Here is a 72,089-nt window from a genome sequence, read left to right as displayed (position 1 = left end):
ACTATCTCTTAATTAGACACCGCCTGTCCACCGGGCACCCTGCTAGCCAGGCATCACCGGGACTCCCTGCCCTCAGGAACCAGCCGCACCCAGAGCTCGGAGCCCCTCATCTCCTTCTGCGGCCAGGACGGCCACTGCCTCCTGTCGGACACTCAGCTGCATAAGCTTCTGGCACCCAGCAGGGCGGCTGGTCCCTCCCTCCTAGGTCTTCGCTCAAGCCGGGACCCTTGCTTGCAAGGCCCCTCATCTCAGAGAGGTCAGCTCTGTTCCTGACTTCAACACAGCTAACGTTCTCACTCTCTGCTGTGCATCATCGGCCTCACCTGGAGGGGACGAAAAATCCCAGGGCCCGGGTTCCACGCAGGAAGGTTCCAACTCAGTTACTCCAGGATGGGGTCTGGGCAGCAGCTTCTCTCATCCTTCTAAGGTGACTCAGATGGGGACCCTGAGTGAGGGGCCACCCTCTCTCACAGGGTCTGACCGAGTTGCCCTGTGGGTCTCCAGCAGAGCCCTGGCCACACCCAGAAAAAATAGGAGCAATCATTAGAGCCGGTGCCATGGGCTGAGGCCAGAGCTGTCTCAGAGAATTACCTGCATCCTTTTCCATGCCTTTCCACACTGGCTGGTTCCCCTTCGGCCGAGGAGGAAACCCAGGCTCAGAGAGGTGGAGTGAGGCAGAGGCTGTTCACGTGTGTCCCTGTCTCTAGTCCATGGGGCTCCCACAGACATGGCTTGTGCTTTTCCCCCCATGGTGGATTGAACTGTGATCCAAAGGATTTGTTCACACGGACCCACCTGGTGACTTTATTTGGAAGGTCTGGGCATGTGTAATTGAGGTAAAGATCTCCAGAGGCGTTCATCTGGAGTCAGGGTGAGCCCTGACTCAATGACAAGTCCTCATTAGGGAACAGAAGGGACACACACCAGGGAGCACAGAGGCAGGAGGCAGGGCTTAATCCTGAGCTCAGCCCTGAGACCCCAGGTGCAGAGATCCTTCGCCAGCATCCACAGTTTCCCATGACAATGAGAAAGCAAAACCAGGTCTGGGGTCCATCACTTGCCCCAAGGCCACGAACAGTTGTTCTTACCTGGGGCCGTGATGATGAAGGCCAGCCCGTGTTTCATCATCTCCCTGTGACATCGAGGGGTTCAGGCTGCCTCGCTGGCACCTTACAGTTTTGCTGATGTACCTTATCCCACCTACTGGGTAGGGGACAAAGCCAGGACAAGCTAGACCCCCCACTACAGGGGGCGGGGGAGTAGGGATGAGGAAGCGCCCACTGGCACCCTGCTTCTGTGATTCCAGGGGGCCACTGGAGGCAATCACTCACCTTTTCCCGCAAACCCGACTCCAGGGCCGCTGAAGGGTGCAACCAAGCCCACGCTCGCAACTGGGTGAGTCGCTTGCTGGGGGTGGTAGCTACACTCTGAGCTCCCTGAGGGCTCGAGGGGTCCTCAGCCTCTGACCCTCCCAGAGACCACCTGCTGCACAGAATGTAGTATTTACTGAAAATGCCCTAAATCAGATGAGAGACTATAAAAAATAACTAGCAACATTGCACGTGGCTGTGTTAGTTTATAACATCTCTTTATATATGTGATTGCGTTTAAATCTCACATTATCTGAAAGCGAATTTAAGGATTTGAAATCAAATCCTTTGCGATGCTCATTGTCACCATTTCCTACAACATTTTAGTGTTGTCCCATGTGATCTTATCTAGTATCTTGATTAGTGAACTCTACACATTTTTGCTGTGGGCCTACAATGTTCTGGGCACTAATCTAATCTAGATGTGTGCTACTGAGAATACAAGAAGGAGGAAAATTAATGAGGTCATCTCGAGGGTGCGGTTGCCCTTTGTGGGTGGGGCTTTCCCCGGCCAGGACCTGCAGGAAGAATGAGGGGGATCCAGGAAGGACAGGCGGAGGGGCAGCGTACAGGAGGCCTTGCGTGGTGTGGACCACACCAACTGAAGGGCCTAAAGCAGTGATTCTCCCTCCACAGGTGACGTTACAACCCAGGGTCCATTTGGCAACGTCTGTAGACATTTCTAGTTGTTGCCACTTGGGGTGGGGGAGTTGTTACTGCTATCTAGTGGGTAGAGGCCTGGGATGCTGCTAACTCTCTGGTAATGGACAGCTCCCACAAGAAAAGAATTACTGGGCCAAAAGCGTGCCCAGGTTTAGAAAGCCTCGCTAAGGGATGGATGGCGTGGCTAGATGGGGAAAGCAAGGGTGGAGTGACCCGTGGGTCCCAGGTTGTCAGTCAGTGGGGACTGGGAGTCACCACACAGAGCCCACAGGAACAGGGCGAAGCCAGTGCAACTGCAGAGGTGGCGGCTGGGTACCAGGGTGAGATATGGTTTGCAGGCAGAGCCCAGTGATGTGGGCAAAGCAGGAAGGAGGAAGTGGCCACTGGTCCAGATGAGAGTCAAGGCCGGCTCCCTGGGCACGAGGCCTGTCCAGGCCCACAGGGCCTTGCACTTAAAAGTCTCTTGTGTTAGGTTTCATGATCTACTGTCATGAACTTGAAATTCTTAATATTTGAACAAGGGGCCCCATGCCTTCTTTTCACATCAGACCCTGCGAATTATATGGTCTGCCCTGATAAGAAATGATGGCCGCTTTGACCAGGGGTTGAGATGGGAAAAGAATTGTGATGAGAAGCAACAGGACTTGGTGGGAGACGGACTTAGAGGTGAAGGACAAAAAGGTACAGTGTTACCTTATTTTTACTGGCAAGGAAATCCATTCAGAGAGACGAAGTAAATCCCCAAAGCTCTCTCAGGGAGTGTCAGAGATAAGACTCAAATGAAGATTTTTTTTTGGTTAATGTGTCTTAAGATGGGGAATCCAAACCAGGGCACTTTGAGAGTGAAAGGAGGAACAAGGGACAACTGAGACCCAAATTAACTGAGAACAGGGTAAACCGGGCCTGTCCCGGGCACGTCAGGGTGTGTGCTCTCTACTGAACATTGTAAGGGATCATACACATGTGTACAATTGTAACTATTGCAATGAAAATGCAGTTGTGATGATAATCAACATAATAGTTTCATGGCTAATAATTTTCTAACTTTATGTTATTTGCTCATCCTGACTTTACAATTGTATAATATTCATTTTCATCACCGCTGGTCCATCAAAGCAATGGCTTCTGAAAGCAGCCCGCAGGCACAGAAGGCACGGAACACGTCACAGTCATGCTCGTCATTTTCCTGTCCCTCTTCTGTTAAGCTGCTGGCCCAGGATGCCTGCGTGGGGTCCTTTAGAATGACGTGGATAATAGAGGCGCAGTCACCATCTCGTCTTTAGCAACAGTCCGTAGCCACCACGGACAGACAGTCTAGGTATCGAGGAGGCTGTGCCCATCACCCAACAGGTTAAGCTGCCAGTGTATCCCATATTTGTGTATTTGTTTTCAGATCCTCTTAAATTACATATGAATTTATTTTAATTTGTAATTTTTAAAAATATGTTTATTGATTTTAGGAAAGATGAAGGAAGAGAGAGGGGGTGGAGAGAGAGACATCGATCAGTGGCTTCCCATAGGACGGGGGATGAAACCCCCAACTTTTGGTGTGTGGGATGATACTCCAGACAACTGTGTCACACCGTCCAAGGGCTGCATGTGAATTTAGAATGCTCTTCCATTTGACCAGATTTGGTAACAGAAAACTGGTCAAGTTTTATTCCTTGAAAAACCTGCTCTCAAAAGCTGATTCTGCTTCTCTGAGGTGGGGTCACAGAGACAGTCCAAGTTATGGGATGTCCAGTATGGGATCTCGAGAGTCATTGCTTGGGGCAGATGAGACATAAATTCGAGTCAGGTAAAGATTTTTCCACAGACTTTTTATGGGGCAGGTGAGATGCCTGAAGAGAGGTAAGATCAAAGACTATTAGGTCTAATTTTTTTTAAACAATAAAATATACTCAGCACACAGCCAAAGATGGTAGAAAATAAGATGAACAGCATGGCCCCCAACTATCCATTCAATGGAATCATATCTTCTCTCTCTCTTTCTCTCTCTCTCTCCCTCCTTCTCGCTCTCTCCCTTTAGATAAGACTTCTTGTTCACCCTTTTCCCAAACACATCTTTCCCTTCTCTCCTTAAAGTCAAACAATTACCATATCACGTTTATGACTCACCTTTCCCATGTGAATTGTACACTTTCTTTTATCCATAGTCATCATAGATACTATTTTGCTTAATATTGAACTTTGTGTTGTTTGTATCATATGATGTAAATCATGCAGAACACCTTCCTTTCCCCTCCCACTTTTCTCAAACACAGCAATTTTGAGATTTTTAGCATGTTGGTACAGGTACCCTTACTTCATTCATTGTAACTGCTGTATGCACTATTTTAATACGTTCTCCTGTTGATAGACATTTAAGCGGTTGCATTTTCTGCTGTTACGAACAATGCCACCACGAAAATCACTGTGCATGGCTGCCCCGTGTGCAGAGAGGTTTTCTAGGGCACGTAGCTGGCACTGGAATTGCTGGGCCACAGAACTCGAATATCTTCCATCTAACCAGATACGGTCATTTATTTTTCAAAATGTTTTTACCAATTCATACTCCCCAAGCTACAACTGAGAGGTCCCACTCAGACACACCCTTGCCGAGTCTTAGTATTATCAGTTTATTTTAATTGTCAAACATAGGCATTTTCCTCCTTGGTTTAGGTGATGTCTCGACCCCTCTGATGTTTTTGGCATTTCGGATTTCTTCTTTGCCGAGTCGCTCATCGATATCATTTCCCAAGGTTTTCTCTATGGCTATTTATATTTTTAATGATTTTGTAGGTTTTTGTTATATATTTTGAACACTGAGGTCTTCTTGGTTATATTCACTGCTTTACATTTTCTAATTTTATGGTGTCATTAGTAAATTTTGGTAAAATTTATTTGTCTCTCCATTTTCATTCAAGATTTATGTATTAGAAAAAGAACTCTCGCCTAACCGAAGACCAGAGGATGTTGTCTTTTATTTCTTCCTGAGATTTTGCATTTAAACCTAAGTCTTTCACCCACTCCAACTACGCTTTTGTGAATGGTGTGACGCAGACCTCTAGTCCTCTACTCTCAAAGCCAAACGGCTTATCTCCCGTCATTCATCAGGTAAGTACATCATTTGCAAATTGTGTCAGGGACTGAAACACTAGTCATCGAGCTTGGTTTCTTTTCCTCCTTTTAGCAAGCTGGAGCTCTTACTCCCAAACCCCCTTGGAGTTCGATGGCACCGTCTGACTGAGTTCCAGCCAAAGGAATATGAGTGGCCAAGATGTGCACACTTCCAAGTTCGGCCCCTGAGAACACTCGTGCAAGTGGTACTTCATGCTTCTCCCTCCACTGGCTAGAGTTGGTTGATTGAGGTGGACAAAGGCCACACGTAGAAGATGCTGTCTTTGAATTACACATTTGAGGAAAGTCACCTGCCCACCAGAGCTTCTCATGAAGTAGAACTAAATTTCCACTGTGTTAAAATAGGATGGTCTTTATCTTTGGTACAGCAGCCGGCACTTTCCGAAATGACAGCCTTGGTAAAGTGCATTGCCACCTACGCCATAAACCAAGTTGCCCGGAATGCACGGGTCAGATTCTGGATTTCAGGGGTTTACATCAAACTTTATTTGCTTCCTGTACCAATGACACTCTCTCATTGTTAGTAAAACCTTATGATAAACATCACACCTGAGAGGTTAAGTTCCACCACATTGATCTTTAAAATTGTCTTGGTTTTTCTTGGCCCTTTTTTCTAGCATAACATTTTAGAATGAGTTGTCAAGCTCCATAAAATCACCATTGAGATTATTATTGGAATAGCATTAAAAGTACATATTGATTTGGGTGCATATATTGTATAGCCTTAAATGTATACATTGATTTGGACAGACATCTCAATAGCATTTCACTGCTCCAACCTGGACATTGCACGTATGGATAGATAAATCTATCTGTGTGTGCCCTTATGTTGGCATATATAAAATTGCACACACATACATAGCCATAGTTACGGTTAATAAACAGAACAGTTTCTATAGTATTGCAAAATTTCAGTTAAATTTATTACATAAGACTTTGTATTTTTATCGTTATTGTACATTTTTTAGAAAAATTTTCTAAGCATGCCTCTTTACAGAAATATGGTTAATTGAATGAATTGGAAATGTATACAGTCAATTTGTTGAAGTCTCTTATTAATTTTGATGATAAAAACAGTTTGGTTTCTTCCCTTATAATCTTTATGATTTAATTGACTGGTCTTGCTTCCTGTTCTAGCTAGTTCAACAGTGTTTTGGACTAAGTATTTCCATGGTAGTCACTTTTTTATTTCATTATTAATGGAATACACAGGTTTCACTGGTGTATTTGCTATTTCCGTTTTTTGAAAGTGAAGAGTTAATTTTCACTTTTACTTTGCTAAGTGATTTTTTTAAGTTAGAAATGTGTTTTAAAAATTTATCAAAGGTCTGTATCTATTGTTTATATAGTTGTACTCCTTTATTCTGTGAATATAATAAAATATATTAATTTGTCTTAATTTAAAATTGCCTTTGTGTTTCTAGGTAAAACTCAAATTGTTTTTTTACAGATTGCTTAATTCATTTTGTAGTATTTTATTTCAGACTATTTCACTTATCCTCATAAAATAAATGTATTCATAAATGAAATTGCCTATAATTTGTTCCTATAATTTCTTTCTCTAGTTTTGAGGTCAAGGTTATTCCAGACTCATAAAATAAAGTGTGAAATATTCTCTTACTTCTTCTATTGTGTTGATCATGTATGAGAAAGCAAATATTGAATCTTCCCTAGAATGGTAAAAAGCTCAGAAATATCCTGAGAAAAAGAAGACTTCTGAGATAATAAAAAGAATTATTCTCTATAGGAGTCCTTTTTGGATGATTGGTGTGTGGTGACCTTGGAAAGCACTTTCTTTGTCGAACTTTCATGTAAAACACATTAGTTTTGTTTGTTTGTTTAGCAATAATGACTAAGTAGTGATTAAATGCCTTTAATTCTATTCAGGTTTTCTAGTTGTTCATGAAGGATGTTTTATAAATTTGGTATTTCTAGAAATTTTCCCATTTTATGCTTTTAAAATTTATTGCGTCTTATTCATAGTTTTCTCTCTATATTGATCTATGTCACCAGATACAACTGTACTGTTTGCAACAAGATAGGTTATGACTCTATTCATGTTTTGCTTATTTTAAATGTATTACTGTATTTCTGCCCCTATTTTTTGTTTATCCCTTTCTGTCTATTTTTTAAGGTTGGCTTTTGTGTTTTTTTAAAAACTTCTATATTTGTATATTTACATCACTGATTATGTCTTTTTCTTCTAGTGAAGGCAATTAAGGCTATTCATTTCCCTTTAAAGCTTGCTTTAGCTGCATCACACAATATTTCTATCATAGTATATTCATTATAAATTTATCCTAATTACTTTCAGGTTTTTACTATGATTTATCTTTTGATGTTTAAGTTAGTTTTAAGTGTGCTTTACATTTACAAATGCATGTGTACCATTCAGGTCCTCATCAGGGAAAGCAGAACCACATTATGAATTTCAAAACAGGATTTAAGTAGTTGCAGATGTACTAAAAAATGAAAGAGCAAAAATCAAACAGTGAGATAACTCTGAAATAATAACTGTAGACGTAGCTGCCACTCCCAGGACTGGAAAAAAGCAAAGAAGGAGCTCGTGCTCAGGTCTCAGTGGAGTGGCTGGGGCCCTGGAGCAGCGCTGGGATGGGCTCTGGGAGGGCTGAGAGTGCCGTGAGTCTTGAAAACTGCTACGGTCTGAGTGAAGTGAACAGGAATGGGAAGACTGAAAGGGAGTTCCATTTCCCCGCTCCCAGCTCTCAAGCTCCTTCTAGTGCCTCCCATTGGCCAAAGCTTTCCTACAGGAAGTCAAAGGACTGGAGAATTTGGTGAATGGGGTTTGTAAAGTCTCAGCTCCAGCGTTACACAGGAAAGCACCATCAATGTTTTTTGAGCTAAAAGTCAGTAACTAATTAACCAAACAACTACACTTTTAAATTATTTTAAGTATTGATATCTAACTCTGGTGCTCTTCTCTGTCTACCTTGGTACACTCAAAAGGCAGAATTTCTATGGGGAGAGTTGCAACTGAAGCTGATTATTACTGTCCTGCTGGGACTAGATAAGATTGAGCCCCTTCCCTGTCCTGATCTGGAGCAGCCCTGTGCAGTAGAAATAGAATGTGAACCACAGAAGCAATGCAGAATCTCCTAGTAGCCACCTTGAAATTAATAAAATGAAACCTGTGAAGTTAATTTTAGTGCCATATTTTACTCAACTCAATACACCCAGGATATGAGCCTTTTAACATGTAAAGAACTTGAAAAGTGTTGATTATGTGTATGCTGTAAGTCTTTGAAACCTAGTGTGTATTCTATACTTTCAGCATGTTGCAATTCAGGTGCTAAATTTTCAGCAGAAATAATTTGTATTTAGGTTTCATAAAATGTACGGTTGAAAAATTTGATTCACATATCCAATTTGTTTCAAACATACTTAAAGTTTTTCATTAACTAAATCAGGTATAGGTTTTTAAAATTAAAATTAGTTACAATTAAATAAAATTAAAAGTTTGTGTCCTTAATCCAGTAGCTACATTTTAATCCTCAATGACCACATGTGGATAGAGGCTGCCCTATTGGTAAGCACAGGTGTAGAAGATATTAGTAAAGACAGGTTGAGACACACATATTTCAAAGACTCTTAATTTGGGGCAACTAGAATAGTAAAATGTCTTCCTTTTGGGCTTGAAGGATTAAAAGCAAACACAATTCCCTGAATGAAAAACTACAAAAACCTTCTTTAAGTTTGTTTATTCCTTCTTGCACTTTTAATTTTCTTTGCATTTTTTTGAGGGATGATATTATCAACTCATCTATTCTTCCATCCATCCATCCACTCGTTTATCCCTCCACGTATCCACTCATCCATCCATCCATCCTTCCATCCATCTTTTTTCTTCCTTAGATGCTTCTTGAGCACATACCTACCATGTACTAGCCATGGTGATAGGCTCCAGGCACAAAGATAAATAAGATACAGTCTCTACAATCAAGTAGGTGCAGCTATCTACATAAACAAGTTTTTGCAACTTGAGGTAATAATATAACAAAAGTGTACACAAAGCATATAGTGAGATTAAGCATGAGGGAGTGACAAATCTGGTGGTAAGGGGAGAGACGTCCCTAGGACAGGAAACAGCAAGAGCAAAGCTAGGCGAAACCCCTAGGTTGGGTGAGTGGAGCTGTGGTTGCGTGGAGGAGAGTAGAGGTAAGACTAGAAAGAGGAGCTGGTTTCGTGCCCTGATAGCCTGGCTGAGGTGTTTGAGTTCCTTCTCATGGGGGATGTGCAGCGACCGGAAAGTGCTAAGTAAGAAGTGGCAAGTTAAGACACGTGTTTGGAAAGATCATTCTCCAGGTTAGTGACAGAAAGCAGAAACACCAAACAGTTGAACACTCACACTAGCTGCTCCATTCTCTTGGCATGAAATGTACTCTGTTGCATGCTTTTCTCTGATCTTTGAGTGGTTTAATTAACATTTCATGCCCCAAATCTTGGCTACAGTTACCTGGACATAAGTTGTCCCATGGCATAATCTTAGAAAAACTAGTTTACTTAAATTTACTACTGAGAACCATAGTGTTCTGTGATAAATGAATGGGTAGTGAATTACTCAAGTGGTAGAAGCTATTGGCTGAATCTAGAACTCACATGGTATTTTTTCTGTTTATACTACAGAGATATTTGACTTTCTACTTGTTCTATCACTTTTCCATAATCATCAGATCTGCTAATAAAATTCCACATAACATCCAGAAAACATTTTGAGCACCTGTAATGAGCCTCTCAGAGGCTCCTCAGAGGTGTGAGTTCCAGTTGCCCACAGTGATAATCTTTTCATTAACACACTATTTGTGGAATTTTTCCCTTTCTTGCCTCATGTCCCCACACCCACACAGAGCTTCCTGGGTCACTTCCCAACTGATACTTGTACTCAGTCCAAAGGCTGCTTTGATAGGAACCAGATTTTGAGGGCTAACCCCCCAATCTCAGTGCACTTACCTAGCATAGACTCCAGCCGAGGAAGGGTCCATGGTGGTTGTCATAGAAACACACCACTGCTCCTCCCCCTGGGCTGTCTTTGCTTTGTGCAGACTCTGAGCCACTACACATGAGAACATTTTCAGAGTTTACCTGGACATCTTCTCAGGAGTAAATGTGGAGATATTTTGGGTGGAGTTTTGCATACTATTTAGCTGTGCCACACGGCATTACTCAAAGCCCACAGAAAGAATTCATGGTATTAGTACATCATTTTATTTCAAATTTTATCCATACCAAGTGAAGACACACAGATATATCTTCTGGAAAGGGTCTGTGATGACTTAAAGGCCGAGAGTGTCTCAACTCTACTCACATTCTTAAAAGCAAAAGTAATGCATCTTAACTATATTTAGAAGAAGAAAAGTAAAAAAAAAAAAAAGAAGGAAGAGAATTTTTAAAAGCTTGAATTTAAATCATGGAGGCTACATATATTTACTTAAAATGAATAATTAGACTAAAAGTTAAGTTCTCCTTTTATAACTAAGCTGTTAACAAATTTATTTCCTGTCTTAAGTTCCACAAGAATATCAAGCGTTTGGATGCCAGGATCTTTATGTCTTCCACAAAAATTGTGGGTGCTCCAGAAGGCTGTGGCTGCAAGGATGAGACCCCCATTCCTTTCCCTAGGCCAACTATCCTGTTTAGGGGTAAGAATGCAGTGAATTAGGATCACAAGCATGCTTACTGGATACTGTCCAATCCTGTGTTCTCTACCACGGGGATGTTCCTATAACCCACATTCCAGAATATTAGTGACCATCTAGGATGTTTGCAGACTTGCATCTGAAAACTCCCTAGAGTCGTAGACCCAGTCACAGTCATGGCTGTGTTTCAGCACTGTGCTTCCCACCCAAGAAAAAAGGTCTATACTGATGAGGCTGGACCTTTAATTTCATCATGAATTAAATCAGAAGTGTTGTAATGCAAAAATCAATAGCTGTTCTCTGATTTGTAGTTCAGCAAGTATAACTGCCCTGCCTCAGTCTGGCCATTGCCCTTGAAGAGGAAACCAATGCTGACAAGAACCCAGGTAGTCAAAGGCATTGCTGCCAGAACGGTCTCGTACATGGTGGCTTTAGACATCGTACTGTGATGAAGTCTTCAGTGGCTCCCTGGTTCCACGTACCCTCTTCAGCTTGGTATCCAAACGCCTTCAGAAGAAGACCCCAGGATACTTTTCCACACTCTTTTCCCCGCTATGCTGCAGTCAGACTGGTTTCTCGCCATTTGCTGAACACACGGTTCGAGTTCTTCTGATCCCAAGTAACAGAATCAAGCTTAGACCTGACCAACCACAGCAAGAGAATTTATTGGAGAGAGCACCATTCGGAGATGTATGATTGTTCACCAGTTCTTAAAATCTACCAGAAAGGTTAAATCCTCCAATTAATTAGGGCAAGATTACAAGTTTAGCGGGGTGTGAAGGGCATGAGTCTATACCAGATCACAGGTCCACTCCATTCTGAACGTCTATAGGGAAAATGGCTACGAGACTGTATTGCCAATTGTGCCACAGTTAGGTAACACTTGCCCTTTTCAGAGTGAAATTAGAGAGGACTTTGGAGACAGTCAACCTGGGTTCTTCCACATCCTTATTGGGTGGCTTTAGGAGAACCAGCTAATGTCTATGTATTAAGCTAGGTTATGCTTCTGTGACGACTAAGCCCAAAATACCAGTGTCTTAATACAAAATAGACTTGTTTCCTGTTACACAACGTGTCTATTGGGGACGTGTATTACACTTTCAGTCAGGAAGCAGGCTCAAAGGGGGGCTCCCCATCTTGGAGCAGCACCATTCAGAAGGCACAACGTCCCTGGCTACTGCCACAAAAGAGGAGATATCTGAAGAACTGTGTGCCCTTTCCTCACTGCTTGAGGCTGGATGTGACACATGTCATATTGCCCACAGTCCACGGGCCCCAGCCACAAAGAGGCTGAGAGATACAGCAAAACTGATGAAATAATTGGTGCAGCCATTGTCTCCGTGCCTCAGTTTCTCAGTTCTGTGAAGTGGGGATAACAATATCTATTACACAAGCTTGCTCTGAAGACTAGTGGGAAATATTTTAAGGTATTTACTAGTTTCTGAGCAACATTCTAGTATTACTATGGCACCAATAAGCTCATTTCCAGGGCAGTTCCACTTGTAGAAATGTATCCATAAGTCAGGGGTCTTATAGAAACATTAGATGATAAAGATCATTCTTTTCATCAGATTTATTAAAAGTTATCTTGAGCCTGCCTGGGGCCAGGCACTGTTCTCAGGGCTGCAAATGGTCCAGCAGGAATTAAGATTCAGCTGCAAGAAACAGGAGCTAGGGTTAGTCCAAGAAGTGGAGAAATAAGGCAAGTGCCCATGTAACTATATTATGAAAGCAACTTAAGCATATGGAAAGATGCTCAATGCCGTGAACATTAGGAAGTAGGAATCAACACTACAAGATACAGCTTCTCATCCACTCCGATGGCTCTTACACACTGAAACAAAATAACAAGTGTTGGCAACAATGTGGCAAAACTGAATCCTGTACACATCACTGGTGAGAATATAAATTGGTACTGCCACTTTGCAAAAAAGTTTTGAAAAAAGTATGAAAATTCCTCAGAAAGTTTTGAATAGAATTATATGAGCCAACACTTCCAACTCAGAAGGTTAAATTAATTCTACTGAGGTCTCATTCAGGAGTCAAAGGGTCAAGGCAAAATTCTACCTTTCTCCCTCCCCATAATCCGAGTCTCTGCCTTGGAAAGCGAGGGTTTTGCTCTCATCAGAACACCGACGCTGTGTCTTTAAGGTTCTCTATGTTACACTGGAAAACCGAGCCATATCTTTCCACTGTCTCAGACCAACACAGCAACTTACAATTATTTTCATATCCAAAAGAGTGAAATATCTAGGACAGTGAAGCGCTCCAGAAAGAAGCTGTGTCATGCACATGTTTCATATATAGACAAAAATAAAATGAGATGGAGGCACAGAAAACCATGGGAATGTTCGAAGAGACTCCACCTTTTATTTTTGTCGACTTCATTGTGTTTCAGATCCTGACCCTGGCCTGGCCCAGGCCTTGGTGTTTTCCTGCATATATTTTCTTGGAATTTTTTTTTTGTTTCAAAGGTACAAATCTTTAAGTATATTTTTAAGTAAATTATTTAGTTTGAAACAGTTTTGTTGCTGTATTATACTCTACCAGGGGTGGCCAATCCACAGCCTAAGGGCCCCATGTCGCCCAGGATGGCTATAAATGTGGCCCGACACAAAACTGGAACCTTACTTAAAACCTTTCTTTTTTGCTCATCAGTTTTCATTAGTGTTTGTGTATTTAATGTTTTGCCCAAGACAACTCTTCTTCCAGTGTGGCCCAGAGACGCCAAAAGGTTGGACACTCCTGTTATGATTCCCAGACTTGCACAAAATCAACTGTTCAGAATGGTATACGCAAGTGAAATAGAATGGCTGGTCTGAAATTAAATTAAGTCAAAACTGTGCAAAGCCAGGGTTCTAGAAGCAATGTGAACCATCAAGCCTCCCCGTTTTGAACTCAACTTGCCAAATTCATACTTTGGTTTCAAGGCAAACCTAGACAGATGCTTGACAATACCTGACACTTACAGATGGGTACTCGGTTCTACAATTCTTTGATTTGCATATCAAGATTCCAGGAAAATGACAATCTGGATGAGGACCCACTTTGTGGGCTACACATTTAAAAGAAAAATATTTCATCAGTTGTCCTCTGAGCTTCGACAGGATGAATCCATCTTCAAATTTATCTCCATTGCTTTAAATGTCTAATTTGAGTGTTCAGCCTCTGAAATCAATTTCAGATGTCTCTGGGGAGCTGGAACAAATAGCTCGCCTGCACTGTATTAAGTCTGAGCTGGGGAGGGGAATGACTTTGCCTTTCACACACTATCAGTAAGATGAAATGACAGCAAAAAGAGAAAGAGAAAGAGACCCGACATGTTTTAGGGGACATTAGCATCTTTTAACTATTAACAGTATTTAGCATTTATTATTCACAGAACAGGACAGTCTGACTTTGACTTCACTTTTGAAAAAAATATATTGATTGTCACAAGGATCACCTTGAATTAGCCTGAGGAAGGTTGGAATCACCCTTGGAAATGAGAGATAGGGTCCCCAGAACCCCTTCAGCCAAGTCTTGTGTTAATTGAGTGAGGACTAGGTGCACACAGGTCCCCTGAACCAAGTCCTTCCAGGTGATTAGATCTGAGGAAGATCCCTTCTTTGCCAGCACATAATGGGGCTGAGAAAAAAAAAAGCCCTGTTGCTCCTGGGGAAAGTGGCAGAGATGGCTTTCCTGGAGCTGGGATCTATTAACTCTCTTGGAATAAGAGCATTTGCCCATCACTGTCAGCAAGGATAATTGGCACAAACAGAATACAGAACTTGCTATTAAAGAACCCAAACTTGGGCAAAATGGAAAACACAGCTTTCCATCCCAGGAACATATAGCCAGAGGGAAAGTTTCTAGTTTGCAAACTGGGCTGCTTCACGCATGAGAGACTTTGGTCCAAGAAAAAAATTTCCTGTTGTAATAATGGAAAGTGGTAGAACAAGTCTGGGACCAGAGCTTAAGAAGGCTAGATTGGAAACCTCTCTCCTCCGTCTCAACACCTGTAGCTTTCTGTACGTGGTGTCTCACAGGTGCTGTGGGCACCTGATAAAACATGGGGCAATACCCCTGGCATCTACCAGGTCTTAGTACAGTACAAGCAGGAGTTAGCTGTTGAGGTGGACAGAAACATGGACTCCCGGAAATGCCCACATCCTAGTTCCTGGAACCAGTGAATGTTACCTCACATGGCAAAAAAGAGAGGGGTTCGTGGTAGGTGTGACTCAGTTGAGGATCTTGAAATGGGGAAATGATCCTGGAATATGTGAAAGGGACCTAAATGTGATTAAAAGTGTCCCTGTAAGGACACAGGAGGAGATCTGACTACACACAGGGGATGTGGCCACAAGCCAAGCAATGTTGGATGCTCTTACTGGGAGACGCTGTTTGCAGAGGGAAAATAGACATGCTGACACCTTGATTCAGCTCAGGGACACAGATGACACGGATTTCAAACCTCTGTCTTCCAAAGCTGTGGGAGGACACCTTTCTGTTGCTTAAAGCCAGAAAGTCTGTGGTCATTTGTTAAAGCAGCCACAGAAAACTAATAAGTATACATATATTAGTATATTTTGGCATTATAAATGTCATTTTTACAAGACATTATTAATTTATTTATTGTAGAGAGAGGGTAAGGGAGGGAGAAAGAGAGGGAAAGAAACATCAATGTGTGGTTGCCTCTCACATGCCCCCAACTGGGGACCTGGCCCACAACCCAGGCATGTTCCCTGACTGGGAATCCAATTGGTGACCCTTTGGTTCACAGACCCATGCTCAATCCACTGAGCTACACCAGCCATGGCTAAATGTCATTTTTAAAACAGGATTTTTGAGTAACCCTGTTCAGCTAGAGTCTGTTCTCATTAATCAGAGCCCCAAGAGGTATCTTGTCTGCAGATCTGTGTGGACATCCAGGTTCCATTTGGACATCCACATTCCACCCAGGTGCCCCACAAGAAGTATCTCTCTATTGTTCTCATTGTCTGCCTTCAAAACTGCCAACTGGTGCCTCAAAGTGTTCTTTCAAAGAGAGGGCTGAGGTGGACTGGGAAGTTTTCCTTGAGACCATGGCCCAACCTCACCAAAAAATGCAGGCTAATGGAGCGGAGCATGCCCTCATCATCGAAAATGCACTTTCCCAATTATTCCATTCCTATAGGGTGCTCAGCCCCACCTTCATACAGCACATCAGTTTCATGGTTGATATTTGGTGATTTATGGATTGTCTGTCTCCTTGTAGGAGACAGGGGCCTGGAGAACAACTAGCCTCTGCTCTATTCACAATGCAGTTCCAGCCCTTAGAACGTAAGAGGAGCTCAGTAAGCATTTGTTGAATAATTGAGTGAAGGAACAAAGGAATGATCCATCTTCAATTCTCATCAGAACCATGAATATTCATACTTCCTCCTTTCCTCTGGTTTCCCTTCTTTTCTTAAAAATTGTCGAGTCCTATTTAGTGATGAGCTTGGTGCTGGACCCTGGGATTACAGCAATGAGTGTCTGCCCTTGAGCCCTCACTGTGGAGTGGAGAGAAAGATAAAGAGAAAGGAACACAACATCTCGAGAAAGGGTCATCAATATTACAGAAGGCTTCCCGGAGGACATGGGGGCAGATAGAGTTTTGGTACAGTTTGGCAAAGAGGAAGAAGGTATACCAGGAAAAGGAATGTACAAAGAAGTGGAATCTCATGATCAATTCAAGTCAGGGGACATTCACCAGCTCCCATCAAACATGGCATCGTGGAGAAAGATGAAGGAGCTGGTGAGGGCTGCCAAGCCTAGATCACAGGCTGGAAAGAAAATATTGGCAGGGCTGGGAGGGTGGAGGTTAGGAGCAGGAACTCCGGAATGAGAAAGCACTTGCATGCCAGGATTTTCACTTCCAGGTAACAATGACGATACCTCCAGCAGATGTGCAAAAGGCCCAGGTATGCCTGCTGTCCCAACAAAGTTATCAAAACTTTTCCCATTCATTATCAAAACTCCCCCAGTTCTGATTGTCAATTATGTGGTCACCCTTTTCCCAGGTATATTCCCAAATTGGTTAGCTTCTGTGACCTTTAGTTTCTTTACTGGGTTAATTAGCAAAATAATAATAATACTCTGCAGTGTAGCTGTGAGGATTAAATGAGATAATTTATGCAGAACATACTTCTTTGTAGCATATAATACATGCACAATGAATCATAGTGTTATTATTACATACCAGTTGCAGGACTCCTCTCCCCCGAGACCCAGACACTGTGGAATTATTAAAGACTTCTTGGAAGAGGCATATGGCCAGGTCAGTCCTCAATGGTTGTTGGCCACCATGGTGGCTGATGGTGTGCCTGTCGAAGCCTCACCAGAGACTTTTGATTAGTTTTCTCATTCTTTCATCCACCCATCCGTTCACTCACTCATACGATTGAAAAGCAATATTTCTTCCTAACTTTTCACTAACCTGCTGACCTTCAAAAAGCCACTGATCTACTCTGAGCATCCTTCCCTCTCCTGTAAAATCACTAACCTTCCCACCTCACAGTGCTGTTAAAAAGACCCAATACATGGATAACAATGCTAATAATAAACATTTATGTAAGTGGTTGGTACATGTTTTCTATGGCTCTTAGCTTTTTAGAATAAGGAGCCACGTTTGCTACTTGTTAGCCGCATACACGTGGATAAGTTGCAAACTCTGAGCCCCAAATATCTCAGCTACAAAAATGAAGGTCACAGCTGAAATTGTGGGTGCTTTTGAGAGTTCTGTGCAAATGCACATGGCAGAGAGCCTGGCATGTCATAGGCATAGAATCAGTGCCCATTCCTTTTCATTGATAAGCCTTTAATCATTAGCAGATTTGCAAATTGTCTTTATGTCATCCCTCCCCAAGTAATTCAGATTTGGCTTTAGAGATAATTGTATGACTTTTTTTTTTTTTGCTATCAAACATTTATTAAATGTCTGTGTTATTTGATGGGGAAATCAAAGACAGTTAAGTTCATAATACCATAGGCACTCAGCCACCTGTTGTTTTTAATTTAAGTAGAGTTGGTATATGATATTAGATTAGTTATATCAGTTTAAGGTATATGATATAGTGATTCAACATTTTATTTTATTTTATTTTATTTTTAAAATATATTTATTGATTATGCTATTACAGTTGTCCCATTTATTATCGTTGTCAATGTAGAAAGGGTCCTAGAAGCCACCCGGCCCACTTCCTAATTTTAAACACGGTGATACAGGTAAATGGTGGGGAGGCATCACTGGCCTCAAGTAGCGCTGAAAGTGGGCTGCCTGGCCAGGACTGGAACCCAAGTCTCCTGGTCCACAGCCTGTGGTGTTTCCTTTTTCTCCACGCGATTCTACCTAACTTGGGTCAGGCAGGACCCCTCTATAAACCGCACATTCTTATGATAATCTGCACCAGGGGAGGTGTTTAACATATAACCATTTGTGCACTTCTGTTTCTCAGAGTACGTGGTGGCTAAACGCACCATGCAGCTTGCAGAGAGCCCTAAGATCCCGTGACAAGGCAGGGCTGAGAAAGGTACACAGCGACCCTTCCATCACTCAGAAATATTCAACTCCACGTGAAACACTGTGTGTGTGTGTGTGTGTGTGTGTGTGTGTGTGTGTGTGTGTGGCAGGGATGGGGGGTCCAGGAGCCTCACTGGCTTCTAACACTGTGAGTCACCTCCTTCCTGGATTTCTGGCTTACTTAGTCAATACAGACAGAACAATCACCTAAGCAACAAGGACGTTTGATGTCCTCGGTCATTGTTGGTGCACAAAAGCCCTGGGATTGACCTCCTTGCATGTGCCTTTCCTCTCTGCTCCCCGTAGGACGCTGGCAGTATTTACAGAATCTGCAGAAAACGTGGATTTAGATAGCGTTTCCCTGGGGAGAAATTATTAGCGCTAATCCTTGCCTTGGAACAAAGCAACCGGTCCATGGGATAATGGAGCTCAGATAGCTCCCTGTGCTCGATCTGCTTTCCAGCCATGGGTCCCGCAGCACCTTCCCCGCATCTGATCCCTGCCACTCACCTGGCAAGGGTCACCCTATTAAGATGCTAACTGTAGAACAGTTTGCCAATTATGCTATTTTTAAGATCATTTTGATCATGTCACTTGCCCAACTCAGAGCCCACAATGACTCAGGGCTGGACATCCTTAGCATTTCTGAATGCCTGAAAACCTCAACATCAATTAGGCCTGACTTAGTTTAATTGTCTTTTTTCCCCCCCTGTTCTTTAGCTGAGCCCTCAGTGGTCGTGATACAGGGAGAGATTCATCCCAAAAGTCAGGCTTAGGCCAGCAAGAAGTGAGACCCAGGACCTGCCCAATGAACCTTCATTATAGTTGTCCCTGTCCCCACACCTGGCAAGCACATGTTCAACCCAGCAAATCACATGGCCAGGTACGGATGGATTGACCAAAATGGGTAAGCTGGGGAGAAGAAGGGTCCACCACCTAAAAACCTAGAGAGCCTTGGTCTGAAGACTTCCGACGTAGATCGAAGCAGAGAAAACTGTTAGGGAAGTGAACAGAGGTATGTGCCTAGGCTGTTCATATAGCATTATTGATAAAATGTAGGTCTGCAAACCACCTACAGCCGTTGCTGGATAAATGGCTCAATGTATTTCTACATGGAATATCACCTGCCATGTAATATTGTGTAGTGTACTGCTGTTTTCTGACGTAGAAAAACACTCATAATCAACTTGAAAATTGGGTATTAACAGATTATTATATAAGTTGAGTCTACTATTATAAAAATATAGAGAATATATCTTTTATTTAATATGTTTTAATTTAGGGTATTATTACAAATAATCCTGTAGTTTAGGTAATAGGGTAAAAGTGCTTTTGACTCTTTTTTCTAAGTAGAAACTACTTTTTTCATAATTTTTGTATCATTTATTTAATACAAGCTTTATTGACATATAATTCACATGCCGTACAACCCACCCAATTAAAGTGTATCACTTGTTGATTTTTAGTGCGCTCGCAGGATGGTGCGGCCAACAGCGATATCTAATTCTAGGTCTCCACATCACTCCAGAGAGAAGCCCGGCACACGCGAGCCATCACTCCTCTGGCAGCCAGGAATCTACTTTTTGGCTCTATGGATTTGTCAACTCTGAAAATTTTATATACGTGGAAACTTACAATGCATGGCCTTTTGTGACTGGTTTCTGTCGCTCAGCATAATATTTTCAAGGGTCAGCGGACTTCTAACATATTTCAGTATTTCCATGTTATGGTTGAATAATATTTCATGGTTTGGACAGACCACCTTTTATTTGCCCATTCGCCTGTTGATGGACATCTGGTCAGTTGTTTTTACTTTTTGGCTATTGCAAATCATTCTACTATGAATATTCATGCCAGTTTTTTATGTGGGTATGTTTTTCTTTTCTCCTTGAGTATGTAACTCAGAGTAAAATTCCTGGGTCTCACGGTAACTGTGCTTCTGCGTTTGAGGAAAGTAGCTACCCCATTTTGCACTCCCACCAGCAATGCTCAAGGATTCCAGTTGTTCTACATCATCTCCAACACTGGCTGTGGTCCATCTGCTTTTATTATAGCCATCCTTATGGGCATGAAGTGACTTCTCATCGTGGTTTTGATTTGTATTTCCATGATGACTGATAATGTTAAGTACATTTACACACACTGTTGGCTCCATCCACTGGCCTTTAATCCCCTCATCAGAGCTGTGCTGGGCCAGTTGAACTTCATTGTCCAGTCGCAGCCCTTCCAGTGTCTGGGGACAGTAACCTGGGTGTCTGAGCTATTTTCTCCAGGCTCCACCTGCCCTAGGCTGTCTCTCACTCACTTATCTCAGGGTATCAGTCTCTCATCTTATTACCCTTGTTCCTTTTCCCTAAAAAGGCTACATAGTCGACACTCACCCACCTTTTGAATCCTAAGAATACACATTTCATTCTGTTTGACTCCAGGGAGAACAAAAGATTGATCCTGGATGCAGTCCTGCAAACCTAGTCAGAGGGTTGCCTATTTCTTTGCCCTACAAAGGAAATATTATTCAGCTTCTCTGCCACACACTTATCTGAACAGAAATATTGAGTACATGTGTGCAGAGGGACAAAGATTCTTTAGCCAGTCTCCTGAACCTTCTCCTAGGTCCATCTGCACCCTTCCTTGTAAAATCCAGTCTTAGCAAGAATCCTGCTAAGTCAGTTTAGCAAAAACCACCTCCCTCAATATCTGATCACCCTCAGCATGTGACAGGGTTCCTCCTGCCCCATCATCCCCAGGGTGATGTCAGATCACCCTGGCCTGTCTCCAGCACAATTCCTGCTTGGTCAGTTTAGCCAGAGCCCTCTCTTACTCTGATGTTTCTTCCAGGTGACTTTCTATCCATGGACCCCCACGGTTCTCCTTGGTGAGAAATCCCTACCTGCCCCTGCTTTAGTCAAAGTCGAGTCTGAGCTCTCTACCCATTGCAAAATTCCATCACGGGGCCCCGTGCTGACCAGGAGGGCCCCGGTCAAGTCTGCCTCACCATCTCAGACAAGGGCCATAAATCACTTCTTTCTGAAGTGCTCCTGCAGAAGGGCATTAATGTGGACTAAACCCAGTTGCTGGCCACTCACCGTACGTTATTCACCGGCCCCCAGGTGTGTCTACTGGCCTCTTTTTTTCTCATTTTCCCAAGCATCAACTCTGACTCCGTACCACCTCCTTATCACCTGGGGGCCTGCTCAACCATTCCCACCACCTCGCCCATGAGGCCCTCCTTCCCACTGAGCAGCCAGAGAGCCTAAATGGTAAGATATGGTCCCACCACTACTGAAATCCTCCAGGGCCTCCCAACACTCCTCAACCACATGGGAAGAGCCTGAGAGGCCCTGCAGGAGCTAACCAGCTGACTCTACCCCTGAGTGATGACCCTCTCCCCTCTGCCCTCACACCCCAGTTCCCTGGCCATTGGTTTCTGGAGCACACTAGGCTCTTCGCCAGCCTGGATGCCCCGGCCACTTCTTCCTCTTCCTTAAAGTCTCAGGAGCCATTCCCCAGAAAGGTCATCCCTGAGCCCTTCCCATGCACAGCTTGACAACAATAGTAATGACCAGCACTTGCTTGTACATGCACACTTTCAACATTTTCACAAAAATAAACTTGCCTGGTTAGGCTTACAAGAAGCACAGTGAGAAGAAAAGCTTACCTGTATCCAATGAAGCTTGTAAGAAGTAGAGCTGAGAGCCATACCCTCTGGGTCCAGAATCCTTGCTCCTGACTGCTACACTATTCTCATGCTCACTGTTTCTCCTCTTATACCCCCTCTTCTTACTCTTCATAATGTGTATCATAATGTAAAATACCGGGTACCTGCAATTTATTCATTTATTTATTTATTTACCGCCTAGTTATTCCGTGTACATATCCATCATCCATCCATCTATTCATCTATCCATCCATCCAATCCATCCACCTATTCATTTATTCACCCATCTATTTATCCACCCACTCATCCATCCAATCCTTCCATTTCCCACCCCCCCCTCTTTCTCTCTCTCTCTCTCTCTCATGTGTTTATATCCTGATTTCACCCACAGACCAGGGGCTCCTCCCAGGGAAGGCTCCTATCATTTTGTTCACAGATATACGTTAGCGCTACCATAGTGCCTGGCTCAGTATAGGCACTCAATAAACATGTGATGTGTGAACGTCCGTGCCTGTGTTAAGTACTGGGTAGGCAGATAAGAGTTGGAAAAGACCCCCTTGAGTTGAGGAGGTCCCAAAGTGTGAGGAAAGGGACCCCACCTTCATAGCATGCTGAGGGACAGATTGCTGGGGGATTCAGGTGGGAGCCCTGTGTCTGCTGAAGGTGTTGAGAGGACTTCCCGAGCAGGAAACCCCATCACAGTCGAGTTGTCCCAGAGGCCCTTGCTGCTGACCGATCTTGACAAAAAACCCAGTCTTTCGTACACATCTGTCTGGGAAAGGAATGGCTCAGGAGACGCATGACCCACCTTCCCACAGTGGGAAGCCTGTCATTTATACAAGGAGCTGACTAATGCTGTGTGGCCCCAGGAGGCAGAGCCCACAGATGCTGGCTCAGCAGAAGCTCCAGTCAGCATGGGCAGTGTAGCAGGGAGAGACCCTGCTCCCTAGTGGGTCTCCCTGGCCCTGCGGCTGCTCAGGAGAGGACAGGTGGCCTCTTGTCAGGGTTGCAGACTGGGAGATGCTCGCCCTGGAGACCAGCAAGCTCCCTCCCCACCACCACCTTGAGCTTCTGTTCTGCTGGGCTACTGAGGGCCACGGAGCCCTGAGGCTCTGCCCAACACTGCCTGCACACACAGTCCACAGGGGAGAGGTCAAGAATGCAAGGGGCCCACTGTGTCTGGGGAAACCAAGTCACTATTTGAGTAGGTATGACAGAGAAACCAGAATATATGTGTGTGTGTATGTGTGTGTATACATACATATATATTTCTTTTAGAAAAACTAGGAAAACAAGCCAGAAATAAAATCATCCATAATCTTTTTACCTTGATAGATCTATAAGCTTTCTCATGTATTTTATTCCCATCTTAGTCACTTTTCTATAGCCACATATGTATAATTTTATTATAATTCTGCCTTTTCAAAAACACTATGGAAATGTTAAGTGTTGTTAACTACTTCTAAAACATGATTTTTAATTGCTACTTAGTATTCCATTTAATGGCTTCTCCATAAATTGGTTAAATACTTCATTCCTGGTAGTTGTTTCCAGAATTTTAGCAGCATAGACCATGCAGTGAAGTTGCTTGTCTACAGATCCTTGCCTATATGTAATTATGGTTTCAGAAAAACTACTTCCTAAAATTTCTAAATCAAAGAGAAAGTCTATTTATAAGACTTTTGACATATATCACCAAGTTGTCATTGGGAAAAATCTGCTTAGTTCACAGTCCTGCCAGAAGTGTTTGAGAGATTATTAGGGTCTCACGTAGAAACCTTTGCCTGGGGGCTCATTTCTAGCTGCAGGGGCAGGACAAGGAGGCAGGACTTATCCAGACACTGATGCTGAGAGAGAAAGTCCAAGGTCAGGGACAGAAGGTCTGGGGTGAAGTTGTAGCTGCCTCCATGAACCATGCAGCGTCTCTGAGAGCCAGCCCTGTCATCTGGAGCTATTACAGAGTTCCAGAAAAGGACTTCATTGGAAAAACAATAAAGTCTTGCTTCCCCTGGTAGAACTTTTCACACGTGCGACTGTACAGGAAGGATTTCCTGTTTCGAGGGGGCTAATTGCAAATGGCGATTAAATCAAAGAGGCAGCACTGACTACCGATGAGAGTATACCCAGCCTGGCGCCGCATGCGCAATGAGCACGGCGTGAATAGAGCAGTGTGCATAAAGAAATACAATAAAACTTTGTATTCAACACACCCATTGTACAATTGGACTGTCACGAGTTCCCACCCAGCAAAATCACCATTCTAGTTCCATTTTCTGAATGAGGAACTTCACAAAATTTCAGCAAATTGTCCAACTTTTCAAAGCTAATAAATGGAAGATACTAGGTTTGAACCTGGATCTTTGCACTTCAGAGAAAATTCTCTTTTCTTTGCTTTAGACAGATGAAAAAAAACTCTTATGGGGCACCCACTGGGCACAGGGCATCCCAACAGGGTCCTTCACAGACATTATCTCATTTGGTCCCCAGGGCCTTTTCTGTTCATTTGTTTATGTATTATGGTATTTATTAAGGCACTCAGTCAAATTCGCCCTTTTAAAATCCACTGTTCTAAGAATTTGGCGAAAACACCCAGCTATCTGCCAGCACCACCATTAGGGTGGAGAAGGTTTCCATTGGCAGGCATCTCCTCATCCCCCTCCCCAGCTCCTGGTGTTTGTTGATCTGATTTCACTCCCTAAACTTTTGCTTCTTCCAGAATATCATGTAAATGGGACCGTACAGTATGAAGTCTTCTGGGTCCAGCTGCTTTCTCTTACCATAATCTGCATGGGATTCCCCATGCTGTGGCAGCTTCGGTAGTTTGTTCCTATTTCTGGAACAATAACCTAAGATAGACCTGCTCTCCCCTTCACAGCTGAAGAAACTGAGGCTCAAGGGCATGGAGCCCCTTTCCTCAAGGTCATGCAGCCACAGTTCAGCCTAGGTCTTCTCTTTACAAGTCCTGCAGTTTAACACACCACGTACAGCAACCGAAAGAAAGGTGTTGTACCTCATCCTGTCCTGCAGTGCAGAGGTCACACTGGTGCCATGTGCCCCTGTTAGAGGGTGAGCTCCTGGAGGCCGGGGACTCGGCCCAGGCCATCACCTTGCTTGGCGTCGTGAGTACAGCACCCTGCCCGGAGCACACACGCTCAGGAAGTGTTTGTTCAATTCGAAGGCACGGAAGGACAAGGAGACATCTCAGACAGTAAAAACAGGAGAATAACACAGTCTCATAGTTCACGTGCCAAAGTGCTTTCAGTTTCCATTTTGAAGCACAGAAAGCAACAGCGAATGTGGAGCCAAAGAAAGCAATCCGTAACTCACATGCCTCCCGGAGCTCACTGTCCAAGTGTCTGCAGACCTCAGCGGCGACGGGGAACAGAGATGGCTGCTTCCGAAGGGTCCAGACGTCCAGTGAGGGAGATTCCCAGAAAGGGAAGCACTTAGCTCCTGGCTCTGCCACAGCCACCGTAGAAGAACAGCAGGCAGCCCTCCCCCAGCCCGCGGCGGCCCGCAGCTGAGCGCCCCTTGTGCCCTCGGTCTCTGGCTCTCTCGTGGTCAGGTGGGCATTGTTATCCCCGAGCAGAAGTGAAGAGACTAAGGGTCAGGGTGGTTAGACTTGAGGACCCAAAGGCAGCCACAGTTCTTATAAAAACCTGAGCTGAAATATGGACCAAGGTCCATCTAGTTGCTTCCTTAATGAAAAGGCATAGAGAGGATTTCTGAAAACGATTTCTATGAATCTGTCTGAAGCAAAAAATAGCCATTTCCCTGAAAGCAAACCAAGTGTTTACGGACAGATGAATGGATAAACATGATGTAGCATATACATACAGTGCAATACTATTTCTCCTTAAAAACAAATGAAATTCTGACAAAGGCTACATACAACATGGGTGAACCTTGAGGACATTATGCTGAATGAAATAAGCCCGTCACAAAAGGACAAATATTGTCGGATTCCGTTTATAGAAGGTACGCAGAACAGATGGATTATAGAGACAGAAAGGAGAGTGTTGGTTGCCAGGAGAAAACGGGGAGTTATTGTTTAACGAAGTTACTGTTGGAGGGTGAGCGAGATGAAAGGAGGCCTGGAGATGGGGCTGGAGACAGCCGCAGGACAGTGGGAATGTGCTCTTTCATGCCACTTAAAACGGTTAGGATGGTAAATTTTATGTTATGTGTATTTTACTAGTTAAAAACAATTTTAAAACAGCACGTCTGACCATTGACTATTTTTTTTTCTCCTAATACATTTTCCTAGAGAAAACGTTCAAGTCTTTAGGTAGATAGCATAGAACAGGAAAGAAAAATACAAACAGAGGCCCCAAGAATGTGTTTCCCAAAAGCTGCAGTGATTACACAATGGCTTCTAAGGGAGTCCAGAGGAGCCCCAGGGACAGCGTCCTTAGGGTCGGCGTGACCCTGAGCAGGGGGCCACTCCCTGAAAGCTGACACTGCGCTGGACACTGCCTCATAGGCGTGATATTTGTAATATATCATTGCATTTTCCACACAAGAATCCACGAGAATTTGTATTATTAGCCTGATTCACAGATCAGGAGATCAACTTCAAGCTCTCGAGTAAACTTAAAATTTGCCAAGGTCACATGCACCCCAGTGGTGACACCCTGAGGGCCAGCAGATGGTGAATTTCTGGACATGGGGTGGCCCTGGAAAGGAATGTCATCTCCGTCCCTTCCAGTCATGTTCCCTGAGTCCCACAGGTAATGGCATCAGGCGGGGTGTAAAGTGAAGGGGCTGGGGGTACACGTCACCATGGGAAGTGGCCCCTGGGCTGGGGAGTTCATATTCCGTGGGGAGACAGGCTTTCACACACAGAAGGGCGAGATGTGGTCAGAAGGACGTGGCTTGCGGGACCAGGGCCCAAAGGCCATGTTCATGTGGAAGAGAAAACATTCCTTCTCTCTCAGGAGCCCTAGAGGTTCTCAAGGAAGAACCAGTTTGGGGGTCTTGTAAGCTTTGGGGGGGCAAGATTTAACAAGTGGACAGACTAGGGGAAAGGGATCCCAGGCGGGGTAGAAGCCTAGGCACCGGTTGGGAAGCAGGGCAGGGCATGGGGTCTGTTCCCGGAACAGCGTGGGTTTTCTTTGCAAGATATGAGTGGATGAGGGCTTGCAGGGCTGGTCTCACAGGGCCCTCTTGGGTCCCCAAAGAAAATGCTGCCCACAGGCAGGTCCCCCACAAGCTGGGGGGACGGGGGTCCTGAATGGAAGATGCCCGACTAGAGACCCGAGGAGACAGAACTGAGGAGCTAAACAAAGATAACACAGCTGGTAGGAGACACAGCCCTGAAACACTGTGGGCTCTTCCTCACTGTGCAGGGGGACAGGCTGGTGGCATTCAGGGGCCAGAGAGGAGGAGCAGCTCAGGTGCTCACAGCCCCGGGGGTTGGGGTGCGGAGCTCTGTTTAGTGGGCCTGAGCAGTCAGTCTGTTGTTCACAGGGAAAACACACCATGCTAAGCAGAAGGCCTCCTATATTTAGACTCTTCTTTTGTTCTGGAGAGACGAGAAAACCCTAGCAAAGGACCTCCTCCTCCAGTCCTAATTCAAGCTGAACTTCTAAAGACTTCTCACAGCCCAGCTCTCAGCATTGCTAAAGGTCCTCTGCAGCTCTGGGGAGGAGGGAGAAAGCCCGCCAGTCCCACCCTGCCAGTGGTCTGGCTCCCGAAAGGTGGGAAAACGAACTCACCTGTGGGAAGTCATCCATCAATCAGGGAACTTGTGCACACGGAACTACCTGCGCGCCTGTCTCACTTCTCAGAAAAGATGGGCTGCCTGTCCCTCCCATGTGGGGCATTTAAAGCCTCCTAATGCCCGTTTTCCCTCCCTGCCTGGTGTTCTCACCCAGACACCAACCCGAGGGGGGACTCTCTTCACTGGGACTGTATGTCAGCTCTCGTGGAGACAGCCATTTTCAGTCCTGGGACACGTGGTCATCCTCATACTCTTGCTGTGACACTGCTTAGCAGATGGATCTGCCTTCACTGGTCCCGGCATTGGTTTTGGCTGGAGAAGATGCCTGGGAACTTGTGGACCTGACGCCTCCTCACTACATGACCTCTGAGCCCAGTGAAGACTAAACCCCTGGCCCATCTGTTCTTTCTCAGCCTGGAGTCTCCCTACGGGTGGCATCTCCTCCTGACACCCCTTTCTCTCCAGTACTGAGACAACCCTCTCTCTCTTCCTTACCCTCCTGAGAGAATCTCAGCCAGTGTGGTTCACCCCATGATGCCTACCACAGCGAGCACGGACGGCTTCTTTTCCTGGGGGGCCACGGTACCCCCACCCTGCACTCTCCAAAGGCAGGTCTCCGAATTTGTGGAAGGGCTCTCTCCCCTCCAGCCAGTCTTAGCTTCCATCACGCTTGTTTAGGAAAAGCCAGGCCTGTATCCAGAGCCAATAAACTGGCAGACGGTCTTTGCCCTCCCTGAGGTCTTTGTCTCCGGCATATGTGTGTCTCAAGGTCAAGATGCACCCTAAGGCTGCAGGTGGCTGCCCAGTGCCCATGCCTCTGCTACAGCCAGTACAACTGCATGTGCTTGCAGGCCTCATGGGGAGAACATCTGCTGAGGTCACCTGCCAAGGTCAGGTGCCCTTCCAGAGGTGCTCACCTGCCTAACTGCTTTGTGCTGAAAGCCATTCCCATGGCGCCTGGGCCTTTGTACAGCTGAAGAGATGCAGTTTGCTGCCCAAGAGAGTTGTTCCACTGGTCACGGTCTCCCACCAAGCTTCAATCACCACCAAGGTCAAATCACCACACGTCCCATGACTGACAGCTACTTGCCTGGGCCCAGGCAGTTAGAAGCCACCTGCACAGTCATTAAGGTCCACCTGGGCCATCTGAGCGTCCTCAGACTGCCAAGGTCAAACTGCACCACCCACATGGCACAAGACCGCCTGGCCCCACCAAAGCTGCAACCCCTTCGAGCCTGGTTTGCATCCTCAAACATCTCAGCAGACCAGTCTGTACTATCGACCTTCTTCGCCGCCTGAGATCTAAACAAATGGAAAGACAAGAAAGAAGAGAAAAGGATAGAGGCCAGTTTGCCTTCATGACTGATAACAACCAAATTGGAGGAAGGTGGGGTTCACAGGAGAGACAGTGGGGGTGCTGAGCATGCCCAGGGTCAGGCAGACCCATCACACAGCCAGTAAGAAGGCTGGACGGTGAGGGGGGCAAAGGAGGGAGGAGGAAAACAGAAAGATGTCCATGGAAGGCTTGCTCCCAAGGCAAAGAAGCCATGGCTGAGCCTCCTCTCAGCTGTGCAGTCTGTGAACGTAGCCTCCCAAAGCGGGTGCTCGGGGAGAAAGGACAGCAGACGGCCCTGTAATGCCCATCCCGGGGCAGCGGTGTATACCCTAATCGGAAATAGCAATAATGCAATGTTTCCAGTGCACTTGCAAGCCCGCAGGCAGATACTCAGTTCCAGCCTAAACATCCTTTGCTTTCCAGGAGGCTGGCTTTTGAGTAAATACCACTACGTAAAGGCCAAACACAGTTTGAAAATATTTCACTTAATAATCTCTGATCCATTATTTTATGCTAGACACCGTGCTAGGTATTGGGGACTGGGAGATAATTAACACACGGTCTTGCCCAGGGAAGTCCCCACGGTGTACGGGTCACTGACGGCGTCTCCCGGTATCTAATCATTACAATGAGGACATGAGTTAGCATTCATGAGCACCGAGAATGTCACCTGGAACTGCAGTAGGTGAGACTGGATCTCAGCGTAGAGGGAAGAGATGGGCTGGCGTACTCCAGGCCCTAACTTTGGAAGACCCCATGGGTGGAGCTAAGGAACTGGACCCTTGTCTCTAAGGCCACAAGGACCTACTGGAAACCGTCTGTGGGAAAGTGTCCTGCTTATGCTTTTGATTTAGAAAGCCGCCTGTTATATGCTGAAATGCATCCCCCTAAAATTCCCATGTTGAAGTTCTAGCCCCAAATGTGGCTGTATTGGCAGTTCGGGCCTTTGCAAAGGTAAGTAGGTAAAATGAGGCCCCATGGGTGGCCCTTACTTCGGTCTGACTGGTGTCTTTAAAAGAAGAGGAAATGGAACACAGAACCACACAGGCGGAAGTATGACCATGTGAGGACACAGCAAGAAGGTGGCCACCTGCAAGCCCAGGAGAGAGACCTCAGAAGAAACCAAACCTGTCAACACCTCGATCTTGAACTTCCAGCCTCCAGAACTATAAAAAAATAATAATTCCTGCTGTTTCAGCCACCATGTCTGCGGTGTTCATTATGGCCGCCCCAGGAAAGAATGCCTCCCGGTTTCAAGGGAGACTAAGGTAGAAAGGCCAACCGAGGACGTGAATGCATGGCCTGAACAAGGAGCCACAATGAGGTCCTTCCCTAAGGACTTAAAGGTGGGAGGAAGAGGCCGATGGAGACAAATGCAGGATAGAGAACTCCCGGAGTTAGGGGACCCATTCGACATGCGGGGTGGGAGCGAGGAGACGCCACGGAAAACTCCCAGGTTTCTCATCTGAGTGACGGACAGGGCTGTGGTTCCTTTCACCAAGACACGCTGCGTAGTAGATGGAACACCACGCTACAAAGGCCTGTGACGTCCCAGCTCTGGAATCTGGTTTTGGAAACACCGTCCAGCCCAGGGCTGCCCAGACCGTGGGCAGGCTGTCAGACTCTGCGAGAGAAAATCCTACGTGTCCCTCCCTCCCCCGGCCCCTTGTTCAAGGCTGTGGGTTGAGGTAGGTTTCCATGTCGGGCCTTTGCTGTCCTGTAAGACCCCCTTCCCCGCAAACAGCTGGGAACCCCCCAGAAACCTCTGTGGCCAGGTGGCGCTGCCACGCCTTACTGTTGGGGGGGGGGGGCTGGGGCATTAGTGCTGAATGGCAGCAGCATGTCTTAGCTAGTAGCCAAGTGTTTCTAATTCAAACCAACTGAACTAATCGAACAGAAAAGAATGTTAACGGTCCGGCTACTAGACTGTATTGAAAAGCCATTGGTCTCCATCAATAAATCCTGCTGGACTGTTTGATTTCGCTAGAGATGTATTTGTTACCAAGCAGCTGGTGGCCAGACAGCTGCCTTCGATGGGGATTCCCACCACTCCACTGGCTCACACACGGGACTGTGTTTGTACATTTCCAGCCGCAAGTGACTGGGTGACAAATCCCTGCGGAACGGGGATGGGACCGCTGGCCTGCCACTGGTCGCCGTCCCTGAGGCTGAGAGAGAGCAGGGAGGCTTGGGGACCTGCTCTCCTTGCTCTCCAGAAAACATTTCACCTTCTGGGGGCTTCACAAGGGCAGGAATATTAAAACCCATTCTTAAAGAGGCTATGCCAAGGTCACTTGGGATGAATGCTCTGTATTCTTCCAGCTCCTGATCCATCCAGGCTTTTATTCTGCAAACATTTCCTACGGGCCCGCTCTGAGAGGGCAGGAGAGCGGAAGTATAAGAGCATCGCTGATACGTAGGGATGGAGGGCTCGCTAGTCACAGGCCCTGTTCCAGGTACATTACCTAGATTATCTATCCATACCCCAGACTACGGAGCACAAACCCTTCATGCTCCCCTTTTCCGGGTGAGAAAAGGGAGACACACAGAGAGTTTTATTTCCGGACCTTCCGCCACAAAATCCACAGTGACACGTTCATTTTGTGTATGTGATTTGCCTGTGTCTCTCCCACTGGGCTGACGCTCTCTGTGGCTTTGGCTGTGTCACCTGTGTGCAGTGGAGCCCTGCCTGGTACAGGACAAGCCACCAAGGTAGTGCCACTGAGAGCCCATCCCGCACCTCGACCACTTGGGTTCAAACCCCAGTCTCACCCCCCACCACACAGCCAGAGCGGCGTGACCTTGGACGAGCCGCTTAACCTCTCAGTGCCCTCATCTCTGCAGGCAGAAAACGGAGATAACAGAGATACACTGCAGAGGGTCACTGAACTGATTAAATGAGTCGATGCAGGCGGGGCTTGGGACAAAGTAAATGCTCAATGAGCGCTGGCTTTTACCACGACTGTATCAAGGGCTCCCTAAATATCTGTTCAATGAATAACACACTGAACGCTAGGGCAGGGGACCCCCAGAGCATTACAAGGACACACCAGCGGGCATGAGGGGTGGGGGTACAGAAGCGCTCTGTAGTATCTTTGCAAAAAGTCTTTGCAAATCTGCAAGCACTCCGAAATGAAAAACGGTATGTTTTTAAAACTTAAAAAGTGCTTCCATTCCTTTCTTGTTCCTTTTTTCTTTTTTACTATTATTTCCTTCTTTCTGACCTGGGTTCATTTTTGAGGGGGAAAAATAAAACACTACCTTCCTTGGACTTTAACTTCATAATAACCTTTGTGGCAACTGGCGTGGGGACTGGTGACCCTGAAATCGCTGGCTCTGTCCAGCCCTGGTCTCTCGGCCATGTGCTCTGGTGCGCCAATGCCTACCTAACCCTCCATGTTTTAGTCTGCCTCTTGTGGCCCCTTGGAATGTCTAGGTGTGGGAGAGTCCGTGAGTGTGAGTGTCAGCACACACCAGCGTAGGGACACTTGGGCAAAGGTGAGTGAGGGAGTGGTCAGTATGCAGTGTGGCCCGCCCTTGTCTCTGTAACACGGCCGTGGTCCCTCTGCAGCCCTTCCTAGCTTCTGGAGGAAGTCAGAGTCCCCTGAAGCCACCCAGTGTACATTCTTAAAGGACGGCCTTTCTGGGCTCATGAATATGTACGTCCCTCCCCTCCTTGTCAACTGGAATTTGGTGCTCTTGGTAAATGAAGGGGGCGGGGGGGGGGGGGGGGGGGAACAGCACAAGCCCCAGCTCCACAGTCAAGTCCACCCAAGCCCCAGAGAGTGCTGAAATCTTTCACTTCAAAGGATGAGTTTTGTTTGCAGGGGTCTCAGGTTTCCGGCTTTGAGCAGGACAAAGAGGAGAGAAGTGAGCATCCTCTCCTCATGAGGTGTCAACTACTCTCACATTTGCAGTTGGGGAAGAGTTTGGGTCTTCAAACACCCTCGCAGCCAGTGGGGGTGGGGAAAGGCAGAGGTAGAATCAGGTGCTCTCTCTTTGCCCTCTCTCCCCCCTTTTTTGGTTACCCTACAAATGCGCGATGATATATTTGCAATACTCTCTTGTTATGCTGCAAAGCGACTCTCTTCCCTCCTTGAATCCTGACCCCATTGACTGTCTGGGGGCCCCGGTGAAGTTACATGTGCTCTCCATACCTCACTTACCTGTTTCAAGAGGGGTGATGATGCAGCAGGTCCTCAAATGGTGCTGTTTTATAACAATTTCTGTAGAACATTGATGGGATGCTGTAGGGACTAAACTCTTATTTGTATCAATTAGCCTGTGGTAACATTGGTGTTATTATATACACCTTACTGCAGATTCCAGAACCCACGGACAGCCTTAATTAAGTGAGGACTCACTGGACTTCCCCGCCGCCCATGTCGCCACGCAGAATCCACACAGCCTCGTGTCCACCAGGCTGTGCTGACTCAGCTGACACTGCTGCCGCCTCTCCGCCCTGGGCACGTGGGGTTCTGAAGTCTGGCCATTGTCCATTCTGCATGGACAGTCGTCCCTCCAGGAAGGACCCTAACTTCACTCACGCTCCTCCTTTCGTTCTGATAAAATAGATATCTTTCCAAATTGTGACAGTAATGTTTTTTTAAAAAAGCTAAAATGATTGATGTCTTCTGCCCCATTTGATTCTGAACTTACAGAGCAAAGAAACTCGATTTGTTTTGCTTTCTTAGCTAAGCTTGAAGATGACCCTGCAGGCGAGTGTTTCCCTACCATGTTTCCTGCAAGGGATTCGAGAGGTGGTGTGACTAGCCCAAGGCCACACCGAGAGAGTCAAGGTCAGAGTCAGGACTCCAACCCTGGTTTTAGACTTAACGATTGCACTCCGAGGACTCCATCCAAAGGAGATAATTAGATGGGGTCTGTATGTGGAAGGGTGTTCACCAATATGTTTTCTGGATAACAGTTGGAAGTATTTAGAATTCCCAACAACTGGTAACTGTTTAAAATTATATATTTCATCCCCATAATGGAAGAGTTTATAGCTACTAAGTATCATGCCATGTAGGACTATTGACCAAACAAAGAAAATGCACACCAAAGCAGATTACAATTTGACATACACTATTTAATTCCAATTTTCAAGTAAAATGTTTTACAAATGGCTGTACCCTATCAGTAGCTGGAGCTGCACCTAAACACAATGGTGATTATTTCTGGTGGAACTCATACCATGTTTGGTTTTATAGATTACATTTCAACCTTTGTTTTTATAAATTTTCTTCATGAGCATATTTTCCTCCTAAATGTCAGAGAGAAAAGAAATAATAAACATTGTCTAAAGCACAGAAAAATTCAAAAGATATAAACACAAACTAGGAAATCGTGTTTGTAACATAAAGATAAGTTATTAATATCTGTAATCTAGACAGAGGTGTTATGAATTAAAGAAAAACCATTCCCATAGATAGCCAGGCACAAAAAGCAACCACACTCACACACAAATCCACAACCTAAAGATGTCCAAGTAACTAATAAACACAAGAAAATATTTATCTCCCCTAATCCAACAGAGGCAATTTGAGCAAAAATGAGGTACTATTTTTAGTGATTAAATTGTCAAGTTTTGAGTGACATTAACCAGGGAGACAAAGATGGGTGACTCAGTTCCTCACACCGAGGGGGGAGATCTAAATGTGTCCGTCCTTTTCACAGAAAGCAGTCCGCAGTCACCATGACGTGGGACGTCGCCAGTGCCTCTTTTTGTCCCAATAATATCACCTCCTGAACTGTTTCCCAAGTAAACAGGACTACTTAGAGATGCTCCAAGGATGCTTCCTTCAGCTTCATTTACACTAATTTCTTTCTTAATATGAGAACAACACAGACACCCCCAAAAGGGAAATGAGGAGATGTATTGTGACCAAGGGAGGTAGACCCGGGAGAGACGATGGCACAGAGAGTGAGGCCGCATTTTCAAGAATTGGTGAGAGCTCTGGGAATGTGCTGGAACTGTCTGTCACGTGGGAGGAGCATGGTCCTGAAATGCCTCTCGAATGTGCTCTCACTTAGTGAACGAATGCCTAGGCATGGAAGTGCAACGGGCAGGGCTGGTTTCTCATATTAATAGCAGCTTATTCTTGTATTTTTAAATGGATAATAACCCAAAAGAAGCAAATAGGTGTTATAAAGACAATCAAAAAAAGGAGGAGGAAGAAGAGAAGGGGAAAGAGAAAGGGGAAGAGAGGGAGGGGAGGAGGAGAAAGAAGAGGCGCAGAAGAAGGAGAAGGAGAGGGAGGAGGGGAGCAAAGGAAGAGGAAGTGGAGGGTGGGAGAACCGGGGAGGAGGAGAAGAAGAAGAAAAGAGAAAAGGAAGGTCACCTTTTCTGTCTAGCCCTCATTTAAAAAAATTCTTCATGCCTTTATTTTAATAACATATAAAGCATTTAATTACATACAGTACCTGGCCTGAGGCTCATATTTTGTCTCTTTTCATTAACCTCTAAGTAGCAGTCAACTCAGGTACGTACCACCTGGCAAATATTTTGGGTTAATACTTGAAGATTCTGCAGAAAGCCGTAGAAAGATCTTGGCCCGTCAGCTGCTCTGTGGCATCGTCTCTGTCAGGCATTCCCATCAAAGGGGAGGCTGGTGATCGAAATTCCCTCACTTCCTGCCTAGAATGGAAAACAGGCAGACCTGAGATGGGAGCCACTGCAGTACATAGAAGGGACCCTGAGCAAGCCTCCCTGAGCAAGCATCCACCCTGGCTGAGCATAGGGTTCGTTGGGACTGCTGATGCCAGGTCCCACCCAGACCCATTGGATCAGACCCTCATGCCCTGGGGCCCAGGGGCCACAGTCATCAGAGGCCCAGGGGATTCTAATGTGCAGCCAGTCAAGATTAAGCACACAGTATCCCCACGGACACTTGTTTGCCTTCAAATGAATAGTGCTATTGCAGGGGAAAGAACCCAACCCCAAAGCCAACCTTAGTGCCTCCACTTACTCCCTGAGGACCACGGTCCTATGCGATCTCTGTGATCACTCTTGAGGCAGATAATGGTGAAGTCAGTCACAGTCAAGGACATAAACTCGGAGGACTAGGGTTTCCTGAACTCACATAGCAGGTGAGATGAAAGGCAAAGACGGAAATAACAAAACATCTCGGCTTTGACTCCTGTTTTCAACAGTGTTTCCCGCATCGTGCTCAGTAACCTCTGATGTCCCCTATGTATATGTCATATGTCAGTGGTTCTCCACAGGGACATTAGCTGTGTCTGGAGAACAGGTTTGCCTGTCGCAGCTGGGGGTGGGGGTGCTGCTGGCAGTGCTCCAGGCAGCCCCACCACAAGGAACAGCCCGGCCCCCAGTGGCAACAGAGCTGAGGGGCCGAACCTCAGTTTTAGCTGCGAGTTGTGAAGAGTAATTGAGACATTGTCCCAATGTCTTCAGACCAGAATCCAGAATAGGCAAAGACATGAGAAAGGCAGTGGCCTCTGGGCCCTTTCTGTCCCTGCTGAGAGCACTGGACCCTATATCTGGAAGGACAGTCCCCTTGGATGAGGCTGGTGCCAGCCAATTTCTGCTCCCTCGCTGCCCAGAGGCCCTCTCAGAACCTGGGCGGGGCAGACCAGTCTTCAGCTGCCCTTCCGCTTTATCTGCTGCAGTCATCTCCAGCTCTGCCGTAGCGAGGGAAGCCGCCCTGAGCTGGTGACTAACTGTAAAGGGCAGAGCTCCAGCCCCGCTGCCAGGGCTCGCAGGTACCGTGAGAACCAGGGTTTCTGCACAGGAGGAAGGCATGGGCTGAGGACGCAGCTGCACTTATCACTTCCTCCCATCGCAGGTCTGTTGGGTTGTTCACCTCCAAAGTAGGCCAGACTGCTCTGGTCTTATGAGGGGAGAGACCCAGAAACCAGTGAGGCAGGAAAAGGCAGCTGTGCTGAGACAGACAGCCCCAGGCTCCGAGGAAAGAAGCCCCTGTGGCTGGTGACATAAGCAAAGTGTCCACGGGTCTGGACACAGAGGCATGGCAAAGAGAAGGGGCTGCAGGCTCCAGGACCACACTGGGCGTGATTCTGTGGTCCTTCTGGAACCTGTTGAGCCCTTTAGTGGGCCTTTTGAGGGGGAAGAGAGATGAAGAGAGGTTCTGAAACCACCGAGGCCCCTGCTACATCCTGCTTCTACATGGAGGCCTCTCATGAAACGGGGACTATGGCAATGGGACTGATCGGACTCCTCTCCTTGGGTTTCCAGGAGGATTCCAAAGGACAAAACTGAGGCATCAGTCCTCCCTTCCTCTGCTGCTTCCACTAGGAGGCCCTGTCTGCAGAGCGATGTCCATCCCAGAGCCAGGAGACCCTGCAGATCGAGGAGCCCGGTCCCAATGATGCGCTGCAGTCTCTTTCCCCCCAAAATAAGCCTGCATGTTGCAACATCTCTCAAACCCGAAGCCAGGCATCTCTGCCCTCCTGCAGGGTTGGAAAATTGCACATCCTTCCCAAGACCCTCTGGGATGTTTCATGGCTCCGCACACATGATCCCTGAGAGCTGACCCCTGGCTTCCGGCTGCTCCCAAGTTGCTGGGGGCAAATGTGGGTGCAGCCCTCCCCTTCCCTCCATGTCCATCTTCCCAGATCTGCCTAACTCTCTAGAGATGGGAGGTATGCATGATTTCACTCTGCACCTCTATCCCTGGGGTCATGCCTGGTTTAGAGTTCAATCAATATCCATTCAGCAACTAAAATTAACCTCCGAAATCCTACAGAAACACTCCCTGCCAAGGTCAGCTGTCTGCCGTCCCGAGACAGCCTGAGCCGTGAAACCTCCTTCTGTGAATTTGGGGAAGGGGGGCACTTTACTGAGGCTCAGCAGGCATTCTTGTGATTGGGACTGGGCACGTGAATATGATGAGAGGAGGGGGCTTTCGATGCACCACCAATGGGCTATCGCGCACCACCAGGCAGTAGATCGGTGACTCGTGGGAGGTCCTGCTTCCCTGAACCGGGAGGAGCCCCCCAGCTGCATGCAGCTCCACCTCCAACCTAAACACACCATGGATTAACCACCCTGCTTCGTCTTCTTGCTGCCCTAATCTGTGGCTGTAGATCAGTAGACGACATTTACTACAACCAATAAAAACCTGATTTGCAAAGCAACTGAGCTGCCCGGGTATGTAGCTGTGCATATGTTGTCTCCTCCTTCCCCTTCACGGGGAACCCGAGAGGTAGTGCTCTTAGAATTGAGTTTTGTGCCTGCTCTGTAATTATGAGGCCAGTGATTTGGAGGAAGCACCAAAAAGTGGCACCTTCTGCTCAGGTCCCAGCATCAGTGACAGCTCACAACAGCCAACTAGTGGCGAGAGTTCCCACTACCGAGTTCTCCTATGGGTCCCACGTAAAGCCCACGGAGACATACAGAACTAACACGTGCCACTTACACATACACGTCTGTGACAGCTTCATCTCTGCACGGGTCCACAAAAGTGGAACACATAGTGGTGACTGAGAGCCTGGGTGGCTTCAGCCTCCCTGCATTCCAATCTCAGCTCCACCAGGCACCAGCTCTACAGCCTGTGTGTGCATCCATCACGTACCCTTCTATGCGGAATGGGGGACAAAGTGTGGTCTCCTGCTCAGCGATGCTCCTGGGGATGGAGGGCACAGCCTGCTGCATCAGAGGGCTCAGGATGAGATATCAGCGTGTGACTCTCTCTAAGTCTGTGGAACAGGGGTGACAATCGGGAGTAACTCCTAGAGCTGTTTGGAGAATGAAATGACTTCTTAGGTCTGCCTCTGCGGGAACAGTGCTCAGTCTGTACACAGGCACCCTGATGGCCAGCCAGCTGGGTTCCACAGATGACACGTCTAAAGCCCTGAGAAGAGGGATCTCACAGGGTGGGTCCTTGCTGTAGTGCCGACTTTGATTTTATCACGGTAATTCCTGTACCACAGACACTTTTGGAGACTCTGATGAATCATTCACAAACATTCAGTTTGCAAACAACACAGGATGGCTCAAGTGACTAACTGTCTACAGCGAATCAGGAACACCTACATCACTGGATACTTAGTGGCAGTTTTTCCTAGAAGTCCTGGCAACCAACAGTGTGACGATCCATATTTAAACTTGGACTTTACAGATCTTTTTACAACCCTTTATTTTTTATTTTTCCTTAACTCTAAAGAGAAAGTACAGTCATGTAACAGGACCCATGGGGTTTGTGTGGTCTGTCCCCTGCCCAGTTCTCTGGCTTCAGCTCCCAGAAGGCAGCTGAGCATCCATTCATATGTCATCTCAGCTTCTTTAATAAGAGAGGATTCCTTTTGCTCCAGGGTCTTTGTGCACCCAGTCTCTCTTTCTGAACAAATGAATGAAATATGCTCTTGACACTTCTTTCCTTCTCCATTATTCTCTCATTAACTCGCTGCTTTTCTCTATAAAAGAAACATCTAATGGTGTGGAGCAAAGTGGTCGCTGTGTTTGCATGTGGGCTTCTGAGGTCTAAGTGAACCCGAAGTCCAAAGGGGAGAAAAAGGGACCCAGATGCCAATGATGCAGGACCCACCTCCAGGCCAGCCTCTCCACCTGGAACACACGGGTGCTGCGACAAAGCGTGGCTGAAGGTTCCTGCTGTGAGAATGGTGTTCTGACCACAAGCCTGCTGACAATGCTCACGCTGTCATTGTGGGGCCAAGTTCACTGCCACTGTTGAGTCTCGGCCTGGCCCAGGCTCAGAGCAGCCGCACACACATCACCTCGTGCAGTCCTTCCTCCCAATAACAATAGGGCCATTTTTAGCCACGTGTCATAGAGGGGTACACTGAGGCCCAGAGCAGTGACGTGCCATGAACCAAAGCTAGAAAGCAACACTGGAAGAGCCGGGGCGCAAAACCAGATCTGTCTGATTTCCGCATTCATTCAGGGACGATTTGACTAGGATTTACCGAACCCGTAAGTGCGCGTCTGCTGGAGACGGTGCAGTTTCTGCTGGGATCAGAAGACACGTGGCACCTGCTTTGCTGGGTCTTGCCATTTAATTGGAGAGTCTAAGAAGTGTGTAAGTAAGTGCACATGTGGTACACGACCTAAAGGAAAAAAGTGAACATCCTGCCGGGTCACTGTAAGCTCCCTAGACTGAGAGTGTCAGTTAGAGTTGCTGAGTAGTAATCCAACCCAGAACTTCGGCCTGAAGCAACAGCCTCGTAGCCCACAAGTCTTCAGGTTGGCAGCTGGGGCTGACATAGCTGGCCACTCTTGCTGGTCTGGTGAGGGTTAGGGTTAGGGTTCACGGCTGGTTCATAAAGGCCATGTTTGGGGTGACTGGGCCTCTCTCATTGTTTCATCCCTCCCCCTCCAGCAGGTTAGTTAGTCCAAGCCTGTTTGCATGCCAGTCAGTTTTCAAGGGGGGGCAAGCCTGAACACCAAGCAGTTTTTGGGTCTTATAGTTAGGGTTTTGTTTGCATCGGACAAGGGGTCATTTCATTCACTGAAGCAAGACACACGGCCCATCCACATGTCACAGTAGAAGGATTCCACAGAGACTGGACCATAGCAATGGGGACCTTAACCCCCAAAATCAACACTGATAACTATACTGAGACAGAAGGGTTCAAAAGAACATCCAGGCAGAGAGGAGAAAAAGCATAGAACAGCATGAAAGCTTGCAAGGCGGAATAAATAACAACACATACTTTAGCTTTGCATTATTCCTGCTTTCTCCCAAATTCCCTCCTGACCTGAGGTAAGCCACTGGGCTCCCCACGGGAAGGAGGTGGTTTAGCCAGGTCCAAACCAAGAATGGGCTGAGCTGTCTTCTAACAAACTCCACGGTTGCCAGTCAAGGGCGATGCAGAGAGTGTCAGACTCACCTTCCAAAGCCACCATCTCTCTGGTGTGGCCAGTGTGCTCAGTGGTTTGAGCCTGGAGCCAATGACACTCAGCATGGCAGTCTTGGGTTGGGTTTCCTCGATATTACAAACAAAACCAGAATTAAAGACAGTGACGGGTGAAACGGCGCTGGGGGGAGGGGTGCTGAGGGAACAGGGATAGGAGCTTTTCTCTTTCACTTGGCAAATGTGCCGCTAAAATGTTTCTCTTAAGTCAAACTGGCCATGTCCTGCCCCGTGCTGCCCAGCGAGGCTGGTTCTGATTCCCGGCTGAAGTTCAGCACACGGCAACAGCGTTGCTGCTTGGGCAGCCCAGGGAACAATGGCTTCTTTATTCAGGGAGGAAAAGTCAGGTCTGATAGCTGGACTGGCCACCCGGCTCCTGGGCATGGGGTCAAGGCTACATCAAAAAGCATTCTTTCTGCAAGGCCAAGGCCCAGAGGCTCTATTCTGTGTGAGGTTCCTAAGTCATTGAAAACCACAGGGGCACTGTTCCCAGGAGCCCGGAGCCACCCCTGGGGTCTTGGGCTGCAGCCACAGTTTGAGGTGGCAGCCATCCTCAGACCAGAGCTAGGAGAGCTGCAGGCCTGAGAACCTGGCTGAGAACATCTAGCAGATGACAAAAGAACAAGCCATAAGCCTCTGTTGATATTGTGTGAGGCCCCGTGGATAGTTGGGGGACAGAAACCTCAAAGTAGAACACAAGTCTGTCCACTCAGCGTGAGGAGACTAAACAGGAAAACGTAAAAGCGTGTCTTCCAAGTTGGCTGAGTTCCGCCTGCCTTCCGGACCACCCAGGACCAGGGATGCTGAGGCAGAGACATTCGCTCTTGCATTCCAGAAGTCACAGGACTGCAACTGGACCAGTGCCTTCTGAGGGGACCCCCGACCCCGACTACGGCTTTGACATGTTCCACCCTGATAGGGGACGAGGCAGGTGCTGCCTGCGGTTCCTAAGATTGCCGAACATAAAACGTCATTCAGTGGCAATATGGAATTCTTGTTGAAAAGAACAGAACAGAAAAGTCATCCCGGATATCTTTATGGTGTATTCAGTAACCTGAAATCTACCGCAAATGTCTGACTTTACACGACGATTTCTGCCACAGAGGAAGCAGGAAGCAAAGGCATTGAAATGAAGCAAACAGGTGGACGGCACTGTGCGTTAGCACCCTGGCACCCTGAAGGTCGGTTATTTTAGGTGGTCCTCGCAATAACTTTGTGAGGTCAGCACTACTACCCCCATACTCCAGAAGAGAAAACGGAAATCTAAAGAGATGAAGATTCTTCTCCAATCTCTCCCCTTTCAGAACCCGGATTTAAGCTGACAATGGCAAGGCGGATACATGCTGCTCTAGTCTCGTCTTGCACAGAATGCAACCTGTAACTCACAAATGTCCCTAAACTTCCCAACCTTTGGTTTTCTCCCTGGGGAGGTGATGACCTCCACGGGCCTGGCCAGCTCACCGTGCCTGTGAATGTGTGCTGATCCCTGAAATTACATGGAGCCCAGAGCAACGCAGAGAAGCTCACGGCAAGGCCGCTGCCTGCGGAGGCAACATGCGGGGCTTTGCAGGCAGAGGCAAGTTTCATCTATTTCCTTTCCTGAGCTGTAGAAACCCTTGCATATGGTTGTCTTTATTTTAATGTGCATGAATAAAAGATAGTTTTGTGAACCGATGTCGTCCGCAGCCTTTTGAGATCAAACAGTTTCCTGCTCCAGGTGAAATGTGGGAACGGCAGATAATGTTGTCAATATGCTAGATTTTTGCTCGGTTGAACAAACATGGCCATAGCCATCATTTTTATCATATATATGGGTGTGCATTTGTGTGTGTATAGGGGCAGGGAGACGGATTTAAAGAATACGATTTAAGGGAGAAAATCAATAAATGGAGGATGTTTCCATAAAACCTTCAGTGAGAAATATCCCTCCCTCGTCCTCATGTATATTAAAGTGAGCAGAATTTGCTGACTCGCACAATGCGGTCCAGAGTGATTACGGGAGGGATCGGAGTGATTAAATAACCGCAGCATTCGGAGGAACCTGGAAATAGATACCCTCATTTGAGAATCGGCGCGCAGTCAGTAGGACATCATGGAGGCCTTCTTTGGGTATGGGAGGCGACACCTCCTTCCTTTCCCGCCAGGAAGCAACACAGATCTGTGGCTTGTAAACAATGGGCTACAGTGTGAGCGTGGACAGCACATGAAATGCGAAGTGTGCTTGTGTCTGAGGAGGTGGCCTGAGTGGGGTGAGTGCCCACTCTGGAGTCAGACAGACGCTGGGCTTGCACGGAGTTTCGGCCTCGGGCCACGAACCCAGCTCTTCTGAGCTCAAATATTCCCCCCTGTGCAAGGGGAGTACGCATGGCAGCAGAAGGCCTGTTGTTTAAATTACCTCTGTTTTTAACAAGTTATTGTGGCAATAAGAACTATGTGTTTTTTTCTTGAGTGCCCATACTAGGAAGTCTACTGAGTTCATTGGGGATGTAAGGTAACTCCATGCTAGCAACGTTGCTGAGATTGAAATAAAAATTCAGAAAGGGAACTACTGGATTTCACTGAACGTCGGGCCTACTTCCCTGGAAGATATGTCATTACTTCATGTACTAGATGAGAGAAAACCGTGCTGACGATTTTAATTGTAAGATGCCATCCATTGTAAGATATATGCCATGTCCCATGTTAAATTATTTCTTAAAACACTGCCTTAGAATTAAAAAGCTAAGGTAAATTATCTAAAATGGTGCATCCAGGAACCTGTAGGACCAGTGTACACGCACAGGGTGATAAAAACCAAACGCTGGGAGCTTGTTCCCACAGCTTGGATGTTGCTGGTAAAATGATGTAACACATAACATCTCAAATGATGCATTTCACTTACAGGTATATGTGGACATGTACACCTGGTTTATGTCAATTTCCATTTGAGGATTTTTCTAAAACGATCATAAAACAGGGGATAACGTATTTATGATATACATGCTTTTGACCAAAACAAATTCTGGGAACTATTTTAGGAATACAAGATAGAGATAAAAGCCAGAGAAGTCCTTGTGGGGCAGTTCCTGTAAAGAAAACTCTTCGTTCTCTGGGTGGTAAACACACACCCCTCCGCACCCGGACCTGAGAGAGCCAGGCCGGTGTTGTCCATTGCCCAGCTGGTCAGGTGTTAGTGTCTCTATCTGTAAAACATATACAGGAAGAGCTTCAGGCAAAATAAAAATATCACCTTGTAATGGCCAAGGTCCCCTGAGGTACATAAAATATTGGGACTGGTTTGTCGCGTTCAAATGAGATTAAGGCAGACTTTGCCAAGGGTTAAAGTTGACATGAAACATGCCCAGTTTGGCTAACACATCAGACTGACCAGGCAATCCGGGTTCCAAATGTACAGCATTTTGAAAACGCTGATTGCTTGAGACCCTGCAGTGTGCAGGCACCGAGGAACACTCGCCCCGCCCTCAACTGCCCACAGAGCCCCCGAGTGACAGGCAGAAACCCCGTAGATGCCCCTGTGACTTCCCTGAGCACTCAACGTGTCCATTCTCACAGCGCGTTTCACACTCATCACCCTACACATTGCTGCAAGCTTCAAGGTTCACCAAACTCCCCACGTGACTCATCCCAGGGCATCCGAGAGACTTCCATGAAGTGGGCAGTGTTCGGCCTGGTTTCATGGGTGGAGAAAGGGGGCCTTAGAGAGAGGTTGGTGGTTCATCCCAAGGCCACAAGGAGGGAAGTGGCCCAGAAACATTGGAGGAGCACTTAAATTATTTGAGTCAACTTGCAGAAAATCAAGATGAGGACTAGGGTCATTTCTTTTTCCCTTCAAAATTGCTAAAACATACCAATAATCACACTCAAGGACTTCCCAAACATACCAGAGATTACAGTGAACACTCTACAGTTTGCAAAATGCATTCACAGGCACAGCTTCATTTTACCGCCCGTGACCCCCTTCCTTTTACAGACGTGGAGACTGAGACCCAGTGGGGGCAATGGACTGATCAGGAGGCATCAAGTCCAGGAAGCTGCCTGCCTCCCTCCCGGTCCCAGTGTCTTCTCTCCCCGAGCACACTCTCTCTCTCCGATGTAAAAGCACTTCTCAGTAGCCTAGGTAATCCCCAAACCCAGCTTTGTTTGATAGAGATGAGAATAAGGATTCGGGAGATTTGACCAGCTAGATTTACTTGAGCACCACTTGAGCTAAGAGGGAGACTTTGGGGGATGACAGAGAAAATACTCCTTCGAGTGGAATTTCACCAGAGCTCAGGAACTGAGAACTCTAAGCCAGAGGAAGGGAAGAAGGGACACTAACATTTTGGGGGAAGTTGCTCTGTGTTAGGATCCCTCAAAAATGTCCTATTGCTCAGTCTCCATTTAATCAGTGAGTCGGCCATGGCTCAGGAGGTTAAGTGACTGGCCCAAAGTCATCAGCCAAGAAGGGCTGAGCCACTCTTTTGAGATGAAGCAACTTGCCTCTGACAAATCCTGATTCTACTTCAAGCTGTCTGAAAGAAGCCACCTCCTGCCACACTGTTGGCATCTGGACACAAGAGATGAGCTGAGTGTCAGGGGGCAGGACATTGAAGGTTCTGAGCCATGCGGTCCTGTTGTCCAGAGGACCCCTAGCAAGGAAGAATTTGATACCATTTGTGCTCCTTGAGATTCTCAGCTGGACCGAGGCCCCAGCTTCCCCAAGGACGGACACCCCTTGCAATGCCCCAGCTTCCTCAGACTCTTGGTTAAGTTTGAAACAGGGAGGGGTTTAGTGAGGGGGAACATCCAGACGTGATAACAGAGATGTTTGGCAGAACCAGCCTCACAGGAGAGGTGCTTGGTTTCTAAAGTAAAATAGTGAGGTCGGTGAGAACAGTTATTTATCCTTTTCTACCTACTCTCAAAGTTGTGTTCAAAAAATAAAACATAAGTAACAAGTAGAGAAAGACGAATCAGGACCCACTACTCAGTCATATTTAGGACACAACAGGAACAGGAACAGCAACAGAGACCGATGTCCCCAAGGCTCCCCTCCAGGAGACCATGAGTCCCAGCGCAGACAACGTTGGCTTCTCAGCTCATGATGCCCTGAAATTTCATTCCAATGAGCCCATAGACATTTTCCAGAAAGATGAGGCAGCAGACCCAATCATCAAGTTAATTCTAATCTTGTCACATTCCTCAGTCTCTTTGCCTTCTCTCTCCCTATTTCTTAAAACTCCCTAATAGTGGGGGCCTGATTTCAGGGGTACAAGACACTACAGGACACGGTTTCCAGAAGTTCCACTCACTGAGACGGTCAGTCCTGCCCTTCCTCCTCCATGACCCAGCGCTGGCTCTGACATTGCCACACAGCAGCAGGACACGCCTGGGCTCCCAGCCACCAGCCCAAAACATAAGCGCCCAGTTTAAATCATCATAGCCTCATGACAAAAGTGCTCAATGTCCTGACGTGGCCCTCCGGAGAGTCAGCAACTTCTTCTATTCTGCAACATGGCCCCATGTGGCACCTGCCTGTCCAATGTAGAGAAGCACGTTGGCCATGCTGTCCGGAAGAAATAAAAATAAAATAGGTTGGTAAACATGCTTCCTCAGTCTTTATTTTTCCATTTTATAAGTCATATGCAAGAAAATATGGAAATAAGTAAGCAGAGCGAATATAAACAGACGTCACCACCAAGGATGTCTTTACTCGGTGGGGGCACCGCCCCAGCCTTCCCCTCTTGCATGGAGTCATTTAGGTACTATTCGTGGATGAGCTCATTTGTTTAACTGGAAAAACCAATACATATATAGATTGATGAGGAAATTGGTAAAAATAAAGTATACCAAAAAAACCCTCCTAAACTATTGCTATTTCTACCACATAGTTAACCACTGCACGTTAGAGTTCTGGTCCTCACCCCTCCCCTTTGTATTTTTGAATATGAGCACAGTTGCATAGATGAACCATCTCCCTGAGAGCGTGGGTTTGGGAGGCAGACCTAAGCGTGGATCTCAGTTTAGCACCTGGGTGACCAGTAATGACCTTCCCTCTCTGACCCTCTATTTCTTCACCCATCGAATGGGGATATTACCACCTACTTCTTAGATGTGGGTGAAATGAAGTCATGGAAGACCATGTCCCATGAGTGCTCTCGTTACTGTGGTTATTCTAATTGCTACAATGTTGCATATGGTGCCGTGGCCATCATACTCTATAAATATATTGTCAGCACAGTTGTCCATTCATTATTATATCAAGAGCACTTCCCAAGATTACTGACAAATCTTTGTAATACAAAGATCTCATAACTTTAAGTTCTGCGTAGTCTTCTGTGAATTGTTTAGCCTACAATATATTCCGCTGCTCCTGTGTGTAGACGCCTGGCTCCTAACACTTCCTACCTTCAGCAAAGGTGTGAGAGATCTATTCATGGCCCCTCCTCTCCTCTGACATGTATGGGATCTCTAGAGATGGGCTCACGGAGTAGAGGTGAGGTCTTTATGGCAGAGAGTACGGGGAAGTGATTAAAATTTGTGATAAATATTGCTGGTTCGCTTTCCCAAAATGTAATACATATTTTCACTCCCACGGTGAGGGCCTTGTTTCTCCGTCGACCCCCTCCCACCACAGGGATTAATTTGGATTTAATTTGCTTTGATTCCAGGAACTGGTCTCTCTGGGGCTTCTGGAGTGACTGATTTTACCCAGTAATGGCCAATCTCTTTGTTTTGCTTAACTGGCCACATTAATCAAAAGAGCTGCTCTGGTTTCATAGGCGGCCGCTGTCTGAAATGAGTGCTCTTTCATCCATAACAATCAATGGGTTCAGAAGGTAAGCTCGTGCAAAAGTTGACCTTGCCTAAGAGCACCATCCGCCAAGGAGGCTCCTTTGAAGGGCTCGCTGTGAGCCTGGGAAGGCACAAGATACAATTGTTCTTCCTTTAAAATTCTCATACAGCCCCTCAACAGTGGCAAAATGTGGCAGAGCTGATGCTATGTGTTCGCTGCATCATCTCCCTGGGCGTGCAGGGAGAGCACGTTTCCCAGCTGCCCTGCAAGTGGACCAGGACCACACTACCGTGTTCTTGCGGAGAGATGGGGAGCAGATGCAATGTCCCTCCCACAGCCTGAGGGAGTTAAGAGCATGTATCCATTCCTCACCTCTCTGTCTCTCTGTCTGTCTTTAGGCCTCTCTCTCTCCTTCTCCCTCTTTCTCTTCTTCTCTCTCTCCATCTCAATCTCTCTCCCTGCCCCCCTTTGCTCCCTCTGTCATCCACGGGAACTAAAGAACTGAAACTGAACTTTGCACTCTGTCTGTCTCAGCAGCTAGAGCTCCCTATTCCATTCCAGCAAAGTGAGGGATTGATGGAGACCCAATCCCGTTAGCAAGGAAGGCAGCCCACCCGGAGAGAGAGATTCGGTCAGCACGTCTTGGGGGAATCCCATCCTTGGAGAAATGGAGCAAAGGGGACGGAGTGAGGAGACACAGATTCTGTGAGTGATACGTGTTTAAAAGAGGGTCTCTGGTTGACCCTGAAACAGCCAAAAAGGCTGACTCCAAATGTAAATACTTAAAAACTGATGTAAGAAAAATGCCAGGACATCACCCATTTCCTAAGAGTTTGTTGACCGAGACTTTGCTAGAAGGTTGGGAAATGATTGATTTGAATTTGATGGGTGCATCAAGCCCCTGCCTGCCACCCACCCCTTCACAGAAGCAGGACCTATGCCATGTCCTTCTAGAGCTTCAGGCCAGGACCTGGCTGGGACTGGCCGCCCTCCGGCCACACACGTGTGAGAGGGGGTCAGCGGTTGGCCCAGCTGTTCTTCACGCCTGTCCGGACCGTGTTCCTTGCGGCTCACTCAAACAATGGCTGCATTCACTGCGCACAGTCTCAGCAGCTGTGCTTGGCCTGGGAGCCCCTCTCGGACAACAGCGGTGTGATCCCCTCCTCCCAATAAGAACAGCTGCGGCCGCCATGGCAAGCCCACAGACCCCTGGTGCTGCAGCTGAGCTGCAGAGGCTCTTGCTCTGACCTTTGCCCCCACGGGGTGTTGGACCCAACCAGAGACAGGCAAAAAACAAAAAGGCACCCGTAGTAGGGGAAAGTAACACCCTTGTCCTCCAGGGATTGAAAGTTTTAGTTGAAGAGTCGACATTGGAACATGAGGGAAAGATAATGCCCACGGAATGCTAGAAGGAATGTGGGAGAAATCGAGTGGATGGGACTCGATCCCTTAGGGACAGAGGCCAGGGAATGTCCAGCAGACACACTTAGATGAGCTCAGACGTATGTGCAGAATCAGCTGTCACAACACCGTCTGCAGTTGCAAAGGACTGGAAACAACCACAACGCCCAACACTGGGGGGCTGGTTAAGTGAAGCTGGCTGGTGCACAGAAACGCTGCTGTTGTTACAGAGGAAGGGGAGCCCCACCCACACTGTGAGACGCCCCCAAGCTATGGTGCCACATGTGCAAAGCAAAGGACAGATCTGTGCTACAGACCACTGACCTTTGTGGAACACTAAGGCTTAGCAGTGCTCACACTTGACTGTGGTCCCGTAGGCTGGCTCCTGAAGGTTACATGAGAAACCGGTACTGGTGACATCCCGTGGGGGGAGTTCTGAGGAGCTGGGTCAGTGTTAGGAGAAACATGTCATTTTCACTGTGCACATTTTTAGTCGTGATTTTACAGTGTGATGCATTACTACCTTCAAACAACATGACCCAAAACATCAGAAGAAAGGCCGGCGTGGTGCGAACTCACACTGAAACCGGCCACGGGGTTAGACCACCAAGCTTTGCCTGGCTGCTCTGTGTTGGGCCTGTCCCATCCCCACACCTCACCTCAGTTTACTTCTCTGTAAAACAGGCCTGCGAGGGAGTAAAGGGTGAGAAGCAACGAGATCTGCATGTAGAATGCTGGCCGAGCGCCCTGCACATGTTGGTGCTGGAGAAGGTGAAGGTGGTGATCGATGGTGGCCGCTCTGCGGGGGGTGAAGAAAGGCCACTTGGAGACACACCAAGGAGGGCACACGTATGAGTCTAACAACGAGAGTCCGGGAAGATGGAACACCACCACCACCAGCCCGTTGAAGCTAGACCCACTGCTTGTATTTGTTTTCTGTTTCCTCTCCTGGAAAAATGTGCCAACGATACCTGGTTAGAGATGACTCCGGGGGTTGCCAAATTGAGGTGTCCCTGGGAGTCTGTCACCCAGTGGATGCTTGGTCACAGCCCTCTGTGACTCTAAGCTCCTCCCCTTACACCCTGACAGGAAATAGGGCTTGGTTCTCAGGATAAGAAAGAAAACACTGTTAGAACCAACCTTCGGTGGACCAGATCGGCACTAGTAGGTTTTCCACCCCCTGAGCTAAATCGGTCTAAGGGAAGAGGGATGTGGAAGCCAGCTGTCATCAGACTTGAGGGTCCAGCCCCACGCGAACACCCAGAGTGCTTTTGGCCTCTCTGTCCACATGACCAGGAGTTCCTTGGTGATGTGGACAGCATCACCTTGCTCGTGATTCCTAATCCAGCTGAAATGCCTGGTCTTTCTTAAGTCCTTCTCAAAGGCCTCTGTAGTTACGTGCTCTAGAGTCCTGGATTCAGCACGTTTTGTCCTAACTGAGGGTTGCTCGTCTGCCTTTTGCTCAGACCCAGAACCTGAAATTTAAGTTTCCTCTAACTTGAGGCCCTAATACGGTCCATACAGTAGACGCTCAATTAATGATATTTCTGCCAATAAATATCTACATTGTACCTTAGAGTCTGATTTCAAAATTGTAAAGAAAACTCTGATTTGGCTTCTTTTATTGGGTCATGATTCTGACCCTGCCCCCACCTTTTCTTTTTTTTTTTTTTTTTAACCACAGTTCCCATTTCTTTTCCTGCCCCTGGTTTTCATGTGAAATGAAAAGTGAGTGTAAAACGTGGCACGGAATGAGAGCCAAGCCAAAACTCAAGCCCCACGGATGGATGAACTTCAAACAGGGACTTAAAACATGCAAAATAGGAACCAGCTTGGCCAGGACAGGGGAGAAGAAGCTAGGCCCTCAGTGACTCTGTCAGATGTTCTGGAAATACACTTTGATTTCATATATTTTGAATTATATTGATTGAAATTCAAAGCTAAAGCCAACATACCACATTTCCTCTGGTCAGAAGTGAAGTGTGAAAACAGTGTTTTGAATTCCTGGTTGGATGCACAGCCCCGGGTTTGAAGTATGACAGCCTGGAGGTTTTGGGTTACTGGAAATTTCAGCATTCTACTAGCCCAGCCTTCCAAGAAAATGAGAGCAACTGAGAACACGGAATTGTCGAGTTCTGAAACAGCAGAAGAGCGTCAGGCAGGGTCCCCCTCAGCTCTGTGACTTGCCTTGGACTCACAGTCACTCCCAGGGTGGCCACCAGGGAACAGTGGTAATGTGGCTTATGGAACGGACTCTTTGTAACCTTGTGCCATAGGAGTTCCAGTTGGTGGGGGCAGGGAAACGCACTCGGTATCCCCAGCAGGCTGGTCTGCAGCTGGGAAAACCCATGCCTGAGCGTGATATGGCAGACTGAGTTTGATGTGACAGACAAAGTGACCACTCCCCAGGGTGACAAATGTGTTTGCTTTCCAAGAGTCAGAGTTACTAATGTATGATGTTACAACTTCTCCAAGGTTTGCTAACGTAAGTACATGGCGGTTGGTTGCTATATTTAGTTTCTGCTTCGTGCTCTGCCGTGCACTTGGGACCTTATGCCTCAGTGGGCTGAGGAGCCATCTCCTTCCTCTTAAGAAAACAAAGCACAGAGTCAAATAGAACCAAAAAAAAAGGTAAACACACAGAGATCAGTTCAAGAGGAGAGAACTTCCCAGGATTTAGAAATAAAGAGAGAACTTGAAGTCAGACATAAGCTAGAGCTGAAGCTTTGAGGGGCCTCAAGAGTGGCGTGAGCACAGAAGTTTTAATGACTAGAAACTTAATGCCCATGTTGGGGCAAGAGATTGGACCGTAAGCCTTGTAGGAGACTCCAGAAAACCCTTTAAAATAAGTTTATTTAAAATAAGTAAAGAGACAATAGAAAGAATAAAGCCATAAAAGGAAAGGAGATTGTGATAAATGAATGAGGGGATTACAAAAGTAACAACCATAGAACTTCTATGAATAAAAGTGACAGTTGTCAAAAGTAAAAACTGAATGGTTACATTTTGGCTTTTGTTAATGGTAGAATAGTTTGGTTGAACTAACTGTGTCACAATAACAACTATAAGACCTGAAAGAGAAAAGAAAGTCAACTGTTTGTAGCTACTAGAGAGTCAATAAATGCAGGCAAAAACTGGAGGGAAGTCTGTTGCTGAAAGGCACGAAATGGCCTAGGTGACGTGTGTGTACTTGCGACTTTTTGCCTGCAGGACTCTCCGGCCTGTGCAGCCTGGCCAGGAAAAGCCCTTGTCTGCCTGGCTTCACGCTTAAGACAGGACCCTTTGGGACTGCCAGCATGGCTGATAATAAGGGGGAAGATACTAGAAAGCAAAAAATAGAGGCTACAAATCCTCAGTGAACTTGCCTAAATCCTTCTCTAACTGCTCATCTGTGCACAGTTGGGAGATTCCATAAGGTCTGGCTAAAATGCAAGAGAATTGAACGGACAGCTGAGATGGTCCTCACCACAGGAGAAACAGAATTGGGACTTCATTCCAGCCAAGTTAACAACCTGCTAGAAAAGAAAGAACAGTCCTCAGCGGAACATAACTGAATCCAGTGTCTCCACAATGCAGCACTTATACTACCTGGGATATGATGATGGATTACTAGGTATGCAACAGGAAAATGCGGCCACAGTCAAGAGAAAGCAGTTGGTATGAACCGTCTCTGAGATGAGCCAGACTGTTGAATCAGCTGACAGACAAGCACTTTAAACACTGGTGTATTATCAGGGTCTTGCCACATTTTAGTTTTGAGTTTGTATTCTGAATAGTCATACCTATTGCAGTGGGAAGAACAGATATTTTGTGGCTTTGTTTTTTGTTAGCAATCTTCCAAAGACAAAGCATTTTAAAGAATATTTTAACAGAATAAAACTTATTCTATCTTACAGTAGTAACTGTAAACATTAAACTCATTAATAAATTTAAGATACACGAAAGGTTCTTAGTGATGTTAGTTTAGTTTTATCTGAAATATTTTGCTCTCTCATCATCCCGAGGGTTATTTCATCATTACTTATTAATTATTCCCAATTATGCCAAACCTTTTTAAAAATAATGACAAAATAAAGAAAAGATGAACTAGCCTTATAGTTCATTATTCATATATGTATATATATATAGTTCATTATGGAGGATTATAATAGTAAACAAATAATCACTGCTGCATTATTGTCTGTTATTAATAATTCCACTAAGTAGAAATGTACTGAGCACACTAAATATAAGGCTGAGATACCCAGATAGAACATAAGAGCCTTGCCAACTACATGTCATCTACAGCAGATGAATTTTACAGACAAAAGTGCATTTGTATCGAGAATGAAAATAAAAGCATGGAAAATAAAATGCCATCAAAGCAGTAACCATGAGACAAGTGGAGTTGTTATCATAACATCAGACAAAATGGCCTTTAAAATAAAGACTTTTACCTGAGAAAAGACGAACATTTCAGAAGAATCAACTCATTAGGACAACAAAGATTTTTCACCACCAAATAACAGATATTTAAAATATAAGTTCCAGAACAACTAGATAGAGATATCAGTAAGCATGTAAAAGATCTCAACAAAAACATCAACCATGTCAAACTAAATTGAACTTTATAACACATTACATCCCCCAAACTGTAGAAATTGTATTCTTTAAAAGTGTACATGAACTATTAACAAAAATGTATCATAAAATGGGCCAAAAATATCTAAATCAATTTTAAAAGAACAAAAGTAATGAATATATTCTTTGACCACAATAAAATTAAAAATCAATTGTAAGATGTCCAGAAAAACCCCAATAGTTATAAGTAATACATTTCTAAATAACTTATGTGTCAAAACATAAATAATGAAAAAAAATTTAAATATTTTGAATTTTATTATAACTACAATTCATCAAAATTTATGGGATGTGGCTAGAACAGTGTATAGATAGAAATGTATAGCTATAAATGTTTATATTATATAGAATTTAAATATATTTGCATAAATATTAAGTCTATTTATATAAACACTAAGTATATTTATATAAATATTAAATATGTTTATGTATAATTTAAACATTTATATTATAGTAGAATATGCTATATTGTATTATGTAAGCAAGATATAAAATTTATGATCTAGGTCTTCATCAAAAGAGTTAAAAAAGAAAATCAAATTAAACCTAAAATAAGTAAAATATATAAAATAGAAATTAGTAAATTAAAAAATGAACATAAGAAACAAAGACACAGCTCTTTTTTCAAAATTATTTAATGCAATCAATAGACTTAGCAAAACTTACCCAAAAAATAAAAGAAAGAAAAAACAAAATATCAATATTAAAAATGAGTCAGAGTATATTACTAGTGATCCTACAGACCTTAAAAAGATATTAAGAAAACATTATGGATAATTTAGGATAAATGGGCCATATGTTTATGAAAACCAACAGGAGACAGAGTGGAAAATATGAATTTGAATATTTTCCAAATTGTTTTATGAGCCAGCAAAGCCCTGATATTAAACTTCCCAATATTACCAGTAAATCATGAGTCAGTATTTATTATTAATATAAATGTTTAAATCATTAACAAAAGATAAGCAGGGTTAATTGAATCAAATATCAAGTAATTGGAAACATCCTGAGCAAATGAGGCTTATCCCCAGAGTAAAAAGTTTAACCTTTGAAAATCAACCATAGTTAGAAAAAAACGCCTCTGACAACACTGAGTATCTTTTCATGACAAAGGCTTTCAGCAGAATAAGAGTAGAAGGGAACTTACACAATCAGATAAAGGGGTTGTATGGAAAACCCCAAACTAACCTCGCACTAAATGAAGAAACATTGAATTATTTCCCCCTAACATTAGAAATGAGGTAAAGTTGGTCCTAGTCAAATACGTAAGGTGAGAGAAATAAATAAAAACCTGAATATTGTGAAGGAAACAGTAACGTTGCCTTTTTTCACAGACGACTTGATTGTTAATTTAGAAAATACTTGGTAATCTAATGAACAAGTGAACAAAACACTTAGAAACTGTAGACTCAGCGAACACAATCGATGTGTATAAACTTATTTATATAAATTCTAGAGAAAAATTTGTTTAAATTTTATTTAAAATAACATAAAATACTTGGTAATGAATTTTAAACAAGTCGACACCAATAAGTATAATGGCTCAGAAAAACTAAGAAAAAATAAATACAGAGATATACCATATTCATGTATCAAAATCTCATTATTGTTAAAATAGAGATTCTACCAAAATTTACCCATAGGGTCCCCATAAATTCAACAGGATCCTAATCATAATTTTAGCAGGAGAGAAAAAGAGAAGCTGACAAGCACACTGTGTGGAAATGCGAAGAACTTAAAATGTCCAAGGCAATCCTGCAAGCAGAACACCGTTGGGGACTTGCCACACCAGACTTCGGGTCTCACTGGGCAGCCACATAAGCGAGACTGGGACGGTGACGTAGAGACGGACAAATAAATCAGGGAAGCAGAATAAGGGCTTGAGAGAGACCCACGCTTATACGGCCATGAGATTTTGAACGGACATGTCCAAGGGATGAAATGCAGAATGTGGAGTCTTTTCAACAAACTGGATGTTCACATCGGAACAAAATAAACCTCAACCCTTATTTGACACTATACAAAAAATTTTATTTTAATATAAAAGCTAAAAATATAAAGCTTACAGATATGAAAACATAAAAGAAACTCTTCATTACCTGAGGGTAGAGAAAGAGTTCTTGGAGAGAACAGAGATCCAATAAGCACAAAACAAAATAGTAACAATTCAGACTTCAGTAATTTTTAAAACTCTTCTTATCTAGAGATACATTTAAGAAAATGTGTAAAATGTTTGCAAAACATTTAACTCACAGAGGGCTTTTATTCAGAATATAAATTCTTACAACTCACAATTAAGAGAAAAAAAGCTAATTTTTAAAATGAGCAAAAGATTTTAAAACAAGCAAAACACTTCACAAAGGAGGACAAGAAATTTGCCAATGAGCATCTGAGAAGTTCTCTGCAGCATCGGGCGTCAGGGAAATGCAATTAAAACCACCGTAAGATGCCACCTCACACAGAAAGGCTAAACTGGGAATGGCTACTGAAGTGTTGTGATATCGAACACACATGTCTTACATTGGTAATAGGGATGTAAAATGACATAACTTCTTTGGGAAAATTTAGTAGTTTACATTTTTAATTTAATTACAGCTGCACCTCTGGACGCTGTATTTCTTTTACTTTTTTATTGTTATCCCATTACAGTTGCCCCCATTCTCCCCCCATCACTCTCCCCTGTCCTACCTATCCCCCACCTCCCACATTCAGTGCCCCCTACCCCACTGTCTTTGTCCATTGGTCCTTTATACATGTTCCTTGACTTGACCCTGTATTTCTGATCCTAGGTATTTGCCCAGTAGGAATAAAAATGTCTACCTTCAAACAAATCTGCACAAAATTGCCTGTAACAACTTCACTCATAATAGATGAAAACTGAAACCAATCCAAATGTCCATCACCAGGCAAATGGATAAGAAAATAATAATATAGTAAAACGTTACTCAGTAATAACCTTAAGTGAATTACTGATACATTTAACAACATCAGTGAATCTCACAGATACTGTGCTGAGTGAAAGAAGCTACCCACCAAACAGAGCCATACTGTGTGATTTCATTTCTGTGAAATTCCAGGAGAGGCCAAAGGAACCTCCGGTGACAAATCAGAGCAGTATTCGCCTCGGGATGGAACTGGAATGGGGAGCTTACTAGGAAGAGAGACAGGACCTTTCTGTCAAGGTGGAGATTTTCTATTTCTTGATAGTGGTAAACTGTTAAAATGTCTCCAACTCCCCTCTAAGATGTGCCCATTTCAAAGTAAGGTGATTTTATGGAAAAAGTTGTCACTAAATTTGAACTTCAGTTAAGTTTGTCCTTCACAGTGGTATGGCTCCGCGAGCCTGAAATGACATTTTGTATCTTCTAGAGCAGAGCACATGTGTGAACAGACTGAGGGCAACGGATGCACACTTCTCCCTGTTGTGAACACAGTCACAGACGCGGAAGGACGGGGGCCAGGTTCTAACCTGTGATGTCTCTGCTTCAAATCGGAGAACTAACTTGGAGTTTTAAAACAGACAGAGATAAAAATAGAGTTATTTATTTATATTTGTGTAAGTCATATGTGTATGTAAATATGGTTACAATATATGTAACGTATATACGTACACATATTTTAAAAAACCCTCTACGTGCATAAGTTAAAAGGCAGACTGGCAGTACCTGAAGGGGAGGGAGTCAGCTGGCAGGCTGATCTCGGGTATTACCCTACATGCCTCCCAGGAAAAACGAGATAGAAATAATAAAAGGAAGGTTAAGCCTGTGGACTATAGAAATGGAACGTCCACCATTTATTTGAGAAAATTTGTGGAGGTAGAGAATAATTCTAAAAAATGTAATAAATGAAAATAACACAGAACTAATATAGGAGAGGATTCCTAAGTTTGAGAGAGAACACTGAATCTTGGATAAGATGAGAAATAAATCCATACTTAGATGACTTTGCAAAAAAGAAAATATGGATTTTGTATGAAGAAGGCCAGTTAGGTTGAAACAGAAAAAGAAAAGGAGGGGAGGGGGAAAAGGAGAAAGAAGAGAATACCCCAAGGAAACTGCGTAACCTAGAATTCTATACTCAGTAATCAGATTATTGCTTAATATTGATAGGAAAATAAGGGGAACGTCAATAGACTGAAAGAGTTTTCTATTTATAGATCCTTCTTGAAAAAACTGAAAAAAATAAATGTAATTATACTAAAGGTAAAGGCTTTTGTGATATAAAAGACACTATAAGTAAAAAGATAAGCCACTTATTTTATGTACATACATATACTTCCACTCACTAGTAATCATAAAGATACAAATTAACGTGGCCCCGTTAAACGATGTACTGCTATTTCACAACATGAAGGACTTGCAGTGAAAAATAACTTGACAATATCACACCAGTGCGTATACGAAGCAAACAGAAATCTCCTACCCTGCTAATAAAATACAAATCGCCACAACCTTGTTGACCATAATTTGGAAGAATTTAGTGACTTGAAGCTGTATGTACTCAATGGTCTGCAATTCTGCCTCTAGATCTACTTAGTCCCCCACATAAATATTGGCAGAGGTACAGGGAGCCCTGTGTGCAATTAGTTGTAACAGAAAACAGCTACCTGACACGGCCTTTAAAGGAAGACTGGATAAATAAGCGGCAGGTGAGCAAGTGGGATGAACAGAGTATCCTGTTTAACATGGACTGTTGTCCAAAACTTATTTGAACGAAAGCTAGAAAGAGATGGGGCTGGAGACACATTTACAGATAATGATGGAGATTCCAGGCATATAACTTTAAGACAAAACACAACACAATACCCTATGTAGTTTACGGATAGTTTTATACGATAAAAGCAGAAAATATAAAAAAGAATAGCAGAGTTCCAGGAAAGATTTTCTCAGGGAAGGAAAGAAAGTGTGGCTAAGGGAGCATCCATTAGCAAAATCTGTGTATTTTATATCTTTCAAGAAAAAATATCTGAGGAAACTAAAATATTCACATGTCAAATCTGCATTATGTAAATACCTGTGTCTATTGTATTATTATGTGCACTTTCTATGAGTTTGATGTACTGTGTGAATATGAATCTTCAGAAAACTTTTTAAAAAGCAGTACATGGTACAATTCTACAACCGTTCCAAAATTGTTCCAGGCAGATGCATAGGTACTAAAAGCACATAATATGGACGACAAGAGTTCAAGCCAATTCTAAAATCCTGGAGGCTTCTGGGTGTAGAAGGGGAGAAATGGGGTCAATGAGAGATGAATAGGCTTTGATTTCCTCCAGAATGAATTTAAAAAATAATTGAAATTAAACATTGCAGAATGTTTATACTTGTGGATTGTAGGTACCGAGTACAAATGTTTTGTTACAACTTTTTGTGTGTGTCCGTTTGCTTGATGTATCTCTTACCCATTTAGACAAGTCATCTGACTCACTCAGGAGAGTCAGAGAAAAGGTTCCAAAGAGTTTTTCATCATTTCAGTGTGAGTTTTTCTTACATTTATCTCTCACCACAAGTAACTTGGATTTTTTGCCTTTGCCCCCAATTGTTTTATTTTTTATTTTTTGAGTATTTAAGAATTATTCTATTTTATTTTTTTAACTTTTATTTACTAGGATGACATTGTTCATACAATTATACAGGTTTCAGGTGTACAATTCTATAACACATCATCTGTATGTTGTGTTGTGTGTTCACCAGCCAAAGTCCAGTCTCCTTCCATCACCCTTTATCCCTCCTTTGCCCTCTTCCACCTCCCCCATCCCCTTCCCTCTGATAATCACCATACTGCTGTCTCCGTCTGTGAGTTTGTTTTTTTGTTTATTCCCTTCACCTATTTCACCCAGCCCCATAACCCCGCTTCCCTCGGACAGCTGTCAGCCTGTCCTTTATCTCCATGAGTCTGTTTCTAGCTTGTGTGCTTCTTTGTCTTGTTCATTAGATTCCACATTTTTAAAACCCTCTGCAGTGTGGGAAGAGAAGAGGGGCCTACCGGTGAGTGCCCACATAGAGACACAGGGCGGTACCGAGGAGCCGTGGAGGGCAGATGGGCCCAGCGCCCAGGAAAGAGAATTTGCTAGGTGCTGAGCATGAATTATATATATTTGGAATGAAGGGGGGCTCAGTTTCCCCCACTTTAAAATGGGTGATGTTGACGGTGGTGGTGACAATGGTGACAAAGGTAGCAACGCGGGATGTGAATGTGTAACCCTGACACTAACCCAGCTCACAGACGGGTGGCTGTTTGGCCCGGAAGACAGTGACAGCTCTTGAATACCTGATACTCTACTTTGACCTTCTACCTATTCCTTTCCACGATCCTCAGTACTCCAGTCCTAAAAAGTGAAACCATTCATGAATGCCAGTGTGTGGCCATTTCCAACACCCCATAAAAGTGTGACTCATAGGAATCATGTGGCCACGGCACCAGGCTGCGGCTACTCCAGACTGTGGCCGAGTCGTCAGGCACTCACCCTTTGTACAGTCTTGTGTGGGTCTTGTCTTCTCTCGAAGCCTCTGTCTTCTCCTCTGTAAGTCAGACAGTAATTCCTACCTGATCACAAAAAATCGAGAGATTCCCAAACAACAGGAATCATATAGGTTCCTAATAATCTCCTAAAAACTGTTCATCCCTTCCTTATTAGGATCGCAGGGGTGGCAGGTCCCCAGCAAGGCGTAGCAAATTTGTGTTCCAGTTTTCAGGATTTTGTAAACCACACAGCAAGCCTGTGATTCAATCTCTCAGACCCTGAACTCCGGGCCCTCCAGCAATTTTTAATGGGATTACGGCCTCATTGAGGAGGCTCTAATTCTTATTATTTAAAGTGCTGTTGGCAGCTGACACATCGAGAAAATTATCAAAGTATAATTTAGCTGGCATTTTGGTAGGTTAAAAAAACAGCGTTGCTGCTCATAAGAGTAACACACAGAGAAACATTTTTCATCTAAAGGAAAACACTCAGAAACTATTTTACCTTAAAATCTTTACTCTGTGAATCTGTGTAATGCTTCCTAATTATCAACTTACATTAGGGGAAGGGTTACAAATGTACCCAAATTTCAAACAAATGATCGTTCTGATGAAGCACCTCCTGGATATTTCCCTTAGGATGTCACCTCAGGCTTCACCTGTCCCAGACCCAGCTTGTCACCGGCCCCTCACCAAACCAGCGCTTCCTCTGAACTCCCTGACTCCTCTCCAAACAGCAGCATTCTCTCAGTTTCCTCTGTGAGTGGGAGACGCCGGTGCGCATGGCTGGGAGAGAGAAAGGGCACACCCTACCTTTGCCTGTTGGCATCTGTACCACCTCGGGGGAGCCACTTGATGTGAACTTCCACCCACCAACCCCTTCAGACCGTGTAGCCTGGGCCCAGGGGCTCAATGATAGAAAGAAGGCATGTAACCAAAAGTCAGCAACTGCCCTTTGAAATGTGACAGGGGCCAGGTGGACTTCACAGATGAGTACAAGGAGTCTGCTGGTAGAGATGATGTCAGCTGGTGTCGTTGGTCGAATTGTGTCCTTTAAAAGTCCATGTGTGGAAATCCTAACCCCCAGAAGCTCAGAATGTGGCCTTATTTGGAAAACGCCATTGCAGACGTAATTTGTCAAGATAAGGTTGCTTGAGTTGTCCCTAATCCATCAAGACTGGTGTTCTCACGAAAAGGGGAATTTGCACACAGAAACAAGCACACGGGTGCTATGTGTGGATAAAGGTGGAGACCAGAGTGACGTTTCTACACATCACTGGACACCACCAATGGCCAGCAAACCCCCAGGAGCTCAGAGAGGAACATGAACATGGATTGGGTTCTCCTTCAGCCTCAGGAGGAGCCAGCCCCGCCCACCTCTGACCTCAGACCTCCAGCCTCCAGAACCGTGACTCAGGGGTCCCTGCTGTTTGAAGCACCCAGGGTGGCACTTGGTTACAGCAGCCCCAGCAAACTAATGCAGCTGGACTGGGTGGGTGGCAACCACACACTCCAGCAAATGGCCAGCATCACAGGCCCTAGCCCTTTGGACCCTCAGACTCGTCAAGATGGGCCAGAAATCTCCCAGTTTTTAAAATGGCAACTGATTAAAAAATGATGAACAATCCCCCCCCCCAATAAACATATCCACCAGCCACATGTTTTAATTTTTGGACTTAATGATAGTAAATTTCTCTTTATAACAGTCTGTGAAGTTATAACTTTCAAACTTCTTTGCTGGGGATATTCTTTTCTAGTTAATCAATTAAATAAACACAACATTGAGAGTATAGCAAAAGGTTCAGATTACATACAAATGGAAGGATGTAGGAGGGTGATGTGCACTGAGCACTTTCTGTTTCCATGAATGGCTGAACACAAACCCTCATGTGATCTTTACAGCAGCTCTAGGTGGGCAGCACTTTTGTTCCCTTCGCGCAGATGAGAAAACTGTGATGCCGAAGTTACACACAGCAGCTTCCTAGCAAAGCGGTTTGGCTGACCCCTAGACACCTGCCCTGCTAGGTCACCAGGTGCGTCCAAGGGGTTGAGAAGGAACTATGAGGGGGAGTGATGAGGTCACCAATGTGGCCCAGGTTTCCTCAGCTGGTTGGGAACGTTACTGAGGATATAGCTGGAGAGCGGTAGGGATGGCTGGGACCCTGAGCACCCCCACTGGAGGGAGTATGGGAGCAGTCCCGTAAAAGTACTCAACCGCTACTCCTCTGTCCTCTGCTACCTGGTGTGGTCACTGTCGTAGATTGGCTGGACCCCTCAGTGACCTCTGCCAGGCCTTCGTCCATTTGCCCCTTTCTGGTCCCATCTTCCTGGTCTATTCCTGCCAAGTGAATCCCCCTAAATCTCACTCACCCATTCCAGGACCACCCACGTGCAGGAGCTGAGATCCAAGGCCTTTATCTGGGCAGGCAAGACTGGCCCCCCACTTTGCTCCCCACCCCTCCAGTTCTATGCTTTTCCCTGTATTGAGTCTGCTCAGTTGTGTTTTATATTTTACCTCTTTACTCTCTGTGCAGATCTCCCTGCACCAACAGGACCACCCTAGGAAATGCAACCTGAGAAACCACAGTCTTCTCTGCTGGGGCACCGTACTCACTGGATGCTCTTAGTTTTCGATGTGCGCTGATGCATTTTGCTGGTCATTGCAAAAAAAAAAGCGCCATTCCCATTAGATAGCTGGATTCTTGTGCCAGGTTTTGCGTGAACATACAGTGCGGTACTGGGTACGTCACCTCTCCTCACTGGACACAGATTCATTACCTGCAGGCTCAGCATCGTGGACCACAACCCACCTCTCAAGTATTTTACAACATCTAGGATGCCATCGCTCCACATACTTACCCTGAGCCCTCCTCACACTCAGCCCATTCATTCATTCCTGGGGGCATCAACTCAGCACATGCCCCCACCCCCGCACTGTGGGTCTTGCCGTGTGTCAGAAACTGGTCCTGTCAACGGGAACACAAAGGTCAACAAGACAAGCACGTCACCTCCACCTGTGGATCCTCTAGCCTCATTGGGAAAAGTGGACTGAGTAAGAAAATTAACAACAAAAGCAGGTAATGTTAGTCTTGATAATGGCTCTGAAAAAATGCAGTGAGATGCTGTGCTAGAGTGAGGGAGGCAACAGGGAGCATGTTCGAGAAAGGTGAAGACAGGAGCTGAGACCTGCAGACGAGTAGGCGCCCTCCCTGCACAGGCATGGGGTCAGAGTGCTCCAACCGAGGGAACAGCGCCTGGGGAGACCCTACAGGGTAAGCTGGGCACAGTCGAGGAACAAAACCAGGCCAGTGTGGCTGGGGGACAGAGGGCAAGGGGACAGCACGGTGAGATGAGCAGGGGGTGAGGGCAGGGGCTGTGACCTCACCAGCTCTGGGTGTGAGGAGGAGGAGTCTCACCTTTCCTCCAAGTGCAATGAAGACCCAGGGAAGGATCGCTAATGTCAATAATGCAACAGCTCCCCCAACCTTCTCCCAGCGAGTTCACGTCGAACACCAATTTTACTGGAAACCATCCGATAACAAGCCCGGCTCATAATTTCACAGTAGCAGTGCCATCCGGGCGCACCTGACTTAGCTCCGGAGCACAGCTTTGCCCAAAGGGATATGGAAATTGTGCCCTTTTCGGGAATGACTGAACAAACCCAGAATGTCAACCCGAGGAAGTAAAGGCCCAGGAAGAACACAGAGTACTGTCTACGGTTCCAGAAGAGCTCTTCTGGGAAAGAAAGACAGAGCTGTGCTTCCGGAACGAATTCAGTAAAGGTTCAGTAAAGGGCTCTGGAGAATGCCATTTGACCAACAGCCTTCCAATGGCCAGAATGTCTCAGGTCAGGATCCGCGAGAGCAGAGAGAGAGCTGTGTGTCTTGGAAGTGGTCAGGAGGTGGCTGGGGCATGTGCAGGGCCTCCGGTCTGTGGGTGGTTGGGTGGGAGTCTCTCCCAGAATCCATCATTCCATTGCTTTCTTCCGTGGGCACAGGAAGCTGGTGCCAGGGTCTTTGCTTGTAGAGAAACTTCCAATTATAATTACAAATTACCTTTTCAGATAAAAATCACACAAATCTTTGGAAATAGAGCCTGACTGGTTTTAAATAGAGCTCCTCTTTATCAGATCTAACTTCCACCAAATATAGCTGAGAGGAGGGAGGAAGAGAAGACAGAGACCTTCGCCAAGAGCCAAAATGTGGAAATCTGCTCTTTGGTTGATGGATCTGCCCAAAAGCAAAACTTTACTTAAAAGTTTCTCAAAACCATAAGGACTATTCACTCTGGCCAGAGCCAGCCTGGTAAATGACCCCCCTCCCCCCAGCACACACGCACACCCCACAGGGATGGCGTGGAGGGGGAGAAAGTCTTTACAAAGCACCAAAGCCACACTTTCCCATCAGCACTATCACCATTGGCTGTTTTCTAGATTCCGCCCACCTCAAAGTGGAAGGTCCAAGGTTGCCAGCCCTGATTTTTCTCATTCAGTAGGAAGAGTTTCAGAGCCCTGGTTTTGGAAGCAACCCTGGCTCATACCCCAGCTCGTCCACATTTGCAGCTGACCGTTCGATTTCTCTGAGCTTTAATTTTTATAAAGAGAAAAAGCAGCGAAGGAGAATGGTCTTACAGGGAAAATGTAAAGATTCAGTGGGATGATGTATACCAAGTGCTTAGCCAGATCCCGGAGTGGCCTGAAATTCTATCTAGTTATAATATTGAGCAAACATACGCCATGCCCATTTTGTAAGGTTTTTTTTCAGTGTTTTGTGTATTTAAAACTCATTCAGGCCTCACAATGTCCGTGTGAGGAATCCACACTGTCACCATCCCTGTCTTCCAGATAGGACGCCCAAGGCACAGAGACTAGAAGGAGGCCGGCCCGGGTGCCACAGGCAGGGCTGCCCCTCACACCCGCAGGGCGGCACGTCCCTGCAGAAGCAGCAGCAGTGTGAGTCCACGCACTGCATGGAGGAACACCGCTGGGCTTGAACTTCTGTCCCTCCCCCTCTCACCCCTGCCTTGCTGCAAGTGGCCACTTCCCCAGGACACAATCTAGCCTCCACAGCCCCTCTGCTTAGACCCCCTGAGGCCCTCCCACCGCCTGCAGGGAACAGTTCAGATTCCTCCACATGGTTTACAACCTGACCTCTTGATCTGCCTGCCTCATTTCCTGATGCTCCATCCTAGTACTGAACACCCAGGCACCCCAAACTTCTCCTGCAAGCAATGCTGCTGTCTCATGCCTGTGGGGGGTGCTTGCCGCCGCCCTTCCTAGCTCTGCTCCCACACACTTCTACTTGCTGCTCCTTCCCCAGGCCCCTCTGCTGTGTGGGCCTGGCCCTGACCCTCTTCATCTCTTAACAATCCTGCAGGGGAGCTGCCCCTGAGAGTTAGAGGAGGGAAACCAATTCAGAGAAAGTTTTGTTCGAGGTCACCCCACAGGAGAGTGACTAAGCTGACATTTAAACCCACGCCTTTCTGGCTTTAAGGCTCGCCTACCTCCATCATACAACCTCTTTAAAGGAACGGGGGAGATGATCGCTCAGCTTTCACTGGGTCTGCAAAGACTGGCGCTGCTCTGGGTAGGACAGAAGGGAGTGTTTGGGATGTTCCCCTTACCGGTCATCCTAGCTCCTGATCAGTGGTCCCTTCTGCCACATGGGAGGGATTCTGGGCCAGAACACACAGAGACAGACAGATGCAGCTGCAGCTCCAAAAAGCCTCTCTCTCTCTCTCTCTCTCTCTCTCTCTCCCTCCCTCCCCCCACCCTTGTTGCCTGAAAAGATTGCAGACCCATGCATGGAGAAAGCCTGGCCTGAGACAGAAAACCGAATGGAGTAAGAGGGCATGTGCATTTTATCAGAACCAAACAAATTGTGGCTATAAACATTCTGTTGCCAGTGGAACTGCAGGCTTCTTTGAAGATCAGTGTCTGTTTTTTAATATATCTATATTAAAAAAAACTGGAGCAAATTTCCATTCAACTGGTATGGGGAGGGGGCAGAGTAGGGGAGGGGTGGTAAGGACCGAACCTGGAGAAATTAAATAAGGGAGAGAGAGAAAGGAGACTTTATGTCCTGGATTAGCACATTGATTAGAAGTGAGTTTCTTCTCTTGGGCAACCCTCCCCCCCACACCATCCGCAGCCCAAAAAGCCACTAACCACAGTTATTTCATGGGGTCCCTCTTTGCTCTACTTGTTTGATATGCTCAGACCCAACTGTTGTGGTTCAGACAGTTTGTGTTAGGGGTCCTGGGAGAGAGAAAAAAAGACAGTCTCCTAATTGTCTGCAATAGGTTGTTGACATCTGGCAAGCACTCTAGCTTTTAACTCCGTCTGTGGTATGGCCCTAGGTTCTCCCCACCCCCTCTAACCTAATTAACCTGGGCCACAGAGATGGAGCAGCAGCCCCCTGCCCTCAGCTCCACCCTCAGGCTCCAGACCCCCATCCCAGTCACGGTGGATTCCTCTTGCTCTTCTGGACCTTCTCGTTCCAGCTCCCAGCGTCAACCACTCTCTATGGACTGACAAGACCCAAACCCTACCGGCAGTTTTGATCAGTCTTTCCTGCTTCAGAACCACAGGTTTAGCTGTGTAACACACACCTCCACCTACTTCCATTTGTTTGTGAGGAAAAAAAAGACATATCAATCCCAGACCTCTCCTTCCGCGTGACTTCTTCCAAACCAAGAACATCAACCACGGCATGTGTAACCAGGACGGGCGATTTTCGCTCTCCGGCCAGGGTCTCTCTCTCCTGCTCTCCGCACTCATGCATTCTTCCCTTCTGTCCTGTCCTGCAAGGCATCACCCATGGCTTTTGTGCAGCACTTTGAATTCTAAGTGTCTAAGACTGAACTCGCCCTTGCACAGTCGAGGACTGCTTCTCTACATGAATTGCTAAGGATCCACCCCGGCAGGGAGCCAGGTGCATTGTCCAGTCTTCTCTCTCACAGGTGAGTGACGCACAGCAACTCGTGGAGGTTCTGCAGCTGCAGCCCACTGTTTCCTAGTCGACTACGGCCACCACATTACAGCCCTGCTACTTCTCCCCAAGAGTACTTGTCCACGTAACGAGGTTGTCTCCCCAGTCTGCTTCCAAGAAGAATTGGGTGTAGCTTTGAGTCAGAGAATTGGATACAGACAGACTGGACAATAACAACAATAACAAAAATATTAACAAAAAATATTTTCAAATATGAAAGTATCTCCCTTCATGTAGAAAATGGCGTCTCCATGTTGTTAAACTCCCGTAGTTTCCAGGGAAAAGTGCAGGAAGCTCTAGTCTTATTCGCCCTGGAGGGGTAAGGAACTTTCATAGGTCATCATTCCAGGATTTTTGAGCAACATGATGTAAACCTCACCTCTTTCCAACCACCAGCAGGTGCCCTGCTGAGCACTCTGACACCCAAGTATATGCAGGTGGAGGTGTGCCTTCAACCAGGTGTACAGTGTTTGCTCCTTCTTGACCCCTTGCTTCATCCACTCACATGCTCCACCCTTCAGATATTCCCCAGGTGCCTTCAGGTGAGAGGTACCGTGGTTAGGGTTGTGGAAGATGTACATTGAATTGGATGGCACCCCACCAATCAATGTAAAGGGACATATTGTCTGGTAAGGGGGCCCATTCTACAATGAAAGGTTTCATTTAATGAGGCTCCAGCTTTTTAATGATATTTAAAATGATATTCTTATTTTTCTCACTATAGAACCTATACATGCACATTAAATAAAATTAGAAAGTGCACAACACAACTACTTTAAGCCTCCGCTATCTCTCTCGTAAAACAGGATTTGGGGAGGTGGATGTTGGATGGATGGCTTTCAAGGGGTAAATGTTCATTACTTTGTGTCACCTTTATTTAAGAATTAGCCACAGTTTCCTGAGCACCTAATATGTGATAACTCTGAGATAATTACTGGGCTTTCTGACAGTAAGGTAAAGTCTTTCCTGAGAATTCAGATTTTTCATGGCAAAACATTAACTCTGATGTTCCAAGAACAAATACAAAGAAATGCTACAGGGAAACTGTCTGAGAGGATAAGTGAATCCAACCTGCTGGTCCAGGCTTCATTCAAGATTACTGACTCAACGAAGGGGACTAGCCCACTTCCCCACCAGCCATGCAGTAGACAGCCCGGCACATAACCTCACAGTATCTTAAACTTCTCTCTTCTCAGAGACGTGGTGGGTCCCATGCTTACGTTCCCTGTTGGATTCTAACCTCGGCAAAGGCATGGATTGTGCTCACTCTACGTCCACAGTACGTTGGTGGGAGGAAGGACAAGAGGAGAAACCAGGGCTCAAAATCTGTTAACGATGAAAGGAAAAAAAAAAAAAAAAAAACAGTGCCAGACAGAAGGGAGAAAATGTTGAAGGGAGAGAGAAGGGAGAAGGGGCAGAGCAGAGAGAGGACATGCCCTTCGCATACTTGATGCCTTTCATAGGCGTTAGGATGAGAGGTTATGGATTTGGAGATAGTTGTGGGAAACACGAAATAATTGAAATCGTATATGCAATTGCTTCACGAACCTCATGGGTGTCCTGTTTCTTCTCACGCTGTCGTGTGTTGGAGGTAACTCGCTGTATTTAAATCCCTCTCAATACTTGGAACTGTCATGTGATCACTCATCTGATGTGAAATCTTGAACCATCTGAAATTTGCTTTTTATGTTTTTTTGTCTTCAATCCAATCCTCAAATTTTAATGGTGATGAAGATGAAACAAAACAGTCCACCTCAGGTGACATTGTCCTTGTGATCATTATTCCTTGGGGAAGGAAATTCGATCTGTCCCAAGTCCACCTATCTTCATCTGTAAATTTCACAACTCCTAAGATAAAGGTTCTAAAATATGACAAACGGGAAAATATAAAATACAATTACCTGCCAAGAACAGATTTAAGTAGCTTCAGTCTCTGATGATCACCCACAGACTCTAACGGACAGTGAGCGTGTTCCAAGATTTGGGGGAAATGATTCTATAGTCAGAATTTTACACTTGACCACATTATCAACCAGTTGTGAAGGTACTGATGAAAATGTCTTATTTTGTTTTGTTGTTTTTGCTGTTGATGTTACCTTCAAAGTCTCAAAATGTTATCTTCCCAGTCCCCCATATGAGAAAGTTCCTTGAAGATGACTGGGGCTAGATAAGTGGGGCAGAAACAACGGACGTTGTATCGAGTATAGGCGATGTGATCCAAGGTTCCTGGAAAGAGGAGACAAACAGGGAGGAGGGCTTTTGGCAGCACACCTGGAGAAGGCTCCCGGGCATTGGGGGCCTCGAGGATGATGGATTTAAGATGTTTTATAATAACGGAAGAGTGACTTACGGGTTTTTCACTTATAAGCTCAAGCAAAGCGAAAACATGGAAGGGACGAGTGCAGTGGCAGAGCAGAGGCCACGGGTCCCACCTGGGCATGGTGAGGGGGGCGGCGCACCTGACGGGAAAGGGAGGGGTGGGGGAGGAGTGGCAAGGGAAGAAACCCTCTCATTATATCACCAAATTTGTGGAATAAGAAATGGAATGATACATTAATATAATTGAAATCACACGGTAACCAATTGATGAGCTAAAACAGCAAACTAAAATGAATAATGAAATAACTGAATTAATGACAAATTTGGTAGACAATGGTATCAATGAATCTAGGTGAATGAAACTGTTTCATTATAGTAGAAAATCAGTAAATAAAATCTGAGCTTAGAAAATGAGAAATAAGGGTATAAAACCATATGATTTCAAAGATCTAATAATAGAAAAAAGTAAAAATGTTTTCCTTGCGGGATTAGGCTGGAAGTGTGGACGGGGCTCGGGGACTCTTGCCCTTTATCATAAATCCCTGTACTCTTCGGCTTTTAAGCAGACGTAAGGAATAGTTTGATTTAACACATTTTAAGGGGAAAACTATTATAAATATCTGAGTTTATGAGAGAGCAGCTATGCAGCGTCCTTGTTTCTTTAAACACTGATCTATTTTATGTTTGCTGGGATTATCTGGGATTATGTAGTCAGATTTCCATTTTTCTTTCTTTCTTTTTAAGAGCCACAGCTGCCTGCCTCACTCCCTTCTGCTAAAGGGCTGGGAATGGAATTACCAACGTTCTTTTCCAAAACTGTTTGAAATGGTTCAGTGAAAGATTCAGAAGAGAATCTCAGCCTCACCCCTGGACACGCCCTTCATCGCTGCAGGTCACATCCTCTCTTCTCTCCCTGAAAGTCAACACCCCAGGGGCCACCTTTCCGGAGCTCCTTTTGTTGAATTGCTCTGAGCTTCATAAGGGTTAGCCATTGCATGCCTAGCAACCACGCTAGTAATAAGAATACTAAATAACTGCTCCCGTTTCTTGAATGACTCTGTGGGCCAGGCACTGTTCTAAGGAGTTTCGGGTGTCACACCATTTTAGCCTGCTCACAGTGGTCACAGTGCACGGGGGCAGCTGGCATGGGGTTGAGACCAGCCGCTAGGACCCCCACCCAGATGGGTTAGTCAAGCCCTGCCACCAACTGCTGAAGACAACTTACTTGCAAACTTTCTGTGACTCAGCTTCCTTATCCGTACGTCAGGAATAATAACAGTACTTACCTCCTAGAGTTCTGGTGGGGATTCAATGAGTCAATACTTGTAAGCACTTAGAACAGCATCTGCCACATAATAGGCCATGAAACATAATGGTAGTATTATCCCAATTTTATAAATAAGAACTGAGTCACAGAAGGAGTCAATGGTGAAGCGAAGATTTCAGCCCGGAGGTCTGACTCACTCTCAGTCTCCTCGCGCTGAGAACCGACTGAGCGGGGGAGGCAAAGGTTTCATCTCGTGTCTGCTTTGTGCACTTACTTAGGCAGAATGTGCACGGCTGTGAGGAGAGATCAACGTGAGTTCTAAGCCCGGCTGCACCCGCTTCCTGCTGCTCAGCAGCCTCCCCCAAGTGTGTAACTTCTCTTCTTTTGTTCCCTCATTAGTGGGGGTATGCAAACCTCCTTTGCTGGGTGGGTAAGATTAATTACGTGAATGCATGGAAAACACTCAAAACCTCATTAAAAGGTAGTCATCAAGGACCACCTCTGTCACCCCTGTCCAGGCCTGAGTCTGGCCTCCAGAATCTTCTACCACGAAGGGGGATGGAAGATCAGACCTTCAGGCTGAGTTCCCCTGGCTATTGTTCAAGCATTTTACTTGCCCCAAACCCAGAGCTTGGCAAGTTCACACACATCTGTTTAGTGACCTGGCCAAGAAATGGAGACATGAGGTTAGAGACTTGAAACGTAGATAGGAAAGGTTCTAGGATGTGACTCAAAGCCCTCGGAATGGTAAAGACAGGTTTACAAACAGGCTAACAGCTGACTGTCAATCATCCGGCAAGTGTTCCCTGGGTCCTTTGTGAATGATTAGATCAGTTCTTAATGAGGTCAACTCACACAGCAAGAGAGAGTTCCCTGGAATCAGCCATTACCAAGAACACCAGCCAATTCCTTGGGCTGGACAGCACCGAGTTTTAGAGTTCTGCAGTTGGAAAGCTGCCCTCCCATGCAGCCTGATTCCACTGAGTCCTCCCAACAGGCAGAGAGGAAGTTCCCGTGCTTGACGCTTGTGGACAGGACACCCAGTCTCGTGGAGAAGGTGTGTTCCGGACAAGCTGACCAGGAGTGGACAGACCCCTTCCTAGGGGTCTTCCTGTGCTCCATTCTGCCTGTCCTCAGGGCCCGCCCCTGGAACCCTAGAACACCTCCTGTGGATGCTGGTGGGAGCCCAGGGTGGGGACACATGTCCCCAGGGCATGTCTCACATACTCTGATGGATAGGATGAAGAGACTGAGGGATTACCCTGCTCCTTATGTAAAGAGTTTCTGATCATAAGCAGCTTTAGGGAGCTCATTATTTTCCAGAAGGGAAAAATGATTATTGTTGATTTTGCCTCACA

The sequence above is a fragment of the Desmodus rotundus genome, chromosome 7 (genome assembly GCF_022682495.2).
Source record: "Desmodus rotundus isolate HL8 chromosome 7, HLdesRot8A.1, whole genome shotgun sequence".
Classification (NCBI taxonomy): domain Eukaryota; kingdom Metazoa; phylum Chordata; class Mammalia; order Chiroptera; family Phyllostomidae; genus Desmodus; species Desmodus rotundus.
The sequence above is the reverse complement of the archived record's forward strand: the minus strand, read 5'-3'. Positions refer to the sequence as shown.